The sequence below is a fragment of the Lynx canadensis genome, chromosome A1 (genome assembly GCF_007474595.2).
Source record: "Lynx canadensis isolate LIC74 chromosome A1, mLynCan4.pri.v2, whole genome shotgun sequence".
Taxonomy (NCBI): domain Eukaryota; kingdom Metazoa; phylum Chordata; class Mammalia; order Carnivora; family Felidae; genus Lynx; species Lynx canadensis.
Genome location: NC_044303.2, coordinates 215,595,236 through 215,667,324, shown reverse-complemented (window position 1 = coordinate 215,667,324; position 72,089 = coordinate 215,595,236).

Genomic DNA, 72,089 nt, shown 5'->3' with positions numbered 1-72,089 from the left:
GACATGTCCATTTTAATAGCCTCAACACAGAGGGAGCTATGTGTGGACCTCACCATGGCCAATCATATCTGCCCTAAAAGAAATAAAAGGAGTCAGAATAAATATCACGTTGTGGTAAATTTCTTCCACACGCATTGTGAAAAAAATGGTTGGGTTGAGATCTGCTCTTAAAAATAAAACAAAGAGATAAGAGCACATAAACAGAGAACTAAAACAATGCAGTTAATATATAATATTATGAAATAATCTTAGAGTGGTCTGCAGGCATAGTATAAATGTTCTAAAAGTTTTGCTTTATTGTTAGCCTTAAAAATGAGTACTGCCCTACAGAAAAGTGTGAACTCTAATTTTGTCCAGATTCTAGTAATAGACAGTTCCTGAATGTGTCCGTGCTGAGCTGCAGACTCCTTAAAGGAACATCTCTGGGCTTATACAGCATTATAATGGTTCTCAGTAAGTCAAATGCTTCCAGCTTATTAGTACTGGACTTGGTCCATGTGACCTTAAATAATCCGATACAATTTTTCCCTGAGCAAGGGGATGACTCACATGCACACACACACACACACACACACACACGAAGTGTGTACTGTGCTATGTATATCTTGTGCTTATCAGACAATTTCACATTCATGGGAAAAATAATTCTGTCTGCACCTTTCTTTATGAAAATAAAGTCCATCATTTTCAATTACTCTTCTATGCGCTCACTAAATATAGAGAAAAGTCAAGGTTTAGTTTAAATATCTTTGGGGAATGAGTAAATATGATATTATGCGCCTCCAAAGAACTATTGTAATGATCCAAAAAAAGACATGGGGATAAACAAAAGATTTATTCTTTATTTCCACACTGCAGTTATCAACATGGATTTTTTTGTCTATCAACACTGACACTAAGCTCTCAAGATTGTATCGTTAAGCATTATGATCTATGGGTCTTATAAATGCCCAGTGCTGTGGGTGAGTGCAAGCACTTTGAATTTCAACCTCATGTGTTTCCTTTATAGGTCTGTGGATATTGCCTCTGAGATCTAGTTATATTTCCCAGTATGTCAGCATTCAGTGTAAATTCACTCAGTAGTCAGCAGGTTGCAATTGTTGGGAGTAGGGTTCTAAGAACCTACATAGAGAAAGATGAAGTTTCCTGTACAGAGGGCCATGTGAGCAATAAGAAAGTCCGCTGGCTCCAGCTCAGGGTTATTGTCTTTGACCATCAAGCAGTGGGCCGTGGAAACTTCAAGCAGACAGCAGTAACAAAGCAACAAAATATCTCAAGGGAGATTTGCCTTGAGTTTCCTTGAATATGACCAGACAATGTGAAAATAGAACAAAATGTCTTCCATCCTGCCATATGCCACAATCCAACATAGCAGTGTTTACCAGAGTAACATATATGTGCAGGTGTAATAGAAAAAGCAATACCTTACAAGATTGATTTTTTTTTCCTTTTTGGCTAAAACAAAGTAAAAATGCTCTGTGTTTTTCCCAAGAGGCATAATGATAGCTTGTGTTTTTTTAAATATAGGACATGAAAGCTCACTTGTTACTTCTACTGTTATTTTTATTTACAACATTAAAGAAAGATGAAATTATGGGGTGCCTGGGTGGCTCAGTCAGTTAAGCATCTGACTTTGGCTCAGGTCATGATCTCACAGTTCGTGGGTTTGAGCCCCACCTCAGGCTCTATGCTGACAGCTCAGAGCCTGGAGCCTGCTTCGGATTCTGTGTCTCTCTCTCACTCTGCCCTTTCCTCACTCACACTCTGTCTCTCTCTCTCTCTTAAAAATAAGTAAACATTTTTAAAAAGAAAGAAAGATGAAATTAGCATCAACAACAATAAAATCACCATTATCCCCTCTCCTAATCCAAATTTCATTACATATTAACCGCCATATGTAAACAAATACATTTTACATAAATATAATAATGGCAACTAAAGAAAAAATTGTACCTGCTTTTATCTGCCATGTAGTATAGACACTAAGTATCTATTTTGTCCCCAAGTTTTATGCATTCCTAATAAGATTTCTACCACAAGAGTGCTAATTTTATAACTGTTGAATTCCAAAGGGTAAAAATGTATCCTAAATGCCCAGCCAGCATAAAGTATATGTGTCATCATGGCTACCATGAACATGTGGAAGTTTCAACTCTAAAAGGGAAGTAATTGGATTCAAAGCCCGGCCAAAACACTTCCCAACTGAATAAAACTGGGTAAGTGATTTAACCTCCGTAAGCCTTAATTTGTTTACCTGTAAAGGGAGGATAACATTATTTCATTTATGGCATTATTTATTTACCACATAATGATTACTCACTTCTAGGAAAATGCTGAGGAAATGTTATCTGTACAGTACTTAAGAAATAAATAGAATTTAAAATAGCTGGTGTGCTTATCGTTAAAAACTGGTATTGCTATGGAGACAGGATGAAAAAAGCTTTCTTGTTTCCTTACCTTCACCTGTGATGATACAGCACTACTGAAATTGATAATGATTAAACCAAGTAGACTTGGCTGAGTAAATCTTGAAAAAAGTGTCCTATTTTTAAACTGCATTAATCGGGGCACCTGGGTGGCTTGGTTGGTTAAGCCTCCGACTCCTGGTTTTGGCTCAGGTCATGAGCTCACGGTTTCGTGAGTTTGAGCACCTTGTTGGGCTCTGCACTGACAGTGCGGAGCCTGCCTGGGATTCTCTCTCTTCCTCTCTCTCTGCCCCTCTCTCTTTCTCTCTCTCCTCTCTCTCTCTCTCTCTCAAAATAAAAAAATAAACTTAAAAATTTTTAAAAGAAGTGCAATAATCAAGGCTTTTTTTTTAATAAGTGACTTTGGAATTATTCATTTTTAAACAATTAAATGAAAAAGGTAAATATGATTTTCTCAATTCATTTTGATATTCTCCATTTTTCTCTACGGACTTCTTTCCACTTATGATACGTCAAAGAAATACAGTCACTGATTTGTCTCTGTTGCCTACCATAATGTGCTTCTCTTCCATGGGCACCTTCTCTATTTCTCTGGCCCCCGGATTGTTGAAGCTGACAAAACATGAGTACTTGGCTTCGGCTCTCATGATGCTCGAAATGTGATAAGCTTTACTTAAAATTACAAACTCTACCGTTCTGAGAGCTAGTGGAAAGTCATATAAAACCATGTGTTAACTGAGGAGTGACATCAGCAAAATAGCAGCATAGGTTTTTTCTCTACAAACACCATCTTCCCCACAAAAATACCGGTTTAGACGCTCACCGATGACAATGCCTTTCTGGAAGTCCAGAAGTCAAACGGAGAAGTCCCAGCTCACCCTTGGAGGAGAAAAAGAAAAAGAAAAAAAAAAAAAAACCCACAAATCCAAGATTGGCTGCACTGACAGAAAGTGGAGGTTTCACTTTACCCACACCGTCCTCCAAGGTGGAAAGCTCAGCGCCAAAAGAGACCTTCGGGCCTACAGTCTCCCTCAGGAGAAAGTGAGAGCCAGTCAGGGAGCACCTGCCTTTCTCAGCTGTGTGAGATGCGGCCCAAGAGGCCCACTTCTTTCTCCCCGCCCAGAATGCTGCCCGGTGCTGCCTGCCTGGGTCTGTCGGGGAGGGGAGGCGACAGCAGCAGCCAGGGCTCTCAGCGGACATCAAAGGGGAAGCAGACTTCTCATCCCTGCACAGATACCATCAGGAAGCCCATCAATGAGCCTCTTGGAATACCTTCCCTGCGCATCCTCCCACCTGGCACACGGCCCCCCCAACCGTCTCACACCTCACCTGCACACATGCTCACACAGTGGCTCTCAAGTGCGCCCCCGGGGGGCGACTGTGAGCCTCTGCCGACCACCAGTGAGCACCCCGGATAGGCTGCGGACTCTGCAAAAAACAGAGTGGAGCAAACGCGCAAACTAGAGCCTTCTGCACCGCCCCAGGAAAGATGAACGGGAGGCCTGTCAGCCTGCGCCTGACTTTGCATGATTGAGGAAAGCGGACAATCCTCCAAGAAGCCCCCCCCCCCCCCCCCGCAAGAGGAAACAAGAAGTCTGGAGCAGGCGTATTCATAGACAAGTTCTGGGAAAGCATCGGGATCTCTCAAAGGGCTGAAAGAAGGTTTTTCTCTACCAAAGCCAATTAGTAAAAAGTGGAGGAGGTGCCTGCTTCTTCATATGTGAAAACAGCAATGAAAGATTTCAAGGAATATGAAACAGCGAGGAAACATGACACCATCCAAGGAACACAGTAATTTTCCAGTAACCGACCCCAAAGAAATGGCACCTGCAATGTGCTCAGTGAAGAATTCAGAAGGTTTGTTTGGGTGCTTCTGTTTACAAGGATAATTCAATGAAATCAGACAGATGAATACACAACGATGATGCCATATTTATGTATGCTATGTATATAATGAAATACTACTCAGCCATGAGAAAGGGAAATCCTGCCATTTTCAATTACGTGGACAGACCTAGAGGACATTATGGTAAGCACAATGAGAACATTCATCACCAGGTGTGGGAGGATCTAGTACACAGCATGGTGACAACAGTTATTAATACAGTGTTGTGTACTCGAAATTTGCTAAGAGCGTAGATCTTACGCACAAAATGGTAATTGTGTGAGGTGATGGAGGTGTTAATTAACCTGATTGTGGTAATCTTTTCCAAATGTATACATATGTGCTCTTTAAATAATTGTATTTGTAAGTTAAACCTCAATAAAGCTGAAAAAAACACTAAAATATCATTAAATATACAGTAAGTAAATACACCCAATAATTTTCATCTTTATAAATCCTAGGTTTAAAATAAAATGATGATCTATCTTCTTTATATCGGAATAAATTTAGAAAATTAAAACGTCCTGGAGACCTCTTTGTTTTCATATCCAAGTTTATGGTATGAATTTATTAAAATGCTATTTTGGGACATATCACTTCTACATTATTTCACTAAGTAAAATCTCTTTCACAAGAACTGTGTACATCACAAAGAGCTTGCTTAACACTTGAAAAACAGGTGTTCAAAGCACCTGTTTTGTTTGAAAAAACAAATGAAACAAAATTTGGAGGACAATTACACACTGCAACAACCAACCATAAGTTCTTCTTGGTTTATTAGATTATATTTACTAATTTATTTTACACAGCAGACACTAAGGAGAGATTTTAGAATGTTAATATCAAGTAACTGACTACACTGTTTTTCAGTTTTCTTGATCTTTGGAGCAGTCTACAAAAATAAATAGGATTATTTTAAGTAATGGCAATGAAGAGTGACTCAAATATTTTATGTATCTAGAGGTTTTGCTCCTTTTTGAGCCATAAATAAAAATATAATCTTCAAAAGCTTTCTTGTAGAAAATAACACTGTCTTAAAAATCAGACAATAGATTTTTAATACAATATTTGATTTTGCTTGGAATACATAATTAGGAATTTAGAAAACCAGGGCACAATTATGGGGATATACACACATGGAAAGAGACATTTAATAAGCTATACATTAACTTAAATTAGCAAATACTCTTATGATAGCTTTATCCAGACCTAATATTGAATATGGATTTATAAATTGTTTTTTTCTTTTTTTTTTTTTTTTTGTTGGGTTCATTGTTTAGCTCCATGCATTTTTTTAACTATAATAAAAATATCGTGTGAGTGCTCTGCTACAAACCTTTTCTACCCAGAACACTGAAACATATCTTTCACAGAAGACATACCCATCTTTACTTCTATGAATTTTGACAAAATAAGGTCTCTTCAAAAACAGATGGTGACCGAATGGCATTATAGTTACATTCAAAATTACATGGACTTTCATATCTATATGAGCTCTAGCAAGAAATAAGAGGTGGATGGTATGAGACAGTACTTAAAATTGTGAATTTTAGGGTAAATCCAGAACCGGAAACTACATCACCTCACAGAAAGTTTCATAAGCTACTTAGAATTCAATATATATTTTTAAATAAAGCAAAAATATATTGTCATTGTGAAAAATATAAGACACCCTTTCATGAAGATCCAAAGATAACCATTCAGTATCCTTAATATACATGCACTATAGCTTTGTCTTCCCTCCTTCCCTTTTTTCTACCTTCCTCTTTCCTGTCTGCCTTTTTCTCTCCCTAATCTCTCCTCCTCACCTTGTATCCTTCCTTCTGTCCTCCGTTTGTTACTTACTTATTGTCTTTTAGTTCCACTCTGCCCTTGTGCGCTGGAATCTGTATTTCCAGGACTGAGAATGTGGCTGGTGGCTTCCCACTACTCCTGACATTAGAAGCACTGGCAGGAGATCAAACAGCAGAGGAAGAGAGGAGGACAACCATCTTCTGATTCTGAATGTGAAGGTCCCCATCAGTACCAGAGTTCACTGACACCACACTGCGGGGGGCAAAGAAGGAGGGAGATGTACCCTGGCCTTTTGATGGTTCTATCTTTGGCTGAAATAGCACCTCATCAGTGGATCCAGAACCTACCATGAAAATATGTCCAACAGCCCAGCTGTAGAACAGCTCTGCAGACCCCAACACAGGAACATCAGCAGTTTCTCATCACTGTGCCTCACTCTTCCTTCCTGTCTGTTTTCCCCGGCCCCACCCTGTTCCACTCCATCCCTCTCCCTTCTTTTCTTCTATCCTTCTACCACTTTATCCACAATCTTCTGCAATAAATTACCTGTCTTTGAGGTAATGTCTACACTTACTTCTCTTTCCCTCACTGGGCTTTGCCTATCTATCTGTCTATCTATCTATCTATCTATCTATCATTAAAAAATAAACAGAGGCATTTTTGTTTTTGGGTTTTTTTAAAGAGTTTATTTGGGCAAACATTGATTTGAATCAGGAAGGAGCCAATCTAGCAGAAAAAAAGGAGCTCTAAGGAGATGTACAAAATGAAGAAGCCAGAAGGGAATAGGAACAAAGAAGCTATACTAGGCAAAAGAGCAGGTTGATTATTGAAAAGTAACTTTCCTGGGGCGCCTGGGTGGCGCAGTCGGTTAAGCGTCCGACTTCAGCCAGGTCACGATCTCGCGGTCCGTGAGTTCGAGCCCCGCGTCGGGCTCTGGGCTGATGGCTCGGAGCCTGGAGCCTGTTTCCGATTCTGTGTCTCCCTCTCTCTCTGCCCCTCCCTCGTTCATGCTCTGTCTCTCTCTGTCCCAAAAATAAATAAAAACATTGAAAAAAAAATTTAAAAAAAAGAAAAGTAACTTTCCTTTAGCAAATGGCAGGCATGTATCAGGCAAATTTCCTAACTAGTACTGATCAAGAGAATCCTGACTTACTGGTTTAAGATTCCATTTCTGGGAAAGCCAAAACTATAAGTTGCCTCAGCTTAGTGCTGTGAGGCTTAACCTAAGCAACTCTATTTAGGGACTGTTGTCTTCTTTTTTTAACACTATTTATCATCTATCTATCAATAGATCATAATATCATCTCTTTATATATTACTTCATATGACTTATGAAACATAAATATTATGCGTGTAGTGTTTTACAAATGTTTATGTACCTATAATAATATACTGTGGATAGCATTACATATCAACAGGTATTCTCCAAAAATGCATTTATGCTAGTTTATTTGGCCAACCTTCTATAACTGAACATTGATTGAGCTGTTTCTAAGGTATTCTTATAGACAATATCGCAATTGTATAGATAATGTTTGCACACATACTTATTGTTACTGTCCTAGAACAGGACTTCCAAAAGGCATTTTTTGAAAACTTTTGCTGTGTACTGACATTTTTTTCTAAGGGTTACATCAAACCCACTCTTCCTCCTGAAGTTAATTAGAATACCTATTTCCCTCATATAATTATCTCAAATGTTATTCTTTATTTTATTCTGACACTTAATTAGTAAAAATGCCATTGTTTTGATTTCCAATGAGGCAGGATACATCTGTTATATATATGTAATATTTTATAACGTATATATTTTATATTTTTTAAATGGCCCATGAGGACTTTTGCTCACTACTTTCCTGGAATGTTTGCTTTATTTTTCTTCTTTAAAATGTTACATTTCTTTCCAGAGTGCACACTAAACTTTATTTTACATCAATGTTGATCTTTTTATTTATTTCTATTTTGTGTTTCCTTTTATTTAAAAAATCACTATTAGTGAACGTAAAAGTTATTTTAAGTATAATTTTTAAACTATGTGATGTATTTACATTTATCTTTTTTTTTTAATATTCTTTTTTTTTTTTAATTTTTTTTTTCAACGTTTATTTATTTTTGGGATAGAGAGAGACAGAGCATGAACGGGGGAGGGGCAGAGAGAGGGAGACACAGAATCGGAAACAGGCTCCAGGCTCTGAGCCATCAGCCCAGATCCTGACGCGGGGCTCGAACTCACGGACCGCGAGATCGTGACCTGGCTGAAGTCGGACGCTTAACCGACTGCGCCACCCAGGCGCCCCATATTTATCTTTTTTAAAATGAAGTTTTGTCTCTGTTTATCAGGGTTAAAAGAACTTTCCTAATAGATGTTTACAAAGATCTGCAAATATATTTTCTTCTGATTAATACCACTATTCATCTATTTACCAAAATCAGAAGTCAGGGGTTCATATTTGATAAATTTATTTTCCTTACTTACATAACAATTTCTGTTGATTCTACCTCCAAAATGTTTCCCAAACCTATCCACATGTCATATAAATTGCCTTCGCCCTCCTCCCCACTATCTTTCATCCCCAGAAATAACACAGATGCTATTGAGCTGGTCTTTCCAGTTCCATTCTTTCTTCCTAATCAATTACCCACAATCTGAGTCATCATTATAAATAGAGTCCTCTAATCCTTTCCTAAAATCCTCTAGTACCTTACCTTATCTTAGTGTTAAACCGAAAACCTTCCCATGCTTGACTTGAGCCCTCACAACATCCCCAATCTCATTTGATGACTGAAGACAGAGCCTTCAGTCTTTAGCTTCTTAACACCCTACCTCTCTATTACTTCTCAGAAAGCATTAGCCACCACGCCCCCTTTTTTTACTTTGCCACATTGGGACTTTCCTCTTGGTGTTTCTGTTCCTTGGTGACATTCTTCCCTTTGCTCTTCACATCAGTTACGTCACAATCTACAGTTCTCCTTCTCACCTCAGCCTTTAACAGCCTGCTTGTTTCTATTTCATAAACCCATTTTTTTTCTTTCTTAAAAACTTGTTTAAGTAATCCTTTCTTTTCTATATGAATTCTCTACCTCATGAGAGTGTAAATACGATGTAAGATTTATGAAAGAAAAAAATCCTATGTTGTTCACTGTGGTACTGTAATCCTGTCACAATATTTGACGTAAAGTAGATGATAAGTAAGTGAATATTTGCCTAAAGAAGGAAAAAAATGAATCTTCATTTTTCAAATGAATAATTTGAGGCTTAGAAAAGTGGTTTAATTTTTTTTCAATGTTAAGCCATCATTTTCTCACTAACTTAATGCGCGTGTGTGTTTTAATAGTTTAGTGATTATTGCAAAGAAAACAGATATCCCCTATAGTTTTAGAAGACAAATCTTTCTAACTTAGATATCATATAAGGGGCTTATCTATGGGATTCAGATATAGTCAGTCTTAACTATATATCCCTTCCATATATGGCTTTATAAGTCATATTAATGACTTTGAGCTTCATACTAAGGATTATGAGAAATCATCAAGGTCTTTTGTTGGAAAGCTATTTAATTGGAAAGTGTATATATATATATATGCACCTTGTGGGAATTTGGACTCGATGACCTCTGAGATTTATTCTGAAACTATGTTCCATGATTCTGTGACTTAACATTTTAAAGGCATCCGTTCTAATATTCAACTAGGAAAAATTACCAACAAAGACTTCTTTGTATATATTCTGTTAGAATCCTATGTTTGTAGTCAAATAATGTGAGTCCTAAACATTTTTTTAAATTGTTTCATTAGAATTTATTTTAATCTTATTAACATGTCTGAAGTATAGCAAAGTTCTGTCAGAGAGTTTGAGAGAATAATTTTAGGCTCTAATCTGTTAGGCATTTTGCACCATATGATAGAGAAGTAGACTGTATATTCTTGCTCAGTTTTTAGACCATGTATGTGCAAATATTACATCTAACTTCATATTAGATTTCACAAAAGAGAAACATGTAATTAGTATATAGAACATTTATACTTAAGAAAAAATGAACTAAACTCTTCTCTCTTCTAGGTCTTGATGTAGATGGCTTTTGTTGTTTTCCCATTAAGGCATCTCATATCAAAAAGATCTTTTGGAACTCTCTTATCCAAAAATAACCCAAATCCCCATATGTCACCTCTATTTTATTACTCAGTTTTGTTATGTTTGTGGAACTATTTTCTCTTTGAAGGTATTTATTTATTAACTTTCCTTCTTTGTCTGTATGTAAATGCCATGAGAGTATTGACCTCATCTGTTTTGTTTCCTTCATATAATCCCAATGCCTAAAGTGGTTGTTTGCTCACAAAAAGAAACTCTCAAACAAATGAAAGGCTGACTGAATAAACAGTTATGTTAAGTTATAAAAGTCATATTTCAAATCTAAGTTTTGCTAATTATATGGCTTACTTGCTAGTTACGGGGCTTTGGTCAAATCATTAACCATGGGGGCCTTAGGTTCCCCACTTATTAAAGGAAATATTCCTTCAAAGCATTGTTTTAGTGCTAGAATGAGATAATGAATGTGAAAATACTTAGCAAACTGTAACAAATAAATGAAAATCTAAGAAATTACTATTTGTATCCTGTTGAAGAAAAATCATTTATCATCAAGGACATTTTTGAGGTAACTTGAACTCAATTAAAAATATAAGTACTCTAACCACTTCTAAACGAAGTATGTAAGAAAGATTAATTAAAATGTATTCTACCTATTGGGGCACCTGGATGGCTCAGTCATTTAATTGCCCAACTGTTGATTTCAGCTCAGGTCATGATCTCACGGTTCGTGAATTCAAGTCCCACACTGGTCTCTGTGCTCATAGAACAGAGCCTGCTTGGGATTCTCTCCCTCATTTTCTCTCTGCCCTTTTCCCCCCACCCCCCCCCAAAATAAATAAATAAACTTTAAAATAAAAAAAAATAAATGTATTCTACCATCAAATTTCACTATTTCACAGTGAAACTGAACATGTCCATTGACAAAATAAATGTTAAGTTTAAACTATCAAGCCTAAAGTTGAAATTGGCACCTGGAGACAGTGACATATTGCTATTTGTTATTCTTATCGTTATTTAATACAATCACATTTTGAAGAAATTAATTTTGCCAGATATGGTGTTAATTTATACAGATCCCTATTGATTCAGCATATATGTTGCTTCCCCCAAAGCCTCGCATTTGCAAATAAAAACAAAATTTTACTTAGGTGGCAGACACATTGGTTAGATTACTCCTTTTTGCCGGAGGACACCACCAAATAAGTGTGAGTATCATTAAAGCCTCCCCTCCCATCATCTAAGTCTAAGACAGCATCTCCCAAAGAGCCTGAATAACTGTGGAAACTCTTCATCAGAGGTTTGAGCTTTGAAAACAATTGGTGAGAGTGTGAGGAGCCATTTTGAGCAATAGGAAATGCTTACGGACCATGTGGGGATGAGAGATCCAAATTCCAAGTGCTCCAGAGACTTTGGGTTTGTCACATTTGCACCTGTGGAGGAGGTAGATACAGCCATGAAATCAAGGCCACACAAGGTGAATGGAAGAGTTGTGGGACCAAACAGAAGAGAATAATCTCAAGAGAAGATTCTCAAAGACCTGGTGCCCACTTAACTGTGAAAAAATGTTGGGGGAACCTAGGTGGTTCAGTTGGTTACGTGACTGACTTCAGCTTAGGTCATGATCTTGTGGTTCATGAGTTCAAGCCCTGTGTTGGGCTCTGTGCTGACAGCTCAGAGCTGGAGCCTACTTCAGATTCTGTGTCTCCCTCTCTCTCTCTGCCCCTCCCCTGCTTGTTCTCTCTTCTCCTCTCTCTCTCTCTCTCCTCTCTTTTTCAAAAATAAACATTAAAAAATAATAAAAAAAAGATTGTTCTTCATATCATTAAAGAAGACACTGAAGAACATCATGTAAGAGACTATTTTGAACAGTATGGGAAAATTGAAGTGATTGAAATCATGACCGACTGAGTCAGTGGCAAGAAGAGAAGCTTTGCCTTTGTAACATTTGATGACCATGTCCATAGACAAGGTTGTCATTCAAAAATACCATAGTGTGAATGGCCACCACTGTGAAGTAAGGAAACCCTTATCTAAGCAAGAGATAGCTAGTGTTTCATCCGGCCAAAGAGGTCCAAGTGGTTCTGGAAACTTGAATGACAACTTTGGTCATGGAGGAAACTTCAGTGGGTGAGATGGCTTTGGTGGAATTCAAGGTAGTGGTGGATAGGGTTGGGGTGGGGATGGCTATCATGGATTTGTTAATGACAGAAACAGCTTTGGAGGTGGTAGAAGCTATAATAATTTTGGCAATTACAACCATCCATTTTCAAATTTTGGACCCAGAGAAGTAGGAAATTTTAGAGGCAGAAGACCTGGCCCCTCTGGTGGTGGAGACCAATTCTTTGCCAAACCACGAAACCAAAGTGGTTATGGTGGTTCCAGCAGGAGCAGTAGTTATGGCAGTGGCAGAAGGTTCAAATTACTGGCAGAAAACAAAGCTTAGCAGGAGAGGAGAGCTGGAGAATTGACAGGGAAAGTACAGGTTACAGCAGATTTGTGAACTCAGACAGGCACAGCGGTGGCAGGGCCTAGCTGTTATGAGGAAGACATGTTTTAGACAATACCCATGTGAATGGGCAAAAAACTCAAGGACTGTATTTGTAATTAATTGTATAACAGGCTATTTTAGTTTCTGTTCTGTGGAAAGTGTAAGTCATTCCAACGAAGGGTTTTACTGAAGTTTGTTTGTTTGTTTGTTTGTTTTCACACATGCTGCTGATTGCTAAATAAATAGTCTGATCCTAACACTGAATAAATGTCCTTTTAGAAATGTGCTATGTAAAGTCAGTCTACTCTGAAGCCATCTCTTGGTAAACTACCCCAACGCTGTGAAGTTAGAATTTCTTCAGGGTGATGGCAGGTTCCATTCGAAATGTATTTGCAACCTGCTTGAGCACAAAAGCCATTGTCTCCACAAACCTTGGTGCAGTTGAACTGACAGTTAATGTGGTGTGATGTGGAGATTACCATTAAAAGGGTCCCCCAAACAAAGTCCTGGAGTTTATTTGGTTCTTCATCTGATTGTTGGAACATCCTATGCAATATATCTAAATTGAATTATGGTATCAGATAAAATTACAGATGGGATTAAAACTTGTATATCGTCTATCATGTGTAATAAATAAATGGTTTAATATTCTATTCAAAAAAATTACTTAGGAGAGATTTTTCTTGAATATATAATTGCCTTTCATACTTGGAACCTTAAGATACACTAAATCTAAAGAGATTATACATGGTAAAATCCACACAATATTTTGTTTATAATTATCGCTCAATCAACACTTTAAGTATAATTTTGAAGGTATAAAAAGTGGAATTTGTATTTAAATCTCAAAGATATTTTCTCACAACCAATTTCATTACATAAAAACACAAGGGTATTAATTCCGAGACCAAATGTCAGTTTCATATATTAAAATGTGTATTATATATGCCTCAAATTCAAGTATATATGCATGAAGTAAGCACAGCTTGCCTCTAGAGCTACCAATAATTGATCATTCCAGCATAAGCAATCTGATTTACTCAAATTAATGCATCTAGGGGCTTTAATTTTCCATATTTGTGCTTAAAGCATTACTTGATGTGGATTTAACGGGCAAAAGTTAATATTTTTATCTTTATTCGGCTGAAAAATCTAAGAAAAGTGTTGCCTGACAATCATAAATCAAAAGCAGAGAAGAGCCTGTGCCAACCAATCCTTGTTCTGTGGTCAGCTTGGCTTAGTTTCCTCTAATATCTAGCAACAGAGGCCATGATGTGGAATTAAAAGCATTCTTATTACATACACAGACTGATTGTGTGGTATGATTCCGCTCTTCCTAAGACAGCCCATGATTCCTATAGCCCTTGGTGCCACCCGTGCTAATTATTTCAATATTTCCAAGAGCCTGCCGTATACACGATGACATGGTAAGCACAGAAGAAGATCCAAATTTGAATAAAATACTCTCCCTGAATTTAAGTTATTATGATAAAATAGGTGCGACACATATGCCCTGTCAAACAAAATGTATAAGAAATTCTTTACCAGGCTACAAAAATTCACTAGGAATAAGAAAAAGGGAAGATGACTTCTAAAGAAGAGGTCATATACACTAAGAACACCCTCTTCACTTCTAATTCTCCCCTTCTTTTATTCTTCCTATATTACAATACTGCACTTAATAGCAACAGCAACGCCAAATCTTCACACGATCTCTTGCCTAATCTTTACACTACTCTGAGGAAGTAATGATAGTAAGGTCATTTACCAAAAATTGAACTGTCTCTCAACATTGTTACAATACTAATTAAGGTCACCTTGCTGGTATCAAGGTCAGAACTCAAACCCAGAACTGTGTGATTCCAAAGCATAATCTTTTATCCACCTTGCTATACTGGTGTTCACACTTCATTTTGAAGGAAAACGGGAAACTGTTTTGCAGGATTGGACAAAGGGCATTTGACTCTGAGGGAACATGGGGTACAAATAAAGACACTGAGCTGTGAGCCTACATGGTGTCATGAAAGGACAGATAGTTTGAATGAGGCTGGAGGTAAGAGGGACCTGGTAAGAGTAGCAGAAAATGAAACTGAAAAGACTTAGGACCAGATCTTAGAGAACCTTTCTAAGGAAGTAGAATTTTATTTTCAAAAATTGTGGTGCCAATATTCTTTTTCTTCAGCAGATAATAACATTATTTTATGCAATACAGTAAGGATTGTTCAATGTATGACATTTAAAAGGCATCAAATAAATGTCTAATAAATCAAATAATGGTATGAAGTCGAGGATCTATTATAGTATCCTTAGGAAGACAGGAAGCAAGTTCATAAACTATGGCAGTAGAAAGAACATTAGATTCATTAGATTAAGAGTAAGGAAAACTTCGTTTAAACCAACCTTAGCCATTAACTAACTTGGAGATAGTTTTTTGCTTGTTTGGTTGATTGGGGTTTTTTTGCCTCCACAAAGCCTCAGAGCTCTCATTTGAACTCATATAAAGAATAGGGAAATAAAAATCCCCAAAGTTTCTTAGCTCTAAAATTATATGACTTTGATCTAGTAATAGGAAAGGGTACACATTTCTTTTTAACTAAAATAATTGCAAGTATAACCATATCAGACCTTTGTTGTCTATGGGATGTATTTGTCACAAGGGGCAAATGATTTCTTTTTTCCATGTTTATTTATTTTTGAGAGAGAGAGAGACAGAGCACAAGTGGGGGAGAGGCAGAGATAGAGGGAGACACAGAATCTGAAGCGGGCTCCAGGCTCTGAGCCGTCAGCACAGAGCCCAATGCGGGGCTCAAACCCACGAACCATGAGATCATGACCTGAGCCGAAGTCGGACGCTTCACCGACTGAGCTACCAAGGTGCCCCAGGGGCACATGATTTCTATGAGAGAGGCAGTAATAATATCATTCATATGGATGCTAATATGAGTATTTCTGTGAAAATAATGAGTTCAGGTTGGAGCATGAATGGCAGATTAAAGCAGACTCATTGAAAATGCCCAACGAACAGCCACACTGCAAATCAGGAGCACAGGCAAATGCTCCAAACTGGAGGTATGATCTAAGATAACATACCTGGGGGTTACAGCTGAAGCATCATGAGGAAGTTGATAAAATCCAGAGAAAATTATTGGAATAGAAGGAAGGAATCAGTGGCACAAATAGATGCCTTAAAGAAAATGTATCAGTGGAGGGGACTGTGAATTTTTTAAAAATAGTTTCATTTGCTAAAGGGTCTGAAGCCGAAGAATAATGGGCTAAAGAGTTTTAAAAGGAAAAACTGAATGTAGCACAAGTATTTCAATACTATTTGGAGATGTAGGAAAGAAGAAAATCTGTAAGGCCTCTTTAGTGTGTAAGCAAGATCCAATAAAGATGTTTTAGAACTAATGCAAGCTAACTAGATATCCTACACTAGGATAAAGTCATTTTGCATGTGTTGAGTATTCAGAAATATATGGTGAACTGAACCAAATAAGATCTAGTTGGACAAAAAGGTGAAAATAGAAAACAACCATTTGAAAAAGTATTGACAACATAGAAAGCTAAAGATATATAATAGAGAAAGTCAAGAGGAGAGAAAAAGAGGAAAGGTATCATCAATAAAATTATAACAAATAAATAAATATAAAAATAAATTGGGACAGGGGAGCCTGGGTGGCTCAGTCGGTTGAGCATCCAACTCTTGATTCAGGCTTAGGTCATGACCTCTCAGTTCGTGGGTTTGAGCTCCAAGTCAGCCTCCGTGCGGACACTGCAGAGCCTGCTTGAGATTCTCTCGAGATTCTTTCTCTCCCTTTCTCCTTCCTGTCTCTCTGCCTCTCCCCGTACTCCCTCCCTCTCTCTCTCAAAATAGATAAATAAACATAAAAAATAAATTGGGATATAGTATTAAAAAAAGAGGAAAAACAAAACAGGTAAATATGCTAATTAACTTCAGGAATGCAAGGATTGGGCAAGTGTAGAGGTAAGGTGAGTCAAAGAACGTCTTCTCTGATGGTCTATCTTTTATATATACATACAATTATATACATATAACTGACAAAATTTGGTACCATGGATGAGAATGCTGAGTGGCTGGGCAGTAAAGGTTTAGAATTTCCTGAGAAAGACTGGGCATTTACACACATCAAGGAAATCTGAGCCAAATGTGGATAGCATGAAATTCTAATGCAGTCTAACATGAGGAGTCTCCACATATCTTGGCTCTCTTCAACTAGGCTTGTACAACCCAGGAAAAGGAGAATACAAGAGGGGTAACACATGATAGACATGTAATCAATATTCAGTTTCTTTCCCCTTGCTTCTCCAAGTATAATGTGCTTTCAAAGCACAGAATGCTGAACTAAATCATAGGTAAATGTAGTTGGCCATCCAAGCACCTAGGAGACCAGATTGCTGGAAAAGCCATCTGCATACTAGTGAAGTTTTCCAGAATGGAGACTGGCGTGGAGTTTCTAACTTTATTGCAAGTGGATTTCTTTTCTCGATTGCAGATAATTTGAACTTTAAGCATTGTGGCCATTGAAGGATTATGTCAGAAAAGAGTGACCAGTGCCTACGAAGGCATGGGATGCCAAAGCAGAGGGAACAAAGAATTTCCAGGATGTTTCAGGGGATTGAGGTCAATAGGTCCTGTCAGTGTTCGCCAACGATGTGGGAGAACATCCCAGGATGTGATGGAGACACACCCATGGAAGTGGACCCTAGACACCAGGGCACAGCGTAAGGGCAAAGGTTTTAATAGCTAAGTTTGACAGAAGCTGCAGAGCTACCCGATTTCAGGGATTATGTGTGTTTAGATACTGAATGTTTCCACAGTGATTGACAGCAATTGAAACTTAGAGGTCCTGCCTCAGTTTTCAGATACCGTATCAGTAAATACCACAAACATAGTCTTTCCCTGATCTGGAAAAAAAAAATCAATCTCATTACTTTGTAATCATACCTACAAAGTTAGATTCCCCCCCCTTGGATGATATATATATATATTTATTAATATATATTATTATTATGTGATTATGTTATTATATATATTATTAATAATTATATATTATTATTATTATTTTATTATATATTATTAATATATAATATATACTAAAGTTTAATATACCGTATGATATGATAATATCACTGAGAAACACAAAGTGATTTAAATTCATTTACTTATTAATCCTTGGAAGACTACTCTAAGATACAGGGGGAATAGATATTATTTACCCCAGAGAAAAATAGGCACTTAGTAGATAACTACCTATCTAAAGCCAATTTAAAAAAAAAAAGAAAGAAAAAAAAAGAAAAAAATAAGAAAAAAAAGCTAAAGGCTATAATTGTAGATGGTTTTTATTGTACCTGACATAGCTCAGAAAAAAAAAAAAAATCAAAAGCAGCAGATTCATGCTTTCCAGGCATGCCCCAGGAATGGAAGATTCTCTTTTTATGTTAATCCACTCCCTTTGAGCCAAAAGCTGACAGTGCACAGACAACAAAGGGGCTGCTAGGTTTGCTGTCCAAAATACTCACCACAATTTGTCAGACTTCACATTAAACATGGCTTCTTACACATCACTGGCCTCTAAACATAAAAGATCCTGTTGGTTTCCCTAATTAAATACAGTGAGATCAAAGGTTCACCAATGTCTCTCTGACTATCTCACAGTATTTCAGAACTGAAAGCAAATGAGAAGTGTAAGAAAAATGTGTCAGAAGTTGCAGAGATTTAGCTTTCTTTTTGCTTCTTTACCTTTTTAAAATAAATAAATAAAGCCAGGACAGCCTATGAGTGTTGCTCATATTTCCTTTGTGTTTTCCCTTAATCAGATAATTGTTTTGACATCAGAGTTGAAAGAGTCTGAAGTGAAGAATATAGAGAGACCAGACATGTCACTTTTGTAGAAAAGATGGCATTGCACAATGGCCCAAAAATACCACGCTGAATATTTTTCTAAGTAGGAGAAGATCCTGCTGGAACAATGCATTTTCATAAATCTATAGCATTTTATAGAGGAAGATGCATTAAAATAAAATATGGCTGGCCTTGGGTGACTAAACTCCAACTTCACTCATGAATCCATCCATAGATTATTCACAGTGGAGGTATTGTTTACAGGAAATTCCAGTGTCAAAGAGATGATCTAATCCTGATTCCTTAGGGATGAGTCAATATTGATTACTCTCAATAAGGGAACAATGACTAATAGATTTGGAAAGGGTCTTCTCTTTGAGGAGCGTTATGTTTTGAAACATAAAAAAATTGAAAATAATTATGAAAGCTTTAAAGAAAATACCTTAAGACATACTCACCACCTCTATTTCTCTCTAAACACATTTAATTACTCTAAGATTTATAGAAATAAAAATTAAATAGCTTTGAAATTGTAAAAACACCTTTTATCTAACAGGTATTATATCTAATATGATAATTTATATATAATATGACCCTAAATTTACTTAGAAGACTTTCGTATGGGTTTTTTTCATGTGCATATAAGATAAATTAACCAAAAATTTAAATGATAAATAATTGTGAATGAAAAGTTACCGGGGAAAAAATGTAAATCCTGCATACTTTTCTTAGCAACAAAAATTATTTTCTTCAATATGCTTTTTATTAAAATGTAATAAAAATCTCTGCTGAAAACCAGATGGTAGATGACATGATAAATTAAAGCCCCACATAAGTGCGAATAGAAAAAAAAGAACTTGCTGCTGACATAAATGACATTTACAATATCACATATGTTTTTTTCTAATGAATATAATGATCTTGATATTGCAAAAGACCTTTGTTCCAGAAGTGAAACAACTAGAAGAGGAAAAATGAGGAAGCAACTTGCAATTCTATAGAAATAGAAAATGCTATGACCTCTATTCCAATTTGAAAAATAATATTTGAGTAGTAATAAAAAATTGACACAAATAGGAAGAATACTATTTTTAATTAAAATCTTCTCTTATTCCTCCTTATTCCTATTTGTCAGATAAAAAGTTAAAAAACTATGTCTGATATTTAATACCTGCCTAAGTACATCCATTCTTATCAAATATACTCCAAATTATTACATTAATACACTATGGCTATGTTATAACTCCACTTACCAGTATTATGGAAAGGTCCCAATAAGTATTATGAGAGCCCATGAGGTTGGATTAAAACATACTTCATTTGAAATATATCCCACCACATACCAGCTGTATGACTATGGGCATGTTACTGAACTACTCTAATCCTTGATTCCTTTTTCTATTATTGGAGATTTTATTAGTAACAGTGTAAAATAGGAGGTTTAAACAGGGTGTTGTAAACAACACTTAATACAGTGCCTGGCATAAACTAAGCCCTAAGTAAAGCATTAGTCATTATTATTACAGGTCATAGGTTAAAATGAGTGCAGACAAAAATAAAAATTAAATACTTCAATATTAAATAAAGGTCATTTGCTGTCTCAATTTTAAGTCTCATCTCTTAAGCTGTAACATAACCTGTTTTGGCAGACTCTCTCCAACCGTTGCTATCCGTGCCTGGCTGTGAAAACATCAATGGCTGTGCATACTGAACAGATCTCAGCTAACTCGGTAAACAAAATGTATAAAAATTTCAGGAATTGTTTCTTGTTAGAAATGGCCAATAAACTGCTTATTGCTTTGCAAATATTGAACCTGGGAAAATAATGCTACATCTGCTAAAAACTTATGGAGAGTAGCTGATGGCCCATTAAATATATAAATATACAAGGAACAAACAAGAATAATTGTGAGACCTTAAGAAATCTGGCCTTGGAGTACATTCATGACAAGCTAAAAAAACTGGGTGATATTTTGAAAAAACAAAAAGACACAAGGAATAAATGATATTCTTTTTTTAAAATTTTTTTACATTTATTTATTTTTTTTGAGAGACAGAGCACAAGCGGGGGATGGGCAGAGAGCGGATGGGACACAGAATCAGAAACAGGTTCCAGGCTCTGAGCTATCAGCACTGAGCCCGATGCAGGGCTTGAACTCACAAACCGCGAGATCATGACCTGAGCCAAAGTCGGACGCTCAACCCACTGAGCCACCCAGGCACCCCAAGGAATAAATGATATTCTTAAGTAAATCTTAGTTATATCTTAGCAAAATTCGACAGTTATGGAAACAAAAATTTAAACTGAAAAGCCAGTGTCAGACGTCAAAGGATTTCAGGGCTGTCTAGCCCAAATATAGATTCAATTAGCCATGTCTCAGTGGTAGCACCTACTCTTACTTAGGCATATGAGCAATATCTAACTTGGGTGGTAGTTTGTTTTAAGGTTAAAACAGAATTGGCATACTAGCCCAACTTAATCAATACACATTGACATAAATTAATAATAGAAGAGTCCTTAATCCAACCTAAGCAATAGTGAGGATTTGAACCCAACTCTTTTACAAACTAATACCTAGTTACACTTTAGTTGGTGCTTAATGAACAGAAAGGTCAGGGTTTAGTCTGGAAACTAATCTCACATGCTGTATTTAGTAGACAGTTTTTTTTCCTAGCTGAATACCATTTATGTTTCATATATTAAAAACACAGTAAAAGAAGCTGATTTATAAATTTGTATGGATGATGTATCATTTAAAGTTCCCAGCAGGAAACAGATGGTCTTCAAAGTGTTTAAATGAAGTGAGTTTCACAAACTCTACACAGAGGTGAAGGTGAAGTTAAGGACACCAAGAAGAAATAGAGAAACACCCAGGAATTAGCAACAGCAGGAAGCTAGGACCACGCTGAGTGAAAGGAACAGAGAAGGTGCAGTGTTTCTGAGAGCCTAGCCAGAGCTAGATGTGTGGAAGAGGGACAGCCAAGAGGAGCTATAGGCAAAGAGGAAGGGAAACACTGCCAGAATAGTAAGTATAAATACCCAGACCAGTCTTTTCTCATAGCTTCCGTCTGCTCTGCCTCCCATTGGCTGAATCCAACATAAAGCAAAAGGACAAGGAAACCCACAAATGTTCAAACTTTCAGGGCAGAGAGGAGCTGAGAATAAATAAAGAGGTCTAGAGGGTTAAAAAAATGAGGATATTCAGAAAAATAAAAGCACAGATGTAAAATGTGATTGGATTGAAAGCTTAACTTATAAAGGGCCTGATAGTGATACTATAAAAGATGATAAAACTTTTCTTTATGGTAACTGTTCCACTATATGCATGAAATTGTTTCATCCCCACATTTCAGCTTTAAGTATTTTTTAATTCATACAAATGCGTGCAATAAAATGCAATTACAGCTCAATTAAAGTTCCAGTGCAATTAAAGCACATTGAAAATAAATGGCACAAAACAAATCTTTGGAGTTGTTTTTGTTTGCATTTTCTGGGATTTTGGCTCTTTTAAGTACCAATCTGTTATTAGAAATAAATGGATATACGTAGCTTTTGCTATGTAGTTTATCCAATAATAAATCATAATAAGCCATTTATCAGATTACTCCATTTAAATTATACACAAAAATCTGGGATTTGAAATGACAGAGAGAAGGTTAAGAAAAAAAAACATTTATACATTCCAATTGAAGGATGCATGCACTGAAGGTTTGGGAGCATTTCAAAAATACGGCAAACATTCAGGGAGCTGAAAAACTCTCAAAATGTTCAAAGATGTCATGGACATCAAAATCAATAAACAAATGCAAAAATACTAATGCTGAATAAAACATCTGCTTCATTTTCAACTATGACAACAAAAGCTTCATGCCCGCTTATCCTCCAGGTTAGCCTGGGTTTGAATGTTATGGGAGGTTAGAATCAGAGCAGCCTACTAAGAATAAACAAATATTACCTTGATTCCTATTATATTAAGGAATTCAAAGTATCAGGTTAAGTGATGTTAGTACACAAAGAAGTCTACGTTATTGGTTCCTATTTCTAATATGCTTATAATTTAAATGAGATGGGACATCAGGACATAACTATTCTGATTCTAATATTCTGTTCAGTAGTCCCAACCCGATGCACTAAGGCAGGTTTATAGAAGTTTTAGCCCCAGATTAAGAAAGTATTTTTTAGGATTATATCACACACACACACAAGGTATAATATTAAAATTGAATAAAGAACCATAAATTAAATATGAATAATCAGGAAATAATTTTAAAAGAAGTGGCATTTGAATTTTTTTTCATGTTTATTTATTTTTGAGACAGAGAGAGACAGAGCGTGAGCAGAGGAGGGGCAGAGAAAGAGGGAGACACAGAATCTGAAACAGGATCCAGGCTCTGAGCTGACAGCAAAGAGCTAGATGCAGGGCTCAAACCCACAAACCATGAGATCATGACCTGAGCTGAAGTCGGATGTTCAACCGACTGAGCCACCCAGGCACCCCAAAGAAGTGGCATTTGAATTGAAACTTGGCATATATGTAATAGAGCTAAGAAAAGGAGAACAAAGAAAGAAAAGTAGGGTAAAAATAAAATTATTTGAAGTACCTATAGAAGCATGTGTGTGTGTGTGTGTGTGTGTATACATATACATATTATGTATATAATATTATAATTACATATATATATATATATTATAATTTAAGAGTCCCTGAATAAACATTAACTTTCTAGAATAGGGATTTTAAAGGGAAGTAATGTGTAGTATGTATAGATAATGTTGCAAAAACAGGGTAAATCTAATTGTTAGTAACCTTTCAATGGCAATCATCCCAAAGGCATAACCTGGAGTTTATCTTACAGGCATTAGGGAGCCATTGAAACAATTTCTGTAGAGAAATGATCTGATAAAAGAGTTTTGAGATTAATTGGAACAGTTAGAGAAAAGAATCAGGGGGATAATATACTCCCAGAGGAAAATGAGAGTTTAAAGTTATAAACGTTCATGGTAATGATATAAGAGGGAAAATGTCAGAAGTATTTAGAGAAAATAAGGTAGACTTGCTGTTTGTTTGGAACCAGACAACAGTGAAGGATGGGGAGTTAAAGATAACCCCAGATCTCAAGCCATAGTGATTAGAATAATGTCAGCCTTGGGAAAACCAAGTTGGACAGCTGGCCATAAACAGGAAGTGCTCTGGCCCTCAGGCCAAATGCAGCTCCTGAAGGAGCTTGCTCAGAGCAGCTTTGGAAAGGAAACTTCTGTTTCTGAATTCATTCCAAAATCTTCAGACTGTGCAGTGACCCCAGGGAAATTTTTAATCTTCCTGCGTTCAGTAGTCCCAACCTGATGCTCTAAGGCAGCTTTAGAGAGGTTTTAGCCCCAGATTAAGGAAGTATTTTTTAGAATTATACTCAAGCTTATATCCTATTGTAAATAGTCAGTGTCCTAAGATTCCCAGGATTCTGAGAAGCAGAACAGAAGCAATGGTGGTGGTGATGGTGATAGTGATGGTGAGCGCAGTGGTGGGCAATGGGGGACAATGAACATCTCAGCTTTCTCACAACTATTTACAACCTAAACCTGAGCTGAAGATTTGAATGTTCCCTTCCTAATTTACCAGATTTTTTTCGTGAAGTTCTAAGTTCTGGGAAGAAATATTTGATCATATTAAACTGATCTGTAGCCAAATGCTAAGTTTAATATAAAAACTTTCAACACTGGCACCGATTATATTAACATATGTACGCTTATATATTTAAATTTTGCTTGTTGTATGGCTTCAGAGGAGAAGTAACTCTAAAAAATTTGCAAGGCAACATATACAACTCAGTTAGAAGGAGTCAAAGACATTAAACTCCTAGAGAAGTCACCGCAGTGTAGTTTCAGATGCTGAATCAGGAACTTTCTGTTATTACAGTTGTTCTTACGGTGAAAATATTTTTTGTCAAAAACTTAAGGAACATGTCACAACTCTCTGGATCCCTGTCTCTTCTCACAGGATCGTTTTAAGGATAACATGAAAAAAGGAATGTGAATTGCTTTGAAGAGTATAAAACCACATTCAATCATGATCCTCTCTACACAGAGAGAGTACTGATAGCTCTTCTAGGCACCAATACTGGTAATACTTTTTAAAAAATTCTATCAGTGTCCAGTGGTTCAGTGAAGAAAACAGAGGTCAGGCTTGATAGTTCAAAAGAGGGTAGTGCAGTTGGCATGCCTGGGTAGCTCAGTCAGTTGAGCACTCAACTCTTGATTTCTGCTCAGGGCATGATCTCACAGTCATGAGATGGAGTCCTGTGTCAGGCTCTGCACTGGATTGGAGCTTGCTTGGAATTCTCTCTCTCCCACTGCCTCTGTCTGTCCCTGCTCATGCCTCTCTTTCTCTCTCTCTCTCTCTAAAAAAAAAAAGGGTAGTTAAGATGGGGAACAAGTTCCTAGAGTCTTGAATGAGTTGAAAGGCAAATCAGGAATCATCAGCAAGTCTTATAGAATCAACTCTATAAGAACAAGAGAGCTGGTGTTACAGAGACTGGGCTCTGAGACTACCAGGTGGCTGCTTGGCTAGAAGAAGGAAGGGTTAAGGAGAAACTGGCTTTTTGTTGGGAGTCAGAACACCTGAGGAGATGCAGCCACTCTTGGGGATGCTGTCTGAAGCAGAGAAATTAGGAAGAAAAGTCTGGACTTCTCTATCTTTCCTGGTAGTGTCTCCTATTAGTGGAAATGGCATAGAAGCTTGTTGACAAAGAGCTCTGGAAAAGTAGATTTCAGGAATCAACTCACTACAAAATAGGGTGAACATGAAGGGATGAGGAATGGACCTGAAAGCAAATTATCAGCAAATACAGAAAAAAAAAAAACACTGAAATACTAAATAGAAATTACCATCTGGTCCAATTAAAACAAAAAAGCCTAAAATCAGTAAAATTGTACTAACCAGCTTTGTTTAAGCAGTTTAAAGGACTGGACTCTGACCAAGACTTGTCAATACAACTTCCATATATAATTGAAACTCTTCTCCTTGGTTTAGATAATAAACTCCTGTTTGATGAGTCATTATTCAAATTTAAATATAATAATTGGCAAAGATCTGATTAAAATCTTTAAATAACATGTGTTGACTGTAGGATTATGACCAAAATACATGGCAAAGCATTATAGTGTCCATGATGTAACCTTGCCTACAGCCATGACCTGTCATATACTGATCTACACTATCATTTAAAGTACCAGCAACTCCAAATTATACACATTTCCATAAAGTACCATTGTATGTCTCACCTCTGAGCCTTTTCTCATGGGTCCCACACTGCAATATCCTTTACCACCTTGCCTAAACTGCCTAAGGCATATTCATGTTCCAATGCTTCGTTCATATTCCAATACTCTTAGTTTAGCTTCTCCATGAGGTCTTTTCTGAAAACATCTTTCTAAGTAAAATTGATCACCACTCTTTTGTGCCTCTGCTAGTTCCCATAAACCTGCAATAGCAATTGTGATAGTAGTTGTGGGATACCCCATCAGATGTTAAAATTAAATTTTAAAAATTTTCTCTAGTTAAGGAAGACAGAAGCTGATCAGTCTTTACTTTAAAGAAGAGTTACAGAATCACCTTAAGTTTCTACAGGTAGCTCCATTGGAAGAGGTACATAGAATCACAGATTTAAGGGTAACCTCCCTTGGATGGTAAAAAAGTAGTCCAGATTTCAAGGAAAGAAATTGCTAGAGACAGGAGGACATGACTATTGGGATTAACAGATATTAGAACATTACTAAATTGGGGCAAAAAACATTCTTGGGGTTAAGCTGGCATTCTGATACCTTTGCATGGAAATCCACACATGTGTGCTGTAGCCTTGGAAGACCGAATATGGTCATGGCAGAAGATTGCAATTCAATGAGCTATGTTCTCACTGAAGAACCTGGGAAGTCACTGGGACACTAACCCAATATTTTCAGCCTGTAGGTGGATGATTTCAAAAGCTGTGGCAGCAAAAATCAATAACAGAAGTGGGCAATTAAGGGATTACCGAGTGATAGTATTGTCTACCAATAGGGCCATTATAGACTTGAGCACACAAATGGAAAATTATTTCATTTTAATAAATGTATTCATAAATTTTCTGCTAAAATTCATATTGCTAAAATTTATGCTAATTAAGTATTGCTTATTTATAATGTATTGTTTACATGTCCACCCCTTCTTCTCAAGTCTATTTTTTTTTTAAGAATAAGACAGATTTTATTTACTTAGTGTCTAAACTGTCCGCCCTGGGTTTTGGAATCCATTACAGAATCAGTAATATTTTCACTAAAGAAGAAATTGACCATATAAATGAATGATTTCATTGATTTCATTTTTGTGACCCCCATGTGAATTCAAAGAGTATAATTCAACTAAAATTGTCTTTATATACATTAGCTTAAAAAATCAAAGCATAAAGACTATTATAAGTAGTTTCAGTGACAAATTATAAGGGGGTAGAGTTGCATTAGCAACCTACTCTTAACATACCATGTTAATAATTAGTTCATAATAATTAATTAATCTGGTATACAGAGTCAAAGTACATCATCCATTATCCAAGTCATTCATTTTCTAATACCACTGACATATGAAATTACTAAATTTATGTGGGGGGAGTTTAAAAAAACCTAGGGCAATCTCCAGGTATTTGTGAACTTACAAGAATACCTCAGTTTTATATGACTGAAGTTAAAGACTAAATAACAGATGTCATAAAAGAAGGGACAAAGGATACCATTAAGTTTATTTAAAATATACTAGATATTTTGGGTTATCTATAAGCAAGCCTTCCCTCTAACTTGCTAGAGAACAAACAGCTAAAATAGAGTAACTATAATAAAAGGCAGGGAGAGAAAAATGGACATGTGTTGACAAAGGGGCAAAACTTGAAGAAAATAGCCTACTTAAGTACATGACCTATTCTAAAGCCAGGGAACTGTACTTATTTTCAGTAGAGCAAAGGGTTCATTAATGAGAAAAAGTAAGAGATGAAGTAGGAAAAGTAACGTGACCCAAGAGTCACTTATGTGAGAAGCTCAAGCCCTCCATTCTGCCAGGATAACTTATCTTTAGGCTTTAAATACAACTACTAGAACAAATGTAAAAGAAAACCCATTCTTTCTGCATTTCTCCAGGGATTCAAAGAGAACTTAGGCTTCTCATCCTCACATCTGATTCTAATTTTCTGCTTCTACTTCTTAATTTCAGCAAGTTCTATTCTTACAGAATATTTTTCCAAATTGTCCTTTTTGGGGGGCACATGCCAATCACTTACATAAGAATGAAAATGTAGGAGGCTTTTATTGAAGTGTTGGAGTAACAGGAAGAATAAATTGTAGAAAAGCATAAGAAAGGTCTTAAAATTAGATATTAGTAATCCTTTCTAGTAATAGAGCTACTGAAACAAAATGAACCATGAATTCAATGGACAGTAAAACAGAACTTTATTTCAATTGCGTGTTAATAGTACAGAAATGAGTAGAAGAGGGCTGGGGTGGTAGTTCTATTTGTTCAAAGGGTGGCTTTTAGTGTCCATTATTTCCCAGTCCATGAGAAGGGGGAAGAAAAAAGCCTAGAGCAAGTAGTGCCTTCTTTACATAGACAAACCATAACCTGAATACTTCTGGTCAAAACCCACTGGTCCCACATTAGTCTCCTGGTGACATCTATTTGTAAGAAAGGTTGGAAATGTAGATATTACTATGGCATCCAGGTGCCTACCTAAAATTTAGGAGGTTCTATTTTTAATAAAAGGAATGCATTGGTCTCTCCTATGCTCTGTTATATAAAAACTAGTTTCTGGTATCTTGTTAGGATTCTCCTACCCTTGCTACCCCAAGATCTTCTCTTCCTTCCTACTTGCCTGAATAAGCTAAAATATCATCTTACTGTGTTATGCAAAGCAATTTACTGCATTTTATCTCACTTCCGCCTTCTCACAATGCCTTGAAGATTTACTGTCTCACAGCAAAAATCCCACCTTGGTATTTTTCGTAATAAAGAGTATATGCCCAAGTGAATTATTTTGTTTCTCCCTTAGGAAGTAGAAATTCAGATGGTAAGTTCTACAGAGTAATTTCTTTTTCTATACTATCACAGATAAGAAAGCTAATGTGGAAGACTGAATGCAACCATAAGATAGTTGCACATTAGGCAGTAGATTAAATGGGGTCCTTAAAGATTTCCATCAAGGGAAAGAACTTCCTGTTTTAGAAGGAAAATGAATCTGGCATTATATGCAAGCTGAATTGTAATAGGAGGGGTAAAAGCTGGATCCATTCAGAAATGTATCTGTATTCATAATTCTTTACAACATCGAATATATTTTTACCATTATTTTAAAAATTATTTCCCCCCAAATCTCTTATTCATCAGGTTAGCTTTTGCCTGATCTAAAATTATTGCCTAAATACACATGTAAGTACAGCCTTTTGTGCCCCTACTGAAAAGTGCCTTCTAAATAGAACCTCACAATCTCATTTTATTGGTTAATGAACACAGGACATTCAGTTAATAAACAATATGCCAGGAATTTTGCAAATTTCTGAAAATAATAAGTTTGATATAGATGATATAGATAGATATAGATATAGATATAGATATAGATATAGATATAGATATAGATATAGATAGATATAGATATAGATATAGATATAGATAGATATAGATATAGATATAGATATAGATATAGATATAGATAGAGATATAGATATAGATATAGATAGCTTTAATGCCACTAGAGGTTACAATTTCCTGAGAAGAAAGATAGGCAAAGAGACAATTATGACACAGTCTTGTAGATGTCTTATCAGAGGTTAGCAGTGGATACTATAGGCTCACCTTGAAAGGGAACCCTTGAAAAAGCAGGGAGATCTCAGAGGAGTTGACACCTGGGCTTTGTCCTGGGGTATAGGAAAGAAACTCCTCCAAAGAGATGAGTTTCTAGGCTGGAAAGAGCTTAGATATTAGTGACATTAAGAAGATTATGTTGATTTGAATATTGTGCTAAGAGGACAATAAAGGAGATATGAGGCTGAGGGCTTTTTCAGTTTCCTTAAAACTTCTAAGTTTTTACATGACTACGATAGAGAGCTATAGATGGGTTTTAAACAGTAAGTAACCTCAACAAAGTTTTATTTTAGAAAGATCATCTTGATGGGTATAGAATGCAGGAAACATGAAGGCACAGTGACAAAATCAAGACATGGTCCTGTATCAGGCTTGTGGTTGCTTCCCCAAGACCCATACGGCGTAGCCACGGAGATTGGCTAAAACTCTTACTTCCATCACTAGATGCAACCACTGTTAAAATTCTGATATATAAACACACATGTATGTGTAATTTTACATAACATACATAATTAACATATACACATTTTGTAATATACAACTTACATATATATGTATATGTAAGTTTTTAAAAGTAATAATAGAACTCAACTTTGAGAAACAGCAGCAGCCAAGATGAAATGTTTCAGATCTATATCAGGTCGTTTACAATCTCTACACAAATCTCTCACGGCTTTCCATCACACACCTAACAGAAACCTCTTGGCCAATTCAACCAAACCCTCCTGATTTGACCAGAAGACATTTTCTTAGCTCAGTTCTTGCCACTTTTCACTCTCTATTTGGGTCAAGCCACTCAGGCAGTCATGACAGCACAGACTTTGTCTATTTTACTCATCTAACACCAAAACACCTAATAAGCACTCAACAGATATTTGTGGGATAAATTTTGAGTGCATATATGCCGTGCAAAGCAGCTATCTAATTATAAATATTTTTGGGGGCGCCTGGGTGGCACAGTCGGTTAAGCGTCCGACTTCAGCCAGGTCACGATCTCGCGGTCCGTGAGTTCGAGCCCCGCGTCGGGCTCTGGGCTGATGGCTCGGAGCCTGGAGCCTGTTTCCGATTCTGTGTCTCCCTCTCTCTCTGCCCCTCCCCCGTTCATGCTCTGTCTCTCTCTGTCCCAAAAATAAATTAAAAAAAAAGTTGAAAAAAAAATTTATAAATATTTTTGATGTCACATTTACCAGAGCAAGTTGGTTCAATTGTCCAGACAATACTCATAAAGAAGTAAATTTTCCTCCACACTCAGAGCTACGAGCATTCCCCTGAACATTTTAGAAGGCAATATTGATGCCATCCCTTCTTAACGTTGTTTAAAGTGCCAAGATGAGACACTAAGGGAAAGGTGGGGCAGAAATTGACCAACCTGTAATGGCATAAACACTTAGTGCTTAAAAAGAAACATTTTACGAGTTAATACATTTACAAGCATTTCCATTCGGTGAAACAGTGAAAAAAGATATCATGTAAAACAACTCATGTAAAACATGAAACTCTCTTGCTAGTTTCTGCGAAGTAATAAGAATAAATATTACATAAGCCACACTCTCAGGAAGGTACGATCAGTTGATAAGATTAAGCTTAGTTGACAAATACTTATCAATACATATAAGTGATATGTTGTATATAACTCATAAGTTATAGATCAGAGTTGTGGCACAGACAGTAAATGGTGTAGCTGTTTAAGGGAGCAGAATAAATAGGTTTGGTTAATGGAAGATGGAAGGGACAAGAGAAAGGACAATGAAGTTAAAAGCATGGAGCCAGTTTGCATTAAAAGCTGGCCAACCTGGCCAAAAACTTGAAAATGCTGCATTTGTGAAAAAAAATTGAAATTTAACAGGGTCAGAATATGAAGGGCTTAAATCAGGTCAGGATAAATGAATCAATATTTCTGATTGATTGATTTATGCAGGTTGGGAGCTGCAGGGATTTCTGTCATTATGACACCTGTTTTAGCATTTGAATTAACCTACAACTCAAATTATATTTGTTTTGCCCTAATCTATATTAATGTGTAAATATATATACAATTCATAATCATGGGTAGACTAAAAAGATTTGTATAGAATACCAAAAAAAAAAAAAAAAAGAAAGAAAGAAAATAGAAAAAACAAAGGGTACCAATTGTAAAACACATTTTTAATATAAGAAGTGCTACCTAGGGGTGCCTGGCTGGCTCAGTCGGTAGAGCATGTGACTCTTGATCTTGAGGTCATGAGTTCAAGTCCCACGAGGGCTCAGAGATCACTTAAAAAGTATGTGTGGGGGCGCCTGGGTGGCGCAGTCAGTTGGGCGTCCGACTTCAGCCAGGTCACGATCTCGCGGTCCATGAGTTCCAGCCCCGCGTCGGGCTCTGGGCTGATGGCTCAGAGCCTGGAGCCTGTTTCCGATTCTGTGTCTCCCTCTCTCTCTGCCCCTCCCCCGTTCATGCTCTGTCTCTCTCTGTCCCAAAAAAAAAAAAAAAAATGTTTAAAAAAAAAAAAGTATGTGTGTAGAGCAAAGGGTTCTTTGTATGTATGTGTGTGTGTATGTGTGTGCGTGTATATATGTGTATATGTATATAAGTGTATGTGTACATATGTACATATATATAATGAAATGCTACATAAATTTTATAGTTAATAAGGTGAAATTTAACTTCTTGAGAATGTGGTAAGTTTATTTCAGAAAATACACTGTCTAGGCTTTATGTAAAGAAATGCTGTAAGGAAATACATTTGTTGTTTATTAACTAGAAGAATTAAAACTCCATAGTCAAAGTGGAATTTAAAGCTCTCTGAATTTTTAATTCTGGTGATGTCTTTATATCTTAATCTTACTTTATTTAATTTAAAGTTAAGATTCTATAACATGAAAACATATTAATGGATCTTTCTTCTTCCCTTCCTACCCTTCTTCCTCTCTCCTCCTTCCCTTCCTTCCTTCCTTCCTTCCTTCCTTCCATTCCCCCACCTCTCTTTTTCTGTCTCTTTCTTTCTTTCTTTCTGATTGAATGAGAAAAACATTGCTTCCTAACAAGTATACCATGGTGTTTCATAGTGTATTATAAATTTGTTGGAAGATTTTGATTATTTTTTACACTCATTCAAAAATTTACATTTGCAATTATAGCTGAACACTATGTACAGCTTTTTCTGAAAAATCTTGTATTTAAAAGTTATTATTTAGGTCTTCAAAGCTTTATTTTTAGTATCTGCCATGAAAAAAAACATTTTAACATTTAAAACAATGAACATCTCCCCTGATTAACACAATTAATCATCCCAGGTAGTCTTATTACTTCAGTCAATTTTCTTTTTTAATTATCAGTGGAAAGTTTATACGTGAGTATTTAAATTATTCAGCTTTGCTTTTGATTTCATGTGCTTTTATTTTTCACATTTTTATTATACCTGTAAGATTTTACAGATAATACCCACTGATAGAAAACAACTCAGTAGCCGCAATACTATGTAGGACATCTCTCTCTGACCTTCTCATTAGACCATTTCAATCAGTGAGATTAGTACTTCAGTAATAGTCTATTTATCAAAAGTACAATTCTTTATTTGGCACAGATGCTTTTATTGCACTAGATTAATCTACTGAGGTTAGGTTCCACATAGTTAACAGCACTACTTATAATCCTTGAGGAAAATGATAGGAAAAAAAGATTATTTTTCCCACAAAGACATATCAAAACAAATCAGTTTAAAATAAAATCTTAAAATATTCAGCTTGGTAGTTACCACAAGAGACACTACTTTAGACTATCTCAGCAACAGTAATCGTATGTTCAAGTCATATATTGTTTTGTTTTTACTGAGAAGCTATCCATATGTAAAATTAAACCATAAACTTGATTATATTAAGTGGAATAAAGATAACAAATGCACATACTGCAGTGGTTGAATTCTGAAAATATCCAATGTCAGTAAAGATTTGAGCAATAGAAAAATGTCTTCAGCCTTTTGCTACTGCGGACCTATGTGAAAAATGCTCCTCATTGATGGGGACTATATGAAATTAGAAGAGAATTTTTTTTTAATTTTTTTTTCAACGTTTATTTATTTTTGGGACAGAGAGAGACAGAGCATGAACGGGCGAGGGGCAGAGAGAGAGGGAGACACAGAATCGGAAACAGGCTCCAGGCTCTGAGCCATCAGCCCAGAGCCCGACGCGGGGCTCGAACTCACGGACCGCGAGATCGTGACCTGGCTGAAGTCGGACGCTTAACCGACTGCGCCACCCAGGCGCCCCTAGAAGAGAATTTTTAAAAAGGGTTGACTAATCATAGTATTTTTTAACATTCCAAAGACCACATTTACATTTTTTATACTGAAATTACTGTAATCATGCTGAAATTCTATAATTGTTTTATAGAATTGGAAGCCCAGAAGCTGCTGTGGATTTTGACTATAAACTTGGGGTGGACGCAGTTCAGAAGGACCCTCCCAAAATGTTCCTCCTGGGAGTAGACAGAAGATGTATTACTCAAAAGGATTTGCCGGAGGACTGTTTCATTATTAATTAAGGTATGTAGCAGGTTTACCTATTTATGATAAAGGAGATAACTCAAGAACACCCAAATGCAAGAGAAACATGGAGCAAAGCACGGGGGACTGAACACAGCATTCAACACGCATGCTCTGTCCAAATGTCACCCTCCAAGTGCTTGAATGTGGTCACCAAGCCGAAATTCCCTGTAACTGCATTTTAATTTTTTTAATTCTTTTAATGTTTATTTATTTTTGAGAGAGAGAGAGAATGAGACAGACAGATAGACGTTGCAAGAAGGGGAAGGACAGAGAGAGAGGGAGACAGAATCCAAAGAAGTTTCCAGGCTCTGAGCTGTCAGCACAGAGCCCAACGAGGGGCTCGAACTCATGGAATGTGAGATCATGACCTGAGCCGATATCGGTCGCTTAACTGACTGAGCCAGCCAGGCGCCCCTCCTGTAATTGTATTTTAACATGAAGTTAAAAACAAATCTTAATATAACAAAGGTAACATTTACAGGTGGAATTCAATTTTCTTATTAAAAAACGCATTTGCTCTGAAAGCCAATATTGCACTGTATGCTAACTAACTAGAATTTAAATAAAAAATATGAAAAGAAAAAAATTTAACTTTTTGCAAATGCAATACTTCAATATTTTATAGAATTTATATTTTATAGAATTTGGTTATTTATATAAATATATAAAATTTATTATGTTACACACACACACACACACACACACACTTATTTTGTCAAGCCCGATATAGAGTGCTTCAGATCTCTTTCATTTACCATATAAGTACAATCATTTTTGAAGCATGCTAGATGTAAGTTTTGCAAACCACTGGTATAGTTTAGCTATAATTTCTTTCACATATATGTAAACAGATCCAACCCATGATAGATTGCAAATGAGTTTTTCCTGCTGGATCATTTTGCATTTTGTCATCTCCATCATTTTCCCAAATTCTCCAATCTCAAAATGATCTTAATTGCAAAATCTAGTTAAGTAGGATTATTGTTTTGTTCTCTGCTTTACCCCATTTCCTATAACACAGTCATTCAAAAATGAATTTCAGTTGAGTACAATGTTTAATGCATGTAAAAATGATTTGCCTGATTTGATCACAGTTTTCTCAAGCTACTAGTAATGTTAGGCACATTTGAGAGAATAAATGAGAATTAGACATTCCCTATGTCAACCATAAGTAAGAGTAAAGCATATTATTTCAATACTTCTGTTAGTCCAGTAAGACATTTTCTTATTCCTAACGAAACCTAAGTGAGCCGTGACAGGTTGCCATGAACCTTATTAGTTTTCTATTTCCTTGTTTTCTATCTCATTGTCATTTCAACATTGACATTACTGTGCAGTAACTTCCCTTTCATATGTCCTTTCAGAGCCAAGAGGTATTTGACAATCGGAGACTGTATAGCGTTATTGTGAGGGTTAACAAATGAAAGGAACTTTGTCCTTCATGCGTATGTTTCCGGATACAAGCTAGAGAAAAGGCATGAATGCAACTTAGTAATACAAATAGTCTAAAAGTAGATTCTTTTCTTTTCTTTCTCTAGTTGTTTCAGCAGACAAAATATCTGATAACATCAAGATTTATATCCTTTTCAGAAAGCTGATAGAATTAGTCATTGCTTTTCAAAAGTAATTATCAAGGACAGCTAAAATCCAGTCTCCTGCATTTTCGATCATGCCCAGAGCCTAAATCTCATGAAAGCTCTTTAAGTCAGAATGGGAAGCTTATGAGAATTTTCCTAACCAAAAGAAAAAGAAAAAAAAGTCTTAGCCTGGGGATGATAAACAAAATGATTTTTTGCAAGCAGTTTGAAAAAATATGCTTCATGCAATTATGATATGTAAAGATATTTCAAAGATTCAATTTACAGGCTTCTAATTTAACTTTAGAAAATTCTTGTAATTCATTATCAGTTGAAACTAAATTAATTTAAACTTCTAGCCTTAAAAATAAATCTTTCTTGTCTTTTATCACATACAGACTGCTCTGCCCTCACTGACCCCAGACCAAAAGACAAGTTCTCTTTCTATTAAATGAAACTTTGTTTAAAAAAAAGTCATTTTAAAATCAAAGTTAGATGAATAATAGTAAACCTTATCCTGTCATTTTTACTATTGAAACTTAGGGCTACAGAAGGCTGCTCAGGGATATCCTGTTTTTAGAAAGTTTAATCAAGTTTGGCAGCCTGTGTAGGAGTAGACATCATAGAGCAGTGTAAAGAATTTCCTTCCCGATGGGTGGTTGCACATGAAAGATCTTTGGAAAAGTAAGTTTTGTTTTCTTCCTAAGTGAGAATAGCTCATGAGAATGTCTCTGAGTTACTTAGAAGAAACCATGAATCTTGAACAAGACTGAAAGGCAGGTAGTTATTTTATGTCCCAAACACTTTACCATTTGTAATCTGTGGATAAGTAAGTGCTTTATCTTTTTACTTGACATTGGCCTTCAGAAAGGGTGAATTTTAAAACACTCAATAACTTGTGGAACATATTAAGGAACGTTGTCTTTCAGTTTTCATGTTTGGGTTTACAGTCCCTTCCTATCTCTGTTACTGATCCAAATTAAAAAAAAAAAAATGGCCTACTTAGGATTGGATCATATCAAATAGAATTATATCATTCCAAGTCAATTTAATATCAATTTTTTTCCATAAAAAAGATGATTTTAGGGGCACCTGGCTGACTTGGTTGGTAGAGTATGCAACTCTTAATCTCGGGGTTGTGAGTTCGAGCCTCACATTGGGTGTGATTACTTAAAAACAAAATCTTAAGAAAAAAAGATTATTTTAACTTTTGGGGAGGGGTTTTAGAGAGGATGTTTCATACACAATCCATACTTTATATAATGACTTGTAAGTGTGAAAATGGATCACACCACCTAGTTTTTTCGATCATCAGTCAGGCAATGCATAAAGAATAAAAGAAAAGTAAAAATCCATTCTTGTTTAAAAGACCTTCAAAAGAGATTCACTGAACTTTTTCACTGTCAGAAAGTATTTTACTACTAGCTAACTCAAATCCATCATGCTTAATATGAAGCTTAGTTTCCCTTGTTCTGCCTTCAATTTAAGAAAAAATATTGATTACCATACTTCCACAAAGCCCTTTATACATCTGAAGATTTATTAAATCATTCCTTTTTCAATAGTTAAGTTCCTAGTTGTTTTTTTTTATTATTTTTCAATACTTTATTCAACTCCTCTCTTTCCTTGAAACACTTCCCTATGTTATATTCCTTACCTTGGAATTCTACTTTTTAGTTGACAAAAATTCATAATACCAGGGCAATGAGAAAGGGCTTTGGTTGAGGACTAATATTAACTATACTAATAATCAACAAATGGTGCATAACATTTTATTGCATTGTATTTCAATTCATAAATACTCCCAATGCCCTTTTCCTTTTGAAAAGGAATGAAGTTTTGTTAGGTAAAGGAATATATATTCTCAGATCTATTTTTGATAACTTTTCTTCTCTTTGGTAATATCACTTTAGGTTTTTTTGTTTTTTTTTTACTTTTACATATCTTACAATCTATATTTTATCATCATTTTAGTCAAGGATGCTTTGGCTATCCCCTCCATAGCTCACCATGCTATATTCATAGCATTTTTAGTAGAGTCAACCATTTTGTACATTTGGAACTAAAAATATACTTTGTGGATGACTCTCCTGCAATTTGGTTACCTGTGTGGCAGAGCTTAAAAAGAATTTTAGGGGCGCCTGGGTGGCTCCAGCGGTTAAGCGTCTGACTTGGGCTCAGGTCATGATTTCTTATTTTGTGAGTCTAAGCCCCACGTCCAGTCTCTGTGCTGACAGCTCAGAGCCTGGAGCCTGCTTCGGATTCTGTGTCTCCATCTCTCTCTCTCTCTCTCTCTCTCTCTCTCTCTCTCTCTCAAAAATAAACAATAAAAAAAGAAGAAGAAAAATTTTCTTTCTAAATGTAGAAGTTTCATTTTTTTATATTCAAATGAGGTAAATAGAATGCCATAGTTTTAAACTATTGTTCAATGTTATAAAATTCTATGAAACTGAACATTTAAAAAAATGTTTACATTTATTTATTTTTGAGAGACAGAAAGGCAGAGCACAAGTGGGGGAGGGGCAGAGAGTGAAGGAGACACAGAATCCGAAGCAGGCTCCATGCTCTGAGCTGTCAGCACAGAGCCCAACGAGGGGCTGGAACCCACAAACTGTGAGATCATGACCTGAGCCGAAGTAAGACGCTTAACCGATGGAGCCACCCAGGCACCCCTGAAATCGAACACTTAAAATAGTTTAGTTATCACCCAATTAAGAACAATATTTAGGGAAACCAGAGTGGCTCAGTCAGTTAAGTCTCCAACTTTAGCTTTCAGATCATGATCTCACCGTTCATGAGTTCGAGCCCTGCATCGGGCCTGTGCTGACAGCTCAGCTCTGTGCTGGAACCTGCTTCAGATTCTGTGTCTCCCTCTTTCTCTGCCCCTCCCCTGCTCACACTCTGTTTCTCTCTCTCTCTCGAAATAAACAAACATTAAAAAAAATAACAATATTTAAAATCAATTAGAACAAATGATTGTTTGACAAAACTAACATTATACATAAATATATTGGTGTGTATACATAAACACACACACACACACACACACACACACACCATGCATTCTGACACTACTGGTTTCCATATCCAGGGTCCCCTTTTCATATACTAACAAATAGTTATTTAAACGTTGCAATATACTCAGCTGAAGTTGAAATCTCCTGGTCTTCCTTGATACTCAGTATACCATGTGACTCTGTCATTTCCCAAAAATACTTAGAAGTATGTATTTGTTAGGTAGTCAGTCAGTTGAGACATACTCTTCAGCCCTTGATTTCTGTTGCTTGCAATGGAATGAGATGGAGTTCTAACATCCACCTTGGACATAAAGTAATCTCAAGCATGGAAACCAGTGCTATGGATGAAAAGGCTGAAAGATAGAAGGTGCCTGAATTCCTGATTACCATAAAATCATTAGAATACCACAGGACTTCTTGCCTCTGTGTTGGTTTCTTTGAGAGAAAATAAAATCTTATGTTTAAACCATTTATTAAGAGTAAAGATCAGAAACAAAAGTGGGTGTTTCATTTCTTAGTTAAAATTATAAAGTATAGGGGCGCCTGGGTGGCGCAGTTGGTTGAGCGTCCAACTTCAGCCAGGTCGCGATCTCGCGGTCCGTGAGTTCGAGCCCCGCGTCAGGCTCTGGGCTGATGGCTCGGAGCCTGGAGCCTGTTTCCGATTCTGTGTCTCCCCTTCTCTCTGCCCCTCCCCGTTCATGCTCTGTCTCTCTCTGTCCCAAAATAAATTAAAAAAAAAACGTTGAAAAAAAAATTAAAAAAAAAAATTATAAAGTATAGTGAACACTGTGGTGCACTGCTCAGATGCTTCCTCGGCTTTAAAGAACTTAATGCTTTGACTGATGGGACTGCTGCCAACTCAAAGAACGGCGCTTTGTCTAAAAAGAGTCACCCTACTTGAGGTCACACCCCTTTTGGGGGAGCAACTGGCATCTAGTGGCTGGTTACTGTGGGTGTACAAGTCCCCAGTCCCAATGTCCCCAACTAGGAACAACTCAAGGTCATTCCAGTGTCAGAGCTCTCCATGGTGTCTGCAGAGGCTTCTGTTAAGCTTTCATGGAAGGTTAGCCTTTTCCTCCCCCATTCTTTCTTCCTTCCCTTCCCTCAAGGCTATGATTGTTAAAGCATGCCGTAATAACTTCCTACACACTACTCTTCACTCACCTCAGAGTCTGTTCCTAGAAAATCTGATCTGCAATGGTATTAATAGAAGGGTTAAAGATTAAGATACAATTAGAAAATTTGGTTGCAATGGTGAGATGAGCATTAGCGTTAAAAAACTCATTCTTCATCTCTCATAAGTGCACATATTATTTGGAGTTTGGTGGTAGAAGCCAAAACAAATAAAAATAGGAAGAATTAGGGGCACCTGGGTGGCTCATTAGGTTAGGCATCTGACTTCGGCTCAGGTCATGTTCTCAGGGCCCGTGAATTTAAAGCCCCACATTGGGCTCTGTGCTGACAGCTCAGAGCCTGGAGCCTGCTTTAGATTGTCTGCCTCTCTCTCTGCCCTCTCGCCCTCTCCAGCTCTCTTTCCTCTCTCTCTCAAAATAAATAACCACTAAAATTATTTTTAAAAAATACGACAAATTAAAAGAACATTTCACTTTCCAATTATCATCTTAGAATTTTTGGAATATTTTTCATCATGTGTATATAAAACTTTTATTAAAGAAAAATAACAGAGGTCCATCAGATTTAGCATATTTTTGAGCATGTGCTAAAACTAATACACTTCGGTATTCACAAAGGAAAAAAATAAATGTTCTGAACAAGTCTTCACCCTGGAGAAGTTCTTAAGGACATAAATAGTATTTTTTCCATCAAAAGGAAAAGTGTTTACAACTGAAAACAGTCTTCCTAGCTATTATTAGGAAATGATGCTTACTCATGCAGACAATTGAAATTTGAGAATTGACAGAGTTTAATGTGGTGATCCTTGTGGGTGCATTTCCACTCAAATATAAGTGCAAATAGCACTGTGATATTAAAGGGCTTGTCTTCTCTGGACGTCAATGAACATTTCTCCAGTAGGCACTGTAGTTACGACTTGATCTATATCTCTGTACGATGCCAACTAATCAAGTAAAGTTTTCCCTTGCCATAAAAGGTTTTGTGAATTTCACAGCACAGTCATGATCATGTTTTTTAAAATGCAAAATGACATTTCCGTTCTTCTTGAGCAGGTACTGACATTTCCCCTTGAGCCTTCCTGAAGCCCCTTTCCTCATAAATATCCTACCCCTCCTTAAATAGAGTTAAAAGTCATTTATTTTTTTATTAAAAATGACTGCAATAAAATCAAGCTTTTTCTGAGGATGAAAATTATGCTAACCCAATGTACACATTTCACACAAAAAATGTTTGCAGGCAAGAGGCCTAAGTATTATCTAATTATTCTCTTTTCTTTCACTAGCTTAATATCTACTCTGAAAAGCCCTCTATTGTTGAAATAATACCCTTTTTTCAGTTATAGTTTTTATCATGCTAAAAGTTAGGCAATATTGAAATATCTTATGTTGTCAAAACATATTTTCAGATCATCCAGTGATCTTATAATCACTCAAAGCACAAATCAATCACATTTGCATGATAACAATATTCTAAAAAGTGGAACATACTCATGTCAACAAGTAATTGGTTGGCTAAATTAAATCAGCTTTACTTAAACTACTTTGTGTGAATAAAGCATTTTTCAATTCATTGAAATTAGAGACAAAAATACCAAATCAAGCACAGAATATAACGTTTTTTTTAAAAAGTTTATCATATAATATAGCTTTGAATGTGTTTTCTTTCCTTTTCTCTTTCACTTTTTCTTTTTCCACATACATATACTTATTTATGTATATATGTGTGTGTGTATATATAACACATGTAAATGGGTAGATAGATATAGATAGATATAGATATAGATATAGATATAGCCATAGACATAGATATAGACATAGATATACAGAGAAAGAGAGAGAGATTTATTTGAAGGAATTGGCTCATGCAATTGTGGAGTCTGGTAAGTCCAAAATCTGTAGGGTAGGCAGCAGCTTGGGCACCCAGGGAAGAGTTGATATTATAGCTCAAGTTTAAAGACAGCCTCAGGGCACTATAATCATTTATTTTAAATCATTCCACTGAATGCATGAGGCCCACTCACAGTACAGAAACTAACACGCTTTCCTCAGTCTACTGACTTGGTCGTTAATCTCAATCTAAAAGTGACCTTCACAGATCTAGGCTAGTATTTGACCAATATCTGGGTGCCATGGCCCCCAAGTTGGCACATAAAATTAACTTCTCCTCTTCACCCTCCTCCTCCACCTTCCACAAGAATATTTGGCTTTCATTTTCATTTTCTCTATGAAATATTCTTCTGGTCAGTATTAATTGTTTCTGATAAATTTTGCCAAAGTTTCTCTACATTTTCCTTTATGGGCTAGTTCTTTTTTTTCTTTAATTAATCATTAAATGAGTTGCAATTTCTTAGGCTATATATTTGTAGAAGATTTCTGTGGAAATGAAAGGATGAAGTAATGCAGAGCCATATGCTTTCTCCTTCCCTGCTAGTCTAGAGACAGCATCTTTCCAATATGGCTTATCTGTGTGAATCCCTGTGGAAACTGTCCTTCTCTGTTTCCCATAACCAGAGTAAGTGAAAGAGTGCTTCTCTTACCATTCTTGTATTCTCCAATTTCCCACAACCTTTGCTAAATATTAAACATAGATTTTGTATTTTAGAATGAGTCGATTACCTTGAATTTCTGATGGTTGCCATCACATCTCCCCCTCAACTTTTTGCATTCTTTCATCCTTTGTTGAACAAAGTTCAGATACATGTAAAACAAATAGTAATGAGATATGGGATAATGAATGTTCTAATTATATGAAATTCTTGAAAGAACAGGGGAGGGATTTAGAGATTATCTTTCCACAGGTAGATGTGAAAATACAAGGGGATAGTCTTCATGTGTTAACAAAAGAGATTATGCTGAGCCAGGAAGTTCAATATTTGGGTGGTTATGGTAGAATCACTAAGTTTCCTACTGTTGGGGTCATAGTCAGTGTAAATAACTGAGGTGTTCACACATCCAACTAGCCTTACTTCTACCCATAAGTCATAGTTTCTGAGTCCAGTAATAGAAGACAACAGGTATATTTTTCATAATACTTTGAATAAATTGGCTTGGGTTGTCATCATTTGAGGAACTTCAACAGTTCATGTTCTCCCTAGCACTGGCTAAAACCATATCAACAAATGTTATCCAAACTTTCAATAATATTTTTTAAAGTTGTTAATAGATTTCTTCCTTTGATTCATGCATGGGAAGAAATACATGTTGATGAACAGAAATTTGTGGACATATGCAGGTAGACTAAAATACTTTCTAAAAAGTTTAAATGAATTTAGGACAAAACTTCTTTCACTTACATGTTTGCAAATAATCAGATAGATTTATTTGGAAATAGCTTCTTTTTCAGGCTCTTATGGTCTTGCTAGCTGTATCGAAATTTAGAGGAATGTGGTATTTGCAATCCTTTATTAAAATCTAATCTTGAGACAGTCTTGGCCTACTTTTAAAATTAAAAGTTTTCATAGTTTAGCAAAATTCAGCTGAATTTTTAGTTATTGCTATCTTCACAGGAAACTTCTCTTATTTACTATTGAGCCACCATTTCCTAATTTATGCAGGTTAAAAAATTTTAATAACATAACTATTAAATCCTGCTGCTTTTATTTCAAGAAAATCAAAGCAGACTGGAACAGCATAGATAATATATAGTAATTCATGAATATACTAACAAGAAGATCTGCTCTGATTATAATACATTGAGCATTAATGAATTTACTCCTATCTTAGAATCAAGTAACTTTTCTTTTGCCTCCCTGTGACCCCCACCACACAAAAGCACTCAATGGTTAAACTTCAGATGACAACGGTTTCAGCTACAGATATTTGGAATTAAGCAAAATTGCAGCCTAAAATTATGAAAAGAATATTCACTGAATTTATACAAGCCTATCATTAACTAGTTGATCCTGATACTAACTAGTTGGTTGACTTTAGAAGTTGTAAAATTCTATAAAATCCTCAAGGCCTCTACATTTCATTTTACTTATAGTATAATCAATTTTCTTGAAATAAAACCAACAAGAATTTCTGGTTACATTATTAAACAATAAACCCAGTATAATACTATTAAAATATTAACTTGAAATAAATTATTTATATCCATTATAATGATATAATTAAGCACTTTTAAGTCTCTTCATAGCCAGTATTCTCCCTATTTATGATGAGAGAGATAAATATGTTAATAAAGTGGACTTTCATCAACATTTGCATTTCCAAATATTTATAAAGAGTAAACAAAGATTACCTAAGATTAGACATAGGAATAGAGCAAGTGTGGGTGTAGAGGGAACTGGATGGTTAAGGTTAGTATGGTGGTAACTATCCAAGCTCAGCCCAGGTCCCCTTAGATCCCTTATCTTTGGTATGTGACACTTGCCCAGCTTTATAGTGTGTTTGATTTTATAAGCAAGTCCTCAGCTGCAACTGTTGTTGGGAGACTGCCCTGGGGGTACTGGAGCAGATTTGCTTATACAAGCAGAGAGAAGAGAGGTAACTCACAGTCATCTCTTAGTCAATAAATAATGAATGCAGGTGTACACCCAGCTCTTGTTCCCAGAGCCAGAAAAAAGAAACGTCTCATGTAATTTCTAGCTGAGGTTGGGACATTGCCAAAAATTGCACCCTTTGTTGACTTGTGCCCCTTCCTTCTTCTCCTTCCTCCACTTCTTTCTTGGTTTGCTCAGAAGTGTTTCCTTAATGTATTACATACAAACGAATCCTCACCTAAGGATCTGCTGCTGGGGAACCTTTTGTGATGCCTTTAAAAACTAGAGCAAGCAGGACATGGAGAAGTTTGAATGAAAATAACCATTTAAGTACTATCTGTATTTTTTTTTAGAAAACCACCTAAAATTTTCATTTTTATCTTCATTAAAACCACCCAAATTACCAATTGTTTATAGAAACTGAGAGTAAAATGATAATGCCTCAAATGAAATTGTGGAGGAAATGAAAGGCTTTGTGAAGAATTACTAGGTAAATTACTAGATAATTTCAACAGTGAGGGAAGACTAAACAATAACAACAACAAAATGTAAAGTTAAAAGTATTTTGTAAAGTTATTAGTTTAAATACAACCATTAGGGGAAAAAAAACCCTACAACCTTATAGAAAATAATGGCATGACAGATTTAAAATAATGAATGAAAACTTAAATATGAAGTCAGATAAATGTAAAGGTATTAAGAGTGAAACCACAGCTTATAAACATCAGGAATGAAAAATGCCACCACAGATATTTTAGACATTAAAAAGATAATAAAAATTCCCTTTTCTGGGAATGGTGGGTTAAGAGTTTATTGAAAACCTTCCCTGAAGAAAACATTTGTTAAATTAAACACAAGAACTATTGATGTAAAAAAAATGATGACTAGACATTAAATTTAAGAACTGCTGCTAATCAAAATCACCATTAGGGTAATGTAAAAGTAAACCACAGATTAGGAGAAGAAATTAGCAATACATATATTCAAAAAAAGACTTACATCAGAATAATGAAGGACTTTAAAACCAGGAAGAAAAAGACAACTCAATTAAAATGTGCTAAAGACTTAAGAAGCTACTTCATGTAAAATATATATGTCTATAAATATTCAGTAAACATTTGAAATTTTGCTGAATTGCATTAGTCATCATCAAAATGTTAATTAAAACCACAGTGAGAGACCACCAAACACTCACTAAAAAGGTTAAAAAATGAAAGACAAAAAAATACCAAGATTTGGTGAAAATGTTGAACAACTGGAATTCTCATACTCCAGTGGTAAATAGGTACAAGCATTTTATGAAAATATATTTACTAAAATTAAGCAAGTAAATTCTCCATTATCCAACAATTCCACACCTAGACATAAAAAATATATATATTAGAATGTTCTTGGTAGTTCTATTGGAAATAGCCAATAATGGAGGACAATACAGATGCTCTTCTACAGTAAAGTATTCTCCTGTAATGGTATCACAGGTTGAACTCTCTGGAAGAAGATTCTGAGAAAGAGCTTGGGGTGGAAGATGCTTATTAGGGATGAATACCTGTGCAAAGAAGGCAAAGGAAGTGCTGACTGAGCAGAAGGGGAAGTAGAACTTTGCTGCAGGACCAACAAAGCCTCCATCTGAAACAGGCAGGAATCTTGGGCAGGAAGATAACCCATCAGAGTTGTCTAAATGGGGTTGAAATAAGGGAGTCAACCTCAATAACCAGACATAGACCGTCACAGGAAGTGACAGGAAGACCAGTGACAGGAAGACCAATAACCAGACATAGACCGTCACAGGAAGTGTATAACATCAGTGAGGAAATCCTGTGCAGCTGAAACAGAACAGGTAAAAGATGACAGCAGCTGGGGCACCTCGGTGGCTCAGTCGGTTAAGCGTCCGACTTTGGCTCAGGTCATGATCTCACAGTTTGTGAGTTTGAGCCCCTAATCAGACTCTGTGCTGTCAGTTCAGAGTCTGTAGCCTGCTTCAGATTCTGTGTCTCCCCCCCGCCCCCCCTCCCCTGCCCCTCACCCACTCACATTCTGTCTCTCTTTCTCTCTCAAAAGTAAATAAACATTAAAAAGAAATTAAAGATGACAGCAGGTGGCTGGGCCATTTGCTGACAATGCTAAGTCTTCTTAATTTGGAGGCAGGGGAGGTGTAGCAAATCTTCTTGAAGGAAGATCTGAGCAGCCCTTCTCAACATTAGCAATTAATGGAATACTATGACAATGACAATAAACAACTTCTCACTATATGAAATATGGGCAAATCCTACAAACATGAAAAAGTGGCTTACTTCTATTTATATGAAGTTCAAAAACTGGAAAAGCTAAACCTGATTTTCATAGCCAGTATACGGCTACCAAAGGGGAATGGTAAGTGACTAGGAGGGGCCAAAGGACTTCTTGGGCAATGCTAACATTGTATTTATTGATCGACTGCATAGTACACTACCGTGATCACTTTGTTAAAATCAATTCAACACTAACATTATGATTTGGATGCATATTCTGTGTCAGGAGAACACAAATACAAAGTCATTGATAGTTGTGCCCCCCAAATGCAGCGACAGCTTTCACAGAGTAGAAACGACAGGTAATGTAAGGAGATAGACAGGAACCCACCGATCACAGGGATTTAACAGACCTCTCACAATTAAGGGGACAAAATGTTTGTAAATGTACATAAAATAAAAAACAGAATCAAAAATATGTGGTATGTATTTTAGATATATATCTGAACCAGGATGACAATATACTTTTTCAAATGCTTACGGAACATTCATTAACAACTTCCTATACATTAGACCCCACACACAAAACACACCTTAATCGTTCCTAAAGAATGAAAGTAACAGAAACAGCTTTCACTGAGCAAAACGAAACAAAACCAACACTAATAACATATCAGAAATGAGAAATCCCTGAGGTACCTGGGTGGCTCAGTTGGCTAAGCGTCCAACTTTGGCTCAAGTCATGATCTCAAGGTTCGTGGGTTCGAGCCCTGCATAGGGCTCTGTGCTGACAGCTCAGAGCCTGGAGCCTGTTTCAGATTTTGTGTTTCCCTCTCTCTGCCCCCCTGCTCACGCTCTGTCTCTCTCTCTTTCAAAAATGAATAAACATTAGAAAAAAAATATTAGGAAAAAAAAACTGTCTAAAAATTACTTGTCCATTTGCCCAGTTTTATTTTATTCCTGAAGTATTTTTTTCAGTGAAGTTTTAATATATAATTACAATTATGATTTCAACATTTGTATTTCGTACAAACCTCTATAGACTTAAAGTCAGTGGCATGCAACTCTGCACATTCTCATTCAAGTGAAGTTTTCAGTTCTGAATCAGTATTTCTTAATTAGTCATTTTGAAAAAGCTTAATATTTTGGATGGAACCTATCTTTCTCCCAGTGTCTCCATATGAACAATAATCATTGGTAGCAATTAAGACTGCCTAATCTTTGATGAGCATATTTTAGTTCACTTATGAGTTTCTCTCTTGCTTCTTTTATCTCTTAGTAATAGACTGATAACTTTTAATGTTATATCCCTTCCCTTTTCATAGCAGAAGCTCAGGTCAGTTCAGGTTGAATTTTCCCAAGTGCTTTGATAATCAGAATAATGTTTCTGGTGTGAACACAAAAAGTACTCGTATAAATAATATGCCAGCATGCCAAAAAATAAATGGTGGAAACATTCCAGAAAGGATTAAATTCACTGAATAGTCGTTAATAAGGTTTATACTCAGGGGTGATTCTTCTTTCTCATTTCCTCTCTCTGTGCTAGCAAGTCCAAAAACAGTTTTCCCTAATGAATTATTGAATCAGTCAAGATAAAATAATATAAATGAACATACAAAAATTTCTATTAAATGATACAATCCTAAAGACTTTTACAAACTCACTTATTATGTAAAATAACTTTAGATAGCAGAAGAACACAGAAACAATAAGATGAATAAATACTTTGCTGTGACACAAGAATTCCAAAGATACATTAGCTATATAAATATGGTCTTAGAGAAGGTACACTTTAAACATCTGGTATAGCCTGCAACTGTAGAGGAAGTCAGGGGAAAAAGTGGTTACTTCATGCTGCCGAGTAAGGAGTCATTTTTACAATGGAGGGAGCTGATTTTCTTACTGCACACAAATGAATCACATGACTCACAAGTTAGACATTTATAAGGAAAAATTTAATTGAGATACTAGTTTTGATAGATGCTTCCCACAGCCAAGAGAAAAAACTACATTAATGTGCCTTCTTCCTTAAAAATCCAGGCATTCCCTCTTTGTTTCTCACTGCAAATAAAAACTAGAGGCAAAAAAATAGTACATTTTCAGGTAAGAAAAGTGTCACTACGGGAAAATAAAGACAGTAAGGTCATTAAGTTGGAGAAATAATTTTATAGACTCCTTTGTCTTTTCTATTACCCGTGTGTATAAAAATTGTCTCCTTCATAAAGTCCTGAGTTTTTCAAGTGCCAGCTATTAGGTTTTTAAATCATTCACTCAGAAATATGCTAATATAGTACTTACACATTTTAACAAATCTTTTCTTAACCTCAAGATTATTCTTTAGGCATTACTTTTTTTTTTTTTTTTTTTTTTTTTTTTTTTTTTTTGCATTACTTTCTTTTAGGGACTATGGCCTTTGGGGTTAGATACAGCTGTGTTTGAATTACTTCACTGACCTGCTGTGTTATCTCGGAAAATTTAGTATTACCGCATTGAGCTTCAGTTTTAATATACGCAATGATCAAAAAACAGCTATCTTGTAATGTTAGTCTGAGAATAAAATAAGATAATAAATATAAAGGGCCTTGCAGAACGTCTAACATAATGTATACTAAACAGAAAGTGTTGGTAGCACAATAATACCACTAACACTATCATCATTATAAAATATTGCACCTGTCACAATATCCCCTTTAGAGTTTTCTGAAATTGTCTTTCATAATACCCTGTGGTTCTTTTCTTAACTTCTATGAACCCTCGTATACTGATATTATAAACCGCAACAACAGTAATCTAGAAGAGATTACCATCCACTCAGTGCAAGAATAAACTTGCTCTCTTGTTTGCAGTAGTAAAATAAATGGTTTTCAAAGTTTCTGAAATTAGTAGTCTTTCAAAGTTCACTTAGTAGAAGGAAACCCTCAGTTAAAAAATCTTCAAGTTACAGGTTGATGTTCAGCGACATAAAATGCAACATACAAAAGTTGTATTTAACAAATATGTGATAAATGAATGAATAAACACAGTGAGTGCCCTAAGATATATTACTGCCAAATTTATTCCTTCATGCTGCATTGGATCATAAAGTCCTCCACTTTCTAGAGGTGAGTGAGGAACTATATATAATATTCTAGTTCCTCATAGAGAGTCCTTTCCTCGCAAGTTGTAAGGAACAGGGTGGTCTGCTTCATGCCTGTTTGTTATTTTCTGTGTTTCTCCTTAAAAATCCCTGCACCTTTGGTGACACAAACAGTTAATGACATTATTATGGTCTACTGTTTATTCATCAAAGCATGAATTGCTTTTTTTAATTTTATTCCAAAAACAAAGGTACTCACTGTCAGAAAAGTATTAAAAACACTAAGACACATGTAAATTTGCTCAATTAGTGTTACAACCTTATATAAATCACTTAATGGCTCCTGTAATATAGCATTTTCCTTATGTTTAAGTTGAAATGTTTGACGAGATGTTACTGGTGATAAGAAATATTCAAGTATTAGAGGACTTTAAGGAAATTAGATATAGAGAGATAGCAAATGACATATCAAATTGAGTGTTATGTGAATGTTTTACTTTTCCCGGTAGCAAATAATCATTGTCCAGTTCTTAAAACTTCACATATTTAGAAGCAAACCATTTTCTCATTCTCTTGTGATTACCCAGACCACCTTTATGTTCTCTTGAAAGCAGATTCCAAGATAAGGATTCAAGTGCAAGGGATTTATTTGAAAGATGCAGAAAATCTCAAGAGTCATGGAGAAGTGAGAAAGGAAAAGGTAGGAAGTGATCATCTAAAATTTAAGGACATGGTGAAATTATGAGAAATAATGTAACACATGTCTCAGGAATTTTCTATCCTATGGGAAAGAGGACAAGTAACTGGGGTATTTATATACCCCAGTGGAGTTGATGCTATGCCCTGGAGAGTAATTCCCTTCCTGGGCAGTGTGACCCTGGAGGGAAGAAAGGGGTTCAAATAAAGCCCTCAGACATCAAGATGTATATCCTGGCAATTGGAAACCCACTGGAATAGGCTGTCACTGTAGGGTACAAATATTTTGAGGTATAAAGCTGGTATATACCAGCTTTGTAACAGGTAAAATAGACATATTAACTCTGCAACAGTCACAAAAATAGCTGAGGAAGAAAGAAGAGAGGAGAGGAGAGACAGGGAAAAAAAAGAGGAAAGAGAAAAGAGGAAGAGAGAAGAGGGAATTCAAGTGACCTTTTTTTCTCTCTTGTGATCAATGTCATCTTCCCATTTTTTTTTTATGAAATTTATTGACAAATTGGTTTCCATACATCACCCAGTGCTCATCCCAAAGGTGCCCTCCTCAATACCCATCACCCACCCTCCTCTCCCTCCCACCCCCCATCAACCCTCAGTTTGTTCTCAGTTTTTAACAGTCTCTTATGCTTTGGCTCTCTCCCACTCTAACCTCTTTTTTTTTTTTTTTCCTTCCCCCCCCCCATGGGTTCCTGTTAAGTTTCTCAGGATCCACATAAGAGTGAAACCATATGGTATCTGTCTTTCTCTGTATGGCTTATTTCACTTAGCATTACACTCTCCAGTTCTATCCACGTTGCTACAAAGGGCCATATTTCATTTTTCTCATTGCCACATAGTATTCCATTGTGTATATAAACCACAATTTCTTTATCCATTCATCAGTTGATGGACATTTAGGCTCTTTCCATAATTTGGCTATTGTTGAGAGTGCTGCTATGAACATTGGGGTACAAGTGCCCCTATGCATCAGTACTCCTGTATCCCTTGGATAAATTCCTAGCAGTGCTATTGCTGGGTCATAGGGTAGGTCTATTTTTAATTTTCTGAGGAACCTCCACACTGCTTTCCAGAGCGGCTGCACCAATTTGCATTCCCACCAACAGTGCAAGAGGGTTCCCGTTTCTCCACATCCTCTCCAGCATCTATAGTCTCCTGATTGGTTCATTTTGGCCACTCTGACTGGCGTGAGGTGATACCTGAGTGTGGTTTTGATTTGTATTTCCCTGATAAGGAGCGACGCTGAACATCTTTTCATGTGCCTGTTGGCCATCTGGATGTCTTCTTTAGAGAAGTGTCTATTCATGTTTTCTGCCCATTTCTTCACTGGGTTATTTGTTTTTCGGGTGTGGAGTTTGGTGAGCTCTTTATAGATTTTAGATACTAGCCCTTTGTCCGATATGTCATTTGCAAATATCTTTTCCCATTCCGTTGGTTGCCTTTTAGTTTTGTTGGTTGTTTCCTTTGCTGTGCAGAAGCTTTTTATCTTCATAAGGTCCCAGTAATTCACTTTTGCTTTTAATTCCCTTGCCTTTGGGGATGTGTCGAGTAAGATTGCTACGGCTGAGGTCAGAGAGATCTTTTCCTGCTTTCTCCTCTAAGGTTTTGATGGTTTCCTGTCTCACATTTAGGTCCTTTATCCATTTTGAGTTTATTTTTGTAAATGGTGTGAGAAAGTGGTCTAGTTTCAACCTTCTGCATGTTGCTGTCCAGTTCTCCCAGCACCATTTGTTAAAGAGGCTGTCTTTTTTCCATTGGATGTTCTTTCCTGCTTTGTCAAAGATGAGTTGGCCATACGTTTGTGGGTCTAGTTCTGGGGTTTCTATTCTATTCCATTGGTCTGTGTGTCTGTTTTTGTGCCAATACCATGCTGTCTTGATGATTACAGCTTTGTAGTAGAGGCTAAAGTCTGGGATTGTGATGCCTCCTGCTTTGGTCTTCTTCTTCAAAATTCCTTTGGCTATTCGGGGCCTTTTGTGGTTCCATATGAATTTTAGGATTGCTTGTTCTAGTTTCGAGAAGAATGCTGGTGCAATTTTGATTGGGATTGCATTGAATGTGTAGATAGCTTTGGGTAGTATTGACATTTTGACAATATTTATTTTTCCAATCCATGAGCAGGGAATGTCTTTCCATTTCTTTAAGTCTTCTTCAATTACCTTCATAAGCTTTCTATAGTTTTCAGCATACAGATCCTTTACATCTTTGGTTAGATTTTCCTAGGTATTTTATGCTTCTTGGTGCAATTGTGAATGGGATCAGTTTCTTTATTTGTCTTTCTGTTGCTTCATTGTTAGTGTATAAGAATGCAACCGATTTCTGTACATTGATTTTGTATCCTGCAACTTTGCTGAATTCATGTATCAGTTCTAGCAGACTTTTGGTGGAGTCTATCGGATTTTCCATGTATAATATCATGTCATCTGCAAAAAGCGAAAGCTTGACTTCATCTTTGCCAATTTGGATGCCTTTGATTTCCTTTTGTTGTCTGATTGCTGATGCTAGAACTTCCAGCACTATGTTAAACAACAGCGGTGAGAGTGGGCATCCCTGTCGTGTTCCTGATCTCAGGGAAAAAGCTCTCAGTTTTTCCCCGTTGAGGATGATGTTAGCTGTGGGTTTTTCATAAATGGCTTTTATGATCTTTAAGTATGTTCCTTCTATGCCGACTTTCTCAAGGGTTTTTATTAAGAAAGGGTGCTGGATTTTGTCAAAGGCCTTTTCTGCATCGATTGACAGGATCATATGGTTCTTCTCTTTTTTTTGTTAATGTGATGTATCACGTTGATTGATTTGCGAATGTTGAACCAGCCCTGCATCCCAGGAATGAATCCCACTTGATCATGGTGAATAATTCTTTTTATATGCTGTTGAATTCGATTTGCTAGTATCTTATTGAGAATTTTTGCATCCATATTCATCAGGGATATTGGCCTGTAGTTCTCTTTTTTTACTGGGTCTCTGTCTGGTTTAGGAATCAAAGTAATACTGGCTTCATAGAATGAGTCTGGAAGTTTTCCTTCCCTTTCTATTTCTTGGAATCGCTTGAGAAGGATAGGTATTATCTCTGCTTTAAACGTCTGGTAGAACTCCCCTGGGAAGCCATCTGGTCCTGGACTCTTTTTTGTTGGGAGATTTTTGATAACCGATTCAATTTCTTCGCTGGTTATGGGTCTGTTCAAGCTTTCTATTTCCTCCTGATTGAGTTTGGGAAGAGTGTGGGTGTTCAGGAATGTGTCCATTTCTTCCAGGTTGTCCAATTTGTTGGCATATAATTTTTCATAGTATTCCCTGATAATTGTTTGTATCTCTGAGGGATTGGTTGTAATCATTCCATTTTCATTCATGATTTTATCTATTTGGGTCATCTCCCTTTTCTTTTTGAGAAGCCTGGCTAGAGGTTTATCAGTTTTGTTTATTTTTTCAAAAAACCAACTCTTGGTTTCGTTGATCTGCTCTACAGTTTTTTTAGATTCTATATTGTTTATTTCTGCTCTGATCTTTATTATTTCTCTTCTTCTGCTGGGTTTAGGCTGCCTTTGCTGTTCTGCTTCTATTTCCTTTAGGTGTGCTGTTAGATTTTGTATTTGGGATTTTTCTTGTTTCTTGAGATAGGCCTGGATTGCAATGTATTTCCCTCTCAGGACTGCCTTCGCTGCGTCCCAAAGCGTTTGGATTGTTGTATTTTCATTTTCGTTTGTTTCCATATATTTTTTGATTTCTTCTCTAATTGCCTGGTTGACCCACTCATTCGTAGTAGGTGTTCTTTAACCTCCACGCTTTTGGAGGTTTTCGAGACTTTTTCCTGTGGTTGATTTCAAGCTTCATAGCATTGTGGTCTGAAAGTATGCATGGTATAATTTCAATTCTTGTAAACTTATGAAGGGCTGTTTTGTGACCCAGTATATGATCTATCTTGGAGAATGTTCCATGTGCACTCGAGAAGAAAGTATATTCTGTTGCTTTGGGATGCAGAGTTCTAAATAATCTGTCAAGTCCATCTGATCCAATGTCTCATTCAGGGCCCTTGTTTCTTTATTGACTGTGTGTCTAGATGATCTATCCATTTCTGTAAGTGGGGTGTTAAAGTCCCCTGCAATTACCACATTCTTATCAATAAGGTTGCTTCTGTTTATGAGTAATTGTTTTATATACTTGGGGGCTCCGGTATTCGGCGCATAGACATTTATAATTGTTAGCTCTTCCTGATGGATAGACCCTGTAACTATTATATGATGTCCTTCTTCATCTCTTGTTACAGCCTTTAATTTAAAGTCTAGTTTGTCTGATATAAGTATGGCTACTCCAGCTTTCTTTTGGCTTCCAGTAGCATGATAAATAGTTCTCCATCCCCTCACTCTGAATCTAAAGGTGTCCTCAGGTCTAAAATGAGTCTCTTGTAGACAGCAAATAGATGGGTCTTGTTTTTTTATCCATTCTGATACCCTATGTCTCTTGGTTGCCGCATTTAATCCGTTTACATTCAGTGTTATTATAGAAAGATACGGGTTTAGAGTCATTGTGATGTCTGTATGTTTTATGCTTGTAGTGATGTCTCTGGTACTTTGTCTCACAGGGTCCCCCTTAGGATCTCTTGTAGGGCTGGTTTAGTGGTGACAAATTCCTTCAGTTTTTGTTTGTTTGGGAAGACCTTTATCTCTCCTTCTATTCTAAATGACAGACTTGCTGGATAAAGGATTCTCGGCTGCATATTTTTGCTGTCTAGCACCCTGAAAATCTCGTGCCAATTCTTTCTGGCCTGCCAAGTTTCAAAAGAGAGATCAGTCACGAGTCTTATAGGTCTCCCTTTATATGTGAGGGCACGTTTACCCCTTGCTGCTTTCAGAATTTTCTCTTTATCCTTGTATTTTGCCAGTTTCACTATGATATGCCGTGCAGAAGATCGATTCAAGTTACGTCTGAAGGGAGTTCTCTGTGCCTCTTGGATTTCAATGCCTTTTTCCTTCCCCAGTTCAGGGAAGTTCTCAGCTATTATTTCTTCAAGTACCCCTTCAGCACCTTTCCCTCTCTCTTCCTCCTCTGGGATACCAATTATGCGTATATTATTTCTTTTTAGTGTATCACTTAGTTCTCTAATTTTCCCCTCATACTCCTGGATTTTTTTATCTCTCTTTTTCTCAGCTTCCTCTTTTTCCATAACTTTATCTTCTAGTTCACCTATTCTCTCCTCTGCCTCTTCCATCCGAGCCGTGGTGGTTTGCATTTTGTTTTGCATTTCCTTTAAAGCGTTTTTCAGCTCCTCGTGACTGTTCCTTAGTCCCTTGATCTCTGTAGCAAGAGATTCTCTGCTGTTCTGTATACTGTTTTCCAGCCCAGCGATTAATTTTATGACTATTATTCTAAATTCACTTTCTGTTATATTATTTAAATCCTTTTTGATCAGCTCATTAGCTGTTGTTATTTCCTGGAGATTCTTCTGAGGGGAATTCTTCCGCTTGGTCATTTTGGATAGTCCCTGGTGTGGTGAGGACCTGCAGGGCACTTCCCCTGTGCTGTGGTGTATAACTGGAGTTGGTGGGGGGGGCCGCAGTCAGTCCTGATGTCTGCCCCCAGCCCACCGCTGGGGCCACAGTCAGACTGGTGTGTGCCTTCTCTTCCCCTCTCCTAGGGGTGGGATTCACTGTGGGGTGGCGTGGCCCGTCTGGGCTACTTGCACACTGCCAGGCTTGTGATGCTGGGGATCTGGCGTATTAGCTGGGGTGGGAAGGCAAGGTGCACGGCGGGAGGGGGGGCGGGCTTAGCTCGCTTCTCCTTAGGTGATCCACTTCAGGAGGGGCCCTGTGGCAGCCGGAGGGAGTCAGATCCGCTGCCGGAGGTTTGGCTCCGCAGAAGCACAGAGTTGGGTGTTTGCATGGAGCGAGCAATTTCCCTGGCCGGAACCGGTTCCCTTTGGGATTTTGGCTGGGGGATGGGCGGGGGAGATGGCGCTGGCGAGCGCCTTTGTTCCCCGCCAAACTGAGCTCTGTCGTCCGGGGGCTCCGCAGCTCACCCTCCCTTTGTCCTCCAGCCTTCCCGCTTTCCGAGCAGAGCTGTTAACTTATGACCTCCCAGACGCTAAGTCGCGCTTGCTGTCGGAACACAGTCCGTCAGGCCCCTCCGCTTTTGCAAGCCGGACTCGAGGGCTCTGCTTGGCTGGCGAGCCGCCCCTCCGCCCCGGCTCCCTCCCGCCAGTCTGTGGAGCGCGCACCGCCTCGCCGCCCTTCCTACCCTCTTCCGTGGGCCTCTGGTCTGCACTTGGGTCCGGTGACTCCGTTCTGCTAATCCTCTGGCGGTTTTCTGGGTTATTTAGGCAGGTGTAGGTGGAATCTAAGTGATCAGCAGGATGCGCGGTGAGCCCAGCGTCCTCCTACGCCGCCATCTTCCCAAGGAATCCTGTCATTTCCAATTTATAAGGATGATGAAAATAAAATTTTAAAAAATCAGTTCTTTTCATTTCCCCTTATTTGTCACAAAAGATATACTACAATAGGTACCCACTTAAATATCACAGAGCTCAACAAAATTGTAAAAAATGAGGAGGTCGGTTTGGAGAACACAATGAGAATCTTGTAATTTCAACAACATTTCAACTCAGTTTTATTTTCACTTTTTTTAAATGAAGGTAAGTAAGTGAAAATTTTTCATACACAAGCAATTTACACAGGGCAAACTTCATAGTTATAGAGGAAAGGCTGACATTTCCTCTCTGTGAAAACACCCATTATAGACTTCAGTGGAAGATGTGTGTGTTTTCTGTTTATACATTCAGAGAATACTTAATTTGTAACAAATTAGTTCCTAACATTTTTTAAATCTCTTGTCTTTGTCTTCTTAGAATTTTTAATAAGGGTAAGCAGATCTGTGGTAAGACTCTCGAAGTAGAGGGCAAATACACGGACAAATATGTATAAAGATTCCAACAGTCTCAGCAGCCAGAACAATAATTATAGGTTAATGAGGTATCCAAGTTCGTGAAAGTTGATGTGAGGCATTTGACATCCATCAGTTTAATTCCTAGACTCATCAAATTTTAGTGGGAGATTAAACTATGGCTAAAGTAGGAGTAAATGCTTATAGACTCCAAAATGTGTCATGATATTAATTAAAACAGATCTCTAATGATCAAACCTCAATTAAACAACTCTTTTCACTCCCCTTATACTTTATCATAATATATAAGCAAGCCTCAAAACAAACCTGAATGATAGATTTTAACAATATGTGGCACATTATTTTTGCTACTTGTAAGCATCTCCATTTCTAGTCATTTATATCGATAAACCTACCATGAGGTGGACTGCCTCTTCACTCAAATTGGATGGTGATTGACCCCAAAATATGATTATGTCCTCAATCATTTTATAAATAAACTTTACATTTTAGAAAAGTTTGGATTTGCAGCAAAGTTGTAAAGACATATGGAGAGTTCTCATTCACTCCATAGCCAGCTTGCCTATCATTAACAAATTATATATGGTACATTATCACAAGTAATGAACCAAGAGTGATATATTCTTAACTAAATGCCATACTTTATTTGGATCTATTAGTTTTCCCCTAATGTCTTCTTTCTGTTTCGGCATCCAGTACAGGTTACCATATAACATTTAATCATCATATGTCCTTAGCCTCCTCTCTATACTGACAGCTTCTCAGACTTTCCTTGCTTTCCATGACTAAGAGTTTTAAGGTGTACTACTCAGGTATTTTACAGAATGTTCCTCAATTTGGGTTTGTCTGATGCTTATCTAGTGGTTAGAAAAAAATAACTTATGGGCTTTGGGGAATAAACCAGAGTTGATGTGTTATTCTCATCCTATTAGATCAAGTGTGCATACTTCAACATGATTTAATATTGGTGATGTTTAAATTTTTAAATGTTTATTTATTCTTGAGAAAGAGACAGAATGAGAGGCAGGGGACGGGCAGAGAGAGAGGGAGACACAGAATCTGAAGCAGGCTCCAGGCTCCCAGCTGTCAGCACAGAACCTGAACTGACAAACATGAGATCATGACCTGAGCCGAAAGGAGACACTTAACCGAATGAGCCACTCAGGTGCACCTTGATGATACGCGACCACGTGGCTCAGATGTGTTGGCCATGTCTCTCCACTCTGATGTTTCTATTTTGTTTTTGTTTTATTTTGTTTTGTTCCTTTCCCTACTCTGCTCTTTGGAAGCAAATCACTAATCTCCACCCACACTTAAGGGATTGAGAATTAAATTCCACCTTCTTGAGGGATGGGTACCTCTATAAATATATGGAATTCTCCTGTACTTGAGATTGTCTTCTCCACTTTTAAATTATTCAATTATTTATTCATATCAATAGAAATTCACACATATTTATATTATACTTTGGGTTATAGTCCAATAGTATAGGCATGTAATTGTTTCTTTTTTTTTAATTTTAAACAATTTCTCTCTTCCCATCTGTGAAATGGTATAACAACATTTCTGCCTCATAAGTTTTGCGGAGGATTACTCCTGTTAAAATAATGTTTTCTTAGGCCAATGTCTGGCATATTTTAGAAACACAGAAATTTTTGAAATATTCTAAGAATATTTTATAAATACACATAAAATTTTCTAATATTTTTTTAACCATAGTGTTGGATTCCATAGAATGTATATATGTGTGGTTTATTCAAATAATCCTTATGGATGAGTTTTTACATTTGTTTTAATTATTATTTATTATTTTTTTTACTATTTAAAATTCTCTGTCATCATTGTTCTTGCGAAAGTTGCTTTGAACATACTTGTTGAAGTGTTGAGATGCAAATATGTGGAATTTTGATTGGTATTGTTAAATAGCCCTCCAACATGCCTTTAAGTATTTATACTCCAATGTTTATATCACACGTGACCAAGTTGGATATGCTTTCCATTTTTTGTCATATTGATTGATAAATAGGATATTTCTTTAAAAAATTTTTTTTTAGTGTGTACTTATTTTTAAGAGGGGAGAGAGAGTGCGAGCAGGGAGGGGCGGGCAGAGAGAGAGGGAGACACAGAATCCAAGGAGGCTCAGACTCTGAGCTGTCAGCACAGGGCGGGATACGGGGCTCTAACTCACAAACCGGGAGATCATGATCTGAGCCAAAATCGGGCGCTCAACCGACCGAGCCATCCAGGTGCCCCAGTAAATAGGACATTTCTTGTTTTAGTTGTGGTTTCCTTGATTTCCATAAAAACTAAACATGTTTTCTTCTGTTACTAAATATGGAATTTCTTATTCAGTAAATTGTCAGTTCTTAATCTTCACTTTCAATCCAGATATTTGTCTTTCTCTTTTAACTTGTCATAAATATTTGAAATATCCCTATCAATCTCTTGTTTTCTCAACTTTTTAAATGGTATATCTTTCAGGGTCAGAAGTTCATGATCCATTGATGTAATCTATCTTTTGCTTTGCATTTCATATTGTCTAAGATGACATTTGCTAATGAAATGTCAAAAAAATTATATTCCCTTATTTTCTTCTAATTATTTTTATCTAGTTTGTCTTAAATTTATCAGAAACTTAATATATTTTGGTGAACAGTATTGTACAGATTTCTATTTGCTTTTTTCAAATAGCCAATGACTTCAAAACCATTTATTAACCTGACTATTCATTCTTTCTCTAATGTCTTAAAACGACACTGTTATAGCTAATTCTCACACTGAACTTTTTCTGAGCCCACTATTTTGTTTTACAATTTTTACAAAATTATTTTGGCAATCTCCTAATTATTTTTGTTCCTTTCATTGAGCTTTAGACCAGTTCATCTGGTTACATGAAAACACTGTACAAATTTCTTAATAGCATTGCACTTAATTTGTGTATAAATTAAGGTAGAAATGACAAATTAATACTGAAGATTTGTATACAGAAACATTGTATGTTTCTCTATTCAAGAGGAGTTTCTACTCTTAGGAAAGTTTAAATCTCTCTTTACATGGGTATTACATATTCTGATTAGTTCTATTCAAATTTATTTATTATTTTGTGATGATTTGGGATGACAACTTCTTTCTTTTTTATTTTAAATTGATTTTGCTGATGCATAATAAACCTTTTAATTTTTATGTTAATCTTATATCTGCTCATATTGTTAAATTTAATTTTAATGTTCCTTAATTAATTTCATTGCATTTTTAGATCAATTATATTTTCTGCATATGATAAAAGATCGTGTTTATACACAATCTAGTGTTTATATTTTATTTCTCTTCCATACTATTTTTTTAACTAGAAATCTAGTGGCTTTTTATTATTGAATAGTATTAATGAGGGCAGTTCATCTTGCCTATGTTATTTAATTTGGATTGTTAATATTTTTTTTTTCCGGGTATAAGTTTTGCTGAAAATCTCTCTTCTCTTTCTCAAGCAAATACAAACACCTATCAGGGATGTTGCATTTTCACAAATATATTTGGATTTTCAACTGAGATGCATACATACTCTCTTTAATATATTTATGAATATCTTCACTTCCATATTATTTTTAATGTTGAATCATTTTGCTATCACAAGGCATGAGGGAAACCCACTTGGATCTAATACAGTATTGTGTTAGTACACCAATATACTTAGTTAAATAATGTTTTATTTAAGATGTACACCTCCAGCTGATATATGAGATTGACTTTGGTTGTTGGATTTATTTTGTTGTTTTGCTTACTTTATTTGGTGTTAACTTGTGTGTTTTCCTTTATTTTTATGCTTTATGCTGACCTTACCTAGTTTTGATTGTGGGGATATTAGTCCCATTAAATACACTGAATAGCTTTCATCATCTATTGTGATCTATAGTATTTTATGCAATTTGGAAATTATCTATTCCCAATATTTAGACACTAAGCTCATGTCAAACCATGTGGTACTGGTGTCTAATGTAAGTATAAATCTGTGATTTCCTTCTTATACTGTTATGAATTCTCCAATTTTGAGGGGCAAATGTTTAGAATTTCTATAAACAAAGAATATTATCCATTACTTCTAAAATAAAAATATATTAGGGGCGCCTGGGTGGCGCAGTCGGTCGGGTCCGACTTCAGCCAGGTCACGATCTCGCGGTCCGTGAGTTCGAGCCCCGCGTCGGGCTCTGGGCTGATGGCTCAGAGCCTGGAGCCTGTTTCCGATTCTGTGTCTCCGTCTCTCTCTGCCCCTCCCCCGTTCATGCTCTGTCTCTCTCTGTCCCAAAAATAAATAAACGTTGAAAAAAAAATTTTAAAATAAAAATATATTAGAGTTAAGAATGGAATAGTAATAGCTTGTCTTTTTCAAATTTGAAACTCTTCTTGTTAAACCCATGTGTGGGTTTTAAAACCTGAATCCAGAAAAAGCTGCACGTAGAGAGAGAGGAGGGAGGAGAGAGAAAACCTTTAATTTGATGAAGGTAGAATTCTGATTATTTCTAAGTTATGGCTATTAGATAATACCTGAGAAGGTCCAAACATCAACAATGACATCTGTGTATGCTTTTATCTAATCTAGGGTTAAGAAAGAGTAATCCAACAAAACAAGGTTTAAGGAAGTGTAAATAAAAACAAATAAATAGAGTTTCTTTCTGCTCACTCTCAACAGACTCCAGCTTACTCCATAAACCAGTTCCACTAGTCAGCAGTATTATTAAAATCTTCAGGATACAACTCTTACCACAGTAAGGAAACCTTTATAAATTATTATGAAGTTCATTTTATCTCCCCATTGCTTAGCCCTTCCCTATTTAAGAATACCATTCCCCTACCACCATATCACTATTGAAATATTTTTTTCTAAAACGAAAGAACCTTTCAAAATTAATTCAAACTTCTGTCTCTAATGAAACAGATAGTTATTTTGATTGACACTTGAAGTCTAAAAATGGTTGCTATTCTCACCCTGAGCTCAAATTCTATTCTTCAACAATTCAGAAAATTCAATCACTCTACAGTTACATTCCCAGTATCTAGTGCTACAACCTGCTATATAATAGGTTCTCAATAATGTTTAACATATGTATTTCTCATACACACACATATTCATGTAAGTGTACATACATACAGAAGATAATGATCCATCTTAACCTTTTCAGATCTCATGTGCTATTATATCCTAAGTCATATTTAAGTTAGAGTAAACTGTCTTGCGTCTATACATCCTACCCTAATTCAACCAGTCTGTAAGCAGAGACTTTATATTATCTTTATTATCTTCGTTATATTGATTTGCAAACACTAAATTTAGCTAATAAAAAAAAACCAGTTATGTAGAGGTATTGAGAAATGATTTAAAGAACACTTTTAATGTTTATGTTTGAGAGAGAGAACAGAGTGCGAGCAGGGAAGGGGCAGAGAGAGAGAGGGTGCCAGAGCATCCCACGTGGGCTCTGTGTTGATAGCAGAGATCCCGGTGTGGGGCTCGAACTCATGAATGAAACCGTGAGATCATGACCTGAGCCGAAGTCGGATGTTCAACCGACTGAGGCACCCAGATGCCCCAAGACATGATTTTAAACAATAGAGATGGAATTTCAATACAGTATTTTCCCCTTTTAGAAACCCAGCACCATTTTGCCCATGAGAACATGAGGAAATCAGGGCAATTCAGCAACTTGGTAAGAAATACCTGTAGACTGTTTTTGATGACCTTATAGAAGTACTACCAAAATAAAACACCCAAGGTGCTATAATATATTTTGATTGTGTTTTTTATACACTGATTCTTTAGTCTTTTCATCATATTTGACACCTCTATGGTCCTAAAGGCAAGGATGACTGCTTTACATTTCAGTACATTGAATTTCTTATATTGTAGTGTTTCTGAAGAATGAAAAGTAGAGGCACCCTTAGTTTTTTTACACCCTTGTTTTCAAGCTTTGTCTGTGTTGCTAATGAAGCTAGTAGAATTCTTATGGAAGCAGTAATCTGTAAAGGAATGTTTGGCATCAGGTAAAAATATGAATATAGATCGAAACTCTGAGCCATATGAATTCCACAGAAAGGATTTGAGAATGTTGAGCAACACAATCCCAACTCCATCACCCCTATCTCAGTGTGGGGAAAATGTATTGTTTTTGAATTTACAGAGAAATTCTTTTTCCATCTCTTCTTGCAACTCTTGAGCTGACTCCAATTGTCTCAAGTTTTGAAGGAAAACATGACTCCAAATGGAAATAAACATTGGAGGTGGTCAGGGATGTAGAAGAAGAGTTTTCTCAAAACAGCTTGATTTCCTTTGGATTCTTGTATAATAAAGGATAGACATGCTTACCAAGGGTAAATTTTCAAATGAATGATAAATGTATAAAAAATAAAAATAAAGGAGTTTATTTAAGGCAGAATTCAGAAGACTTTGCTGTTATGAAAAAATGTAATAAAAATCTGTAATATATATATTGTCAAAACCAGCAGATGACTTACATGCAGAAAAGGAGTATTATTACATAAACCTATCCTTAGGTTTTTACAAACTAAATTTTGTATGAAGAACTTCTATATCCTCAAATATATCCTATGTGGTAAACTACCTTTTATGTCAATACTAACAGTATCAACTTGATCATATTCTGAAAGGAAGTACAGAGGCATAAAAGGATATATTAGCTCCTTCAAATCGCTTCAACTTAAAAAAATCACAAATGATGTCCTTTTCCTGGAACATAAAACAAGCTTTGAAAATTAGTTAAAATAAAGCTAGAACTAAGTTGACATTCAAAGCAAAGACATTCTAATATGAATGCTGATGATCTAAGTCTCTGTCTCTATCTCTGTCTCTCTCTTTCTCTTTCTCTCCTGCACATATTTCACTAGTGGACTAAATAGAGACTATTAACAATGTTCTCCTAGTACAATAAAAATGATGTTGAAATTCTTTATTTTTTAAATAATTTATATTTTTCTTGACTACTTAAATCCAAGTAATTTTAAGGGTATGCAATCTTTGCAGATGAATGGTAATTCACCTTCTAAAAGCTTTCATCAGATCTATGGATTTAGGGATGCAGATGTATGAATAGAGGCCAAGTTCAATGAATGCTAATCCCAGCCTTGCTGGTGATTTATGGTGTGGAACTGGGCAAACTGCCTCACATCTCAGTTTTCCCATCTACTAAAAGGAAACAATAAAAGCACTTCTCCTGAAGGAATTGGGTGTGGTTCAACTAATCAAATATGTTAAGGTGTTAGATAAACACATTTTCATAAATCATGTTCATGAAAGGAAGCCTCTTCTGGTTCAGATTTAGAAAACTTGAAGTGAGTTTTTTAAAGCTTGCCTTTAATAAATCAACATTTTGTTCATTCAGGATTCATCAGAAATGTACACTTAGTAAGGCCTTAAAACACAAGCTGCTCTACCCACACATTTATGGTGAACTGATCTTTCACAAAGGTGGGGGAGCAAGAATACACAATGGGAAAGAATAGTCCCTTCAATAAATGGTGTTGAAAACTGGATATCTAATGCAAAAGAATGAAATTGGACCTTTACATTGTGCCATACACAAAAATCAACTCAAGTAGATTAATGACTTAAATGTATGACCTGAAACTATAAAACTCCTAGAAGAAAACATAGGGAAAAAGCTTCTTGGTCTCGGCAATGATTTCTTGGATATGAAACAAACACAGGCAACAAAAGCAAAATAGACAAATGGGACTACATCACACTAAAGTGCTTCTACACAGCAAAGCAAACCACCAACAGAGTGTAAAGCTAACCTATGGAACGGGAAAAAAATACACGCACATCATATCTCAAAAGGCTGAATGTCCACATGGAATGATGTTCAAGCATCAGGGAAATGCAAATCAAAACCACAATGAGAAATCGCCTTACACCTGTCAGGATGGCTAAAATAAAAGAGACAAGAAATATGGCAAGGATGTGGAAAAAGGAGCCCTTCCTTATGTGCCTTTGTGGGAATTAAGCTTGTACAGCCCTGTTGAAAACAGTAGAGGTTTCTCCCAAAAATTAAGAAATTGGAATACCAATGATCTAATCATTCTAGTACTGAGTATTTACCCAAAAAAATGAAACATTAATTTAAAAGATATGCACCTCTTTGTTATTGCAGCATTATTAATAGCCAAGTATAGACAAACCTATGTGTTCATTGATCAGATGAATGGTAAAAGTCATGTATCTATATACTGTGGAATATTATGCATCCATGAAAAGGTAAGATCTTGTCATTTGTGACAACATGAATGAACACAGAAGATACCATGCTAAGTAAAATAAATAAGACTGAAAAAGACAAATATTATATGATTTCCCATATGTATAATCTAAACAACAAAACAAATGAACAAACAAACAAAAAGAAGAATCAGACCTATTTACAAAGAACAACTGGTGGTTACCAGATAGGAGGAGGCTGGAGGGATGGACAAAATGGGTGAAGGGGAGTAGGAATACAGGCTCCCAGTTATGGAATGAGTAAGTAACAGGTATAAAAGTTATAGCATAGGGAATATTGTTAACGACATTGTAATAGCATTGTATGGTGACAGATGGTAGCTCTACTTGTGCTGGCCATAGCATAATGTATAGAGAAGTTAAATCACTTATGCTGCACACTGATACAACTATATTCAACAATTTTTTTTTAAATATACAGGACTAGAGATGGAGGATAGAAAGAGGGAAAGGAAGAAGGAAGGAAGGAAGGAAGGAAGGAAGGAAGGAAGGAAGGAAGGAAGGAAGGAGAAAGAAAGAAAGAAGAAAGAAAAGAAAGAAAGAAAGAAAGAAGAAAGAAAGAACAAGAAAAGAAAGAAAGAAAGAAAGAAAGAAAGAAAGAAAGAAAGAAAGAAATGACGGCACCTCGTGGCTTAGTTGGTTAAGCATCTAACTGGTTCAGGTCATGATCTCACAGTTCATGACTTTCAAGCCACACACTGGGCTCGCTGCTGTCAGTGCAAAGCCTGCTTTGGATCCTCTGCCTCCCTCTCTCTCTGCCCCTCCCTTGCTTGCACTCTCTCTCTCAAAAAGAAATAAAAACATTTATACTAAAAAAAGAAAAATGCAGGAGATTGGAGAATATGGAATGGTTGTAAGCAAGCATTGTAATTTTTTAAATTTCAGTTATAGGAATTTCAAGAATTTAGCTGATTCCCAACCACTAGATACTGAAGTCTTGTGTTTTAAGTGCCGAATAAAAATTAGCCCTTAAAAAAGGCTTAATATTCAAAATATATAAGGAATTCCTAGAACTCAATAGCCAAAAAAGAAAATAACCTAATTAAAGAATGGGCAAAGTACCTGAATAGACATTTCTCCAAATAAGACATACAATTGGGCAACAAGTATATGAAAAGATGCTCAATATCACTAGACATCAGGGAAATGCAAATCAAAACCACACTGATATATCGCTTCATGCCTCTTAGGATGGCTATTATCAAAACACAAGATATAACAAATGTTCTCAATGATATAGAGAAAAAAGAACCCATGTGCACTGTTGGTGAGAGTATAAATTTGTATACTCACTATGGAAAACTAACAGAGATTATAGGATTAAGTTTCCTCAAGTATTAGAAATAGAACTACCATATGATTCAGTAACCCACTTCTACATATTTATCCCAAAAAATTGAAATTGGGATCTCCAAGTGATATTAACACTCATAAGTTCATTGCAGCCCTATCACAATAGTCAAGAGTTGGAAAAAAAAAAAAACACCTAAATATCGATCAATAGATGAATGTATTAAGAAAATGTGGTATATACATACCCATACATGTGGTATATAAATACCCATACATATATATACAATATAATATTATTCAGCTTTTTAAAAAGGAAATACTGCCATTTACTATAACATGGATGAATGTAGAGGATGTTACGCTAACTGAAGTAAGACAGACACAAAAGAACAAATACTGCATGATTCCACTTATAGCAGGAATCTAACATAGTCAAGCTCACAGAAGCAGAGAGTCCAGTGGTGTTTATCAGGGCTCAGAAGAGAAAGGATTGGGGAGATGTTGGGGACCTAGTTTTCGTTATACAAAATAAATAAGTTCCAGAGCTCTATAGTACAGCATAGTGCATATACATAATACTCTACACTTGAAAACTTAAGAGGGTAGCTATATATTTGCTATATATTCTTATCACACACACACACAGACACACACACACACAGACATACACACAGAGAGGAAACTTTTAGCAGGGATGGCTAAGTTTACAGCATTGTTAATGGTGATTGTTTCACTGGTGTATACTTATCTTTAAACTCATCAATACGTATACATTAAACATGTACAACTTTTTTTGTATGTCAATTGTACCTCAAAAAAAAAGATACAAGCTACACATTTGTCCCCTATAAATATATCCATATATATCTATGCTTGTTTGTTGAATGCCAAGCTGAGAGCTGTTATTGACCCAAGAGGGTTTAAACTTCAGTGCAGGATGCCAAGCAATTAGATAAGTGACATTAGATCATCATTTATAGTCCTGTGCAGTCATGAATGATAATGTCAGTGGAAACAAGGACAAATGAATGAAAACCAGTAGTTCATGGAAGCCTCTGAACAGCACAGCACCTGCAAAAGTTAACATAACACCAATCTAGCACAGGATTCCAATAGAATTTTGAAATAATATTGGCTGTTTTTTCTAGCAGCAGTCAGTACTAATAAGACAATTCCCGAGCCAAGTCAATAAACTCACAGAAAAATGTTATTTTCCCATATGTGCCCTTTCAGGGAAGAAAATTACAGTAACAGCTATCTTTATCAGAACAGTGTAAACATGTCCCATCAGAGAATATGATATTTCACAGTGGCTTAAACTGTTTGTGGGTATTCCATTCAAGTAACAAGCATGATTTTCTAATTCATTGTTGAGGATCTATGATTTTTCCCCTATTTAATTTTCATTAATGTTTTAAATAACTAAATATTTATACAGCTAAGTTAAAAAAATTCTTGAAACACTCTGTAATCCAGACAATTGGTTGTTTTTGTCTCTGCTTCGTACTTAAATGAGAAATGTCTATATACTGAAAACATATCAAATTACATTTTTTAAAGGTTCTAAAAAAGCACATTTCATTGGATTTTTTCTATTTTTTTAAATGTTTGTATATTTATTTTGGGGGGGGGGATAGAGTGTGAGCAGGGGAGGGACAGAGAGAGGGAGGGAGAACGAGAATCCCAAGCAGGCTCCTTGCTGTCAACATAGAGCCTGACGCAGGGCTCTCACAACCATAAAATCGTGGACTGAGCTGAAATCAAGAATCAGACACTTAGCTGACGGAGACACCCAGGCACCCGTGGATTTTTTTCTATTTTAAAATAATTTTATAGCAAAGATGTTTTCTCAAATTAAAAACATAATTTGGGAAACAAAGTTTTTAGGCACATGTAAAATAGATTTTTTTTAAGTTTATGCGTTTGAGAGAGAGAGAGAGCAGGGGAGGGGAAGACAGTAAGGGAAAGAGAGAATCCCAAGCAGGCTCCATGCTATCAGTGCAGAGCCCAAGGTGGGATCGTCACGGGGCTTGAACTCATGAACCATGAGATCATAACCTGAGCAGAAGTCAAGAGTCAGATGCTTAACTGAGTAAACCACCCAGAGGCATAATGAAATAGATTTTTTTAAAATTTTTTTTTTTTTTCAACGTTTATTTATTTTTGGGACAGAGAGAGACAGAGCATGAACGGGGGAGGGGCAGAGAGAGAGGGAGACACAGAATCAGAAACAGGCTCCAGGCTCTGAGCCATCAGCCCAGAGCCCGACGCGGGGCTCAAACTCACGGACCGCGAGATCGTGACCTGGCCGAAGTCGGACGCTTAACCGACTGCGCCACCAGGCGCCCCCTGAAATAGATTTTTTTAAATGTGTGTTCCTTTAGTATGGTTATTTTGAAATAATCAGTAAATTAAGATTTAGGTAACAAAAATGTATTATCTGTATAAAATAATTTATAATGCAATACAATTTAATTTATAAAATGATTTGTGGCATCATTATATAAAACACTATTGGCCAAACATATGTGCTTGTTTTTTTCATATAAATAATGCCACTGAAGAAATAGTACATGAGATATAAAAATTGTGGTAATCATTTTATGTAATATAGTTTGTCATAGTTGCCTAGCTAACCATTCCAAAATAAAGTAGCTTGAAACAGGAAGATTCCTCAGAGCCCATGAGACCACAGGTCAGCTCAGTGGTTCTGCTCATCAGCTCTGGGTAATGCTGACTCAGCTGGGTTTGCTCATGCTTCTATCTGCAAGCAGCTGGTGGGTCAGATGGGATTGGCTGGTCTAGCCTGGCCTCACATGGATGATTCAATGGCTCTGTTCATGTGGTCTCCCTTCTACCAGTGGGACTGGCCAGGCTAGTTTTCATGGAGAGGCAGAAGTCCAGGACAGTGAGCCAAAGCACCATGTTTCAAAGCCTTGTCCCAGACCTGGTGCACCATCTCTTCTGCCATGTTCTAGTGGTCAAAGTAAGTTACAGGTCACTTCAGATTCAAGAGTGGGAGAAGAAACTCCACTTCTTTTTTTTTTAAGTTCATTTATTTATTTGTGAGAGAAAGAGAGAGAGAGAGAGCACATGCATGAGTAGGGGAGGGGCAGAGTGTGAAGGAGAGAGAATCCCAACTGGGCTCTGCATGGAGCCCAACATGGGGTTTGATCCTGCGAACCGTGAGATCACGACCTGAGCCAAAATTAAGAGTCAGACACAACCACTGAGCCACCCATGTGTCCCAAAACTCCACTTCTGACAGAAGGAGCTGTAAAGTCACATTGCAAGGAATATACACAGGTGTAAGGGGAATTATTGAGGCCACTTTTACAATCAGTTGATCACAATTCTAAATTTCAAATAAGGAAACTGCAAGAAATGTAGAAATTTGAAAAATGTCAGCAGTAAAAGTTTTCAGCTACAACCTGAATGTTCTGATTTTAAGTCTAAAAATATTAACACCTCTATATCTGTAAGGATTTTCAATATGTCCTCTAAAATACTTTAAATAAAACCCAGTATCATTGCCAAAATATAATAAAATATGATTCTATATTAAATTATTGTTAGCACCACAGTATGAGATGAGATTAAAAAAAAAAAAACTCCATCAGAATAAGTATCATATAGGTTGCTAAAAGAGGTAGAAAGTTTATACAATACAAGGACTTCAATACAAACAATCCCAGCATCAGCAGTGTCCTACTGCTAGAATACAATTATAATAATTTTTACTTCATTAATCTGCACACCTAATTATTCTCACAAAATATCCCAGCAGTTTCAACCTACTTCTTGTAAATATTTATATCTTGAAGTAATAGTTTGTTTTTCCTTGCAACTTCATTACTCCCATAAGCATACATTAAGTGACAAAAAAGTGTAAAATAAATTGAATAAAGCATAATTGGTTCTAATCACGTAAAAACAAATCATATCTTAGAGTAAATCTCGCTATTTATGTAGTCAAACTCCACAAGATGTGATGGTCTCTACTACTTGATTGGAAATTACACATTCTGTAGAAAACCCAGGTATATTTCAACTAGTAGTATTAGTGAGTGATCCTGGAGAGAAAAGTAAACAGCAAGCAGGATATAGAACTTGACCTCGCAGACATTTGGCATTAACACACATTTTCCAGAAAACTGTGAAGTTAAGTGTCACGTAAATAAGCTGGCTACCTATTACCACGTAACAAAGCACTCAAACGTTTACTTATTTAAAACAGCTATCTATTCGGATTGAAATTCTGTGGTTTGGGAATTTAGGCTAAACGCAACAGGGATGTTCTTCTGCTAAGGAGTGGGATCTCTTATAATTTGTGGTTAGCTATGGCTCACCTCTGAGTTGTCTTTTAGACAACTCTCTCAAATATATATGGAACCTCATCTGGAACTTCTGGCTAACTCAACTCTGGTCCATGTTGTCTTTCTTCCTCTCATCCCCTAGGGTATGTTTATTCAGATGAAAGGCAGGGGAGCAAAAAAAAACAAAACAAACAAAAAAAAAAAAAAAACAGGGGAACTGTGCATGGTCTTACAAAACCTGGGCTTGGAACTGAGACCCATAATTACTAGCTCAATGTATTGGCCACAGGAAGTCACAAAACCAGTCCGGATAAAGGGGGTAGAAAAATAGGGTCCATCTGAGAAGAGTTGCAGGCACATTACAAAACACACTGATAAAGATAGAGGAATGTTTGTGGCAGTTTCCAAACAATCTTCTACAAAACCAGAGTTCACATTTTTTGACTGTCATAATAAAGAATGGTGAGATGGGGGTATAATGTCGTCTAGTAGATAGAGGCCAGGATGCTTCTAAACACCTTACAATACACAGGACAGTCCTTTACAGCAAATAATTTTCCAACCCAAATATCAATAGTGCAGAGGGTGAGAAACCCTGATATAGGGAGTGTGAATCCAAATTATTCTATTCTGGATAGATAATAGATTCTGTAAGACAACCTAAGAATGCAAAAATTTAATATTCATTTTTGATACTCATAGATTTGAATAACACATATAATTGCATTAACTCTGTTTTCATTGGTTTAATTGTTCTGCTGCTACATTACAGACTTATTTTCATTTCTTACATGTTCCTTTCCAGATTTTCTTACAGGTAGACATATTTTGATTATTGATAATAAATTTACTTTGCATCTGTCTTCCTTTTCTCAAAATTATAATTAAAAATGGTTTCTAGGTTGCACATAATCTTTGAAATTAAAATAGGCCTTAATATACTCATAATATTTTATTAATCTGCTCTTGTCAAATTTATTCCAATTGATTCTAGAAATTTAACTTTGACATTCTAAATAATAAATTTATACATAAACAACTTTCTATATATAGTTATTTTAAAATGTATTTTTGCTTAAGTTATATGTCAGACTGTAAGTTAAAGCATAAAAATATTTTTATGATGCTTGAAAAACACTGTC